A 60,675-nucleotide genomic window follows, 5' to 3' on the forward strand; every position below is an offset into this window, starting at 1 on the left:
CCTCTACACTACAATTTAATACATATTTCATTTAGTGGTGCAAAATGATTAATATTGTGAAGAAGTTGTGAACAAGTTCTGGGGCGGTATTCTGAGGTCATTTCATCTTTAAAATATCTTATCTCTTAAAATGAAAATGGTAAGCTGAGATAACATTTTATCTCAGATAAAATTTACAGTATTTTCTTGCGTATCTATAGATGATGCGCAACAGAACAGTGCCTGCGTAGACATTCACATCGCGGATCTTGCTATTGTAATGCTGATGATGTGCTTGCGCCCATGTTACTTTGAAGAAAAAAACAAACTTAGGAGGGTAGGGGCTATTTTACCTCCGCGATGTTGATTTCACCAATATTTTCTAGGTAAATTAACCCCAAATATTGACATGAAAATGAAGAAAAGATATATATTTATTGAGAATAACACCTTAACGTTGTTCCTGTACAATTAGGAAATATTTCATAAGACTTTTCTTGACTAATATTGTCTTTGAAATGATGCTTGAAAAGATGTGATATAGACTTTGAAAAAAGTAATGTCATTTTTAAAAAAAAAGAAATCTCTGTAAAGACGCGCAAGCGTATAGTGCAAGCGTATGTAGAGTCGATAAACTGACGCAATCTCACCCCTTTGCCACACCTGCCGGAATGGATTTGTATTGGTTGAGTGACATGAGAGAGCTAAAAAAGCATGTTTCTCATTGGATATTGTTTAAAAAGTAGGTGTGTCTTACAGAGATAAAATGAAGATAAAATTGTTCTCAGAATACCAATTCTGAGAGATTTTAAGGGTATTTTATCTCACTGATTTTAACGGAGATAAATCTGAGATAAAATGGATCTCAGAATACCACCCCTGAACATTAGTATTGGTTGTAAGTAACTGCTTCATCTCTCTTTTGAAAATTGAAGTTCTAGAAATATGGTGAAATTACCAGTTGGAAGATCACTTATTTTGAAGCATTGGTAATCAGCTTGTACCCAATAAATTTCTTGATTTAGAGTAACATTCTGATTTCATGCGTAAATTGTGCATACACTAACATAAAAAAAAATCACACAAGTCTATGAAAAACTGAAAATTTATAGATTACGCCATGGGGGACATATTGGAAATTCAGTTCCATTTTTGCTATGAAAATGTCAGAAATATTTTAATTATCCACATTGCCTTTCAAGCACAAGGAACGTAATGAAACAAGCCCTGATTTAATTTTAAAAAGACGTACTAATCACACCCAGTAGCACCAGCATACATAAATCTCAATATATAATAGTACTTTCAAATCTTTACTCCATAGTGAAAACAGAATAAAGCTTTAAAAAATGACTGATCATTCTACTTGCATTTTTTTCATTAGAACATAAAATTGTACAAACTTTAAAAAAAAAGAAAGATGTACAACACTACTTGGTAACTGATTATCATTATCAGTTAAGATTGCCCCTCTTCTGGAAAACACAGAATCTGACTTTTTTATTACCAACCTTTTTCATGTTACACATTCAGATTAAAAAAAAAAGCTTCAGAAAAGATTTTTTTTCTACTGTGTTTTTCATCGAGAAAAATATGTCCAGACTTAGGCTTTCACAAAGATTCTGCATTTTTACTTTAAACATATAAAAAACAAACAAACTTGTGGTGGAATATAGACCCATCAGATAGTCATCATTTCAGAATGGACTTAACTTTCATTTTTTTTTCGATATGCCTTCGCAACAGCACAAATCAGTACATACATCTCAGTTTATTTAATTTGCAGGTTTTTTTACTATATTTGTAAACATGCATTTCACCAGGAAAGGACCTTTATACAATATAGTGTTTCTATATATATATATATATATATATATATATATATAGAAACACTGTATAAATATTGTATAAAGGTCCTTTCCTGGTGAAATGCATGTTTACAAATTTAGTATCTTATTTCTTACATCCTACATTTACACCGTTTGCAGGTGTCTTTTGATGAACAACTCTCATCCCTCATTTACATTACAATGTGATTTCCCTACGATTGAAACTATAACCTCTTGAGTTTAAGGTGGAATATATTTTTGTTGAAGGTATTGTTTAACTTTGTGAGCAGCCGATTTAAATAATTCTCAAACCAAGATGAAACATGTGTACAAGTGCAGGTATTAGAACTAATAAACCCTGAAAACGACCATTATTGAGAATGAAAAGCTAAAACTACAAAGCAAACCCTGATTTTTGTAAATAGGCGTTTTTTAGACGCCTAAATACTACGCATTAGTGTATGAGATGAAATTAAGATGGTGTTTCTGGTCACTTTACATTTCAATTTTTGAAGCACTAAATAATCATTTTTGAATGCAATTTTTTCTGGGCTTCTTTTTTGTAACATATCACAGACACAGGTGACAATTGTGACCTTCTATATCAGTTTTTTTTAAAGTTAAACCAATGTTAACCAATCACTTTAAAATGTATATCTGAAGTTGTGCTCACTGAACCATAAAAGAGGTTTACACAGGTCAATGATAGATGAACAAAAACATCACACAGAATTTGTAAAAATCTAACCCAAATGCCCCCTATTCACCCAAATGACTTGAAAAGTGACTGAAATACATGCTCACTCATGCCTGGTTTGATGGGTCAATATTTTCAAATTGGGGTAGTCAACAAGTGTTTGATCTCTCCTGAAACAATTTGCTCAAACCCTCTTCATAAATATATGTTAAAAAAAGGATGAGTTACCTCTTTGTTTTATAATCAATGTTATCTACAAAAAGAAATACACACATATCTTACACTGGTTATTCAGATTCATAATCTTACAACTAATATTTTTTTCACTAATTCATTCTGATACATATCGCCTGATCGTTACAGATCCAGCTTACAATTTATCCTAAATTTCACAGATTTATGAAATGTCACTGAAAATAAAGGAAACATGATTGGGATATCAGTATTCATATCGATTACAAAAAAATAACATGGGATAGTACTTACAAGTTTAGTAGATTCATTTTCAACAAGAATTTTTCTTATATTTTTTTAAATTTTAACATCCCTGAGAAATTGTAATTCAATACTAAACTGAAACTCGAGTATTGTGTATTATATCCCTTACTTAAGATTGTTGTATTGAGAGTGTACACAAGGAGAAAAGAATAGTTTTACTACGAAGAACATTTGCCATGAAATAGTTCATTTTCCTTGCTGACGTCACGCATAGTCCATGTTTTTCCTAGGGAAAAGTGAACTATACGTTTTTGACCCCCCACCTCGATTTGCGAGCTGTGCGGCGCGATGCGAGCAGAGTGCTGCTCAGCCCAACGGTACTCTCCACTGCATGCCACCGGAAACTTTCGGCGAGCTGCACTAACCAGGTGCGCTAGCTTAACAGACAATCCATACAGCAAAGCTTATTAGTTTCTCAACTTCTCAACGATTGTTCTATATCAACTTATTAACAAGTGGAATGCCTCTGGCCGTCTCACCTGCATCACGCGGTTCAATATAGCAGCAGTGCTCACTTTGAATACTACTCTAACTCGCACAAGATGTTCAGTGATACATGGTTACTCTTATTTCCCTTTTTTATGAACTAGACCAATAAACTTACAGAGATATGATGGTTATTCAACAAAAAACCCCAACATGGCCAAAGTTCATTGACCTTACATGACCTTTGACCTTGATCATGTGACCTGAAACTCAAACAGGATGTTCAGTGATACTTGATTACTCTTATGTACAAGTTTCATGAATCAGATCCATAAACTTTCAAAGTTATGATGGTAATTCAACAGATTCGGCCAAAGTTCATTGACCTTTGACCTTGGTCATGTGACCTGAAACGCGCACAGGATGTTCAGTGATACTTGATTACTCTAATGTCCAAGTTTAATGAACTAGACCAATAAACTTTCAAAGTTATGATGGTAATTCAACAGATACCCCCGATTCGGCCAAAGTTCATTGACCCGAAATGACCTTTGACCTTAATCATGAGACCTGAAACTTGCACAAAATTTTCAGTGATGCTTGATTACTATTATGTCCAAGTTTCATGAATCAGATCCATAAACTTTCAAAGTTATGATGGGAATTCAACAGATATCCCCAATTCGGCCAAAGTTCATTGACCCTAAATGACCTTTGACCTTGGTCATGTGACGTGAAACTCAAGCAGGATGTTCAGTGATACTTGATCAACCTTATGTCCAAGTTTCATGAACTAGGTCCATATATTTTCTAAGTTATGATGACATTTCAAAAACTTAACCTCAGGTTAAGATTTCGATGATGATTCCTCCAACATGGTCTAAGTTCATTGACCCTAAATGACCTTTGACCTTGGTCATGTGACATGAAACTCTAATAGGATGTTCAGTAATACTTGATTAACCTTATGGCCAAGTTTTATTAACTAGGTCCATATACTTTCTAAGTTATGACATCATTTCAAAAACTTAACCTCAGGTTAAGATTTGATGTTGACGCCGCCGCCGCCGCCGTCGGAAAAGCGGCGCCTATAGTCTCACTTTGCTTCGCAGGTGAGACAAAAATTGTTTCGCTTTAAATGTCGGGTATCAACAAAGAATATCGTATGAAGAATACATATGAGTGGAAGGGATATAAAACATATACAGTGACCCATTCTCAGAACAGGCTAAAACTATTCGCACTCAGTAACATCACATACCATTCTCCATCGGGCAGATGGCCCTTGGGAGAATAGTACTATGTGATGTTCCTTCGATGCAAATAGTTTTAGCCTGACCCTCGAGTGTCATTGTATATTTGTATACCGGTGCTATTTTTCTCATAACTAGTCAAAATAATGCAGATCCTGTGATAAGTTGTGCGTTTTCCCCATAATTATACCTTATACCATGTACAAGACCTGCACATTCCTGAAAAAAGGTAAATACTGCCCCCCCCCCCGCCTAAACAAAAAATCTGCCTTACAAATACTTCAGTTTTTCTACATCACCATTGTCTATTTCAAATGGAATAGGAACATTACATCTACAGTAGAAAATGGATAATGAAAGAAACTACATAGCTCGAACCTACCTTTACAAAAATGGAACATTTTCTTGAACTCTGCAACTGAACGTAATTTCTGAGTAGTGTGAGGTAAGTAAACTTGACCCTGTACCACTACCAGTATGACATCACCTCGTGAAAACAGACAATAGAGAATATAACACATTGCTTATCCCAAATTTTGCACTGAGGAAAATGTTCAGTTTAAAAAAGATGTAATGTAAGTTGGGATACCAGTAGGGGTTATGAATTGGTGATAATTTCTCTACTGACTTGCACTGATCCATTATGATGCAAGGCTTCGTCATGTAAATTGCAGGTTGGACCCTTTTGGAATTTCTATGATGATTTATTTTTTCATTTAGCAAGGTGTTTCAAAGAAATTTTCTCTCTCATAATAAAGAAACCATATACAGAGATGCCTGTCAATTGTACTACAAACAGAACATGTTTAAGCCTCATTGGGGCTGTACAATATGAAGGCCTGAAAAGTGAAGTTGTCATTGCTTGAAATAAGGCAAAAAACTGAATAACTTCTCATATCTTTAGTCAGTTAAGACAAATAAGGTATCATTTTGATAGCAGGGTAATCCCACAGGGCCAATGACATTTTTTACCAAAACTTTCATAATGTACATGTAATTTTTTATTTCTTGCCTTCCCTTTCTTGATTACCTTAACTCTTTTATTGAACTTTTATTCATGATATGGTTTCTAAAATGGTAACAGCATTACCAGAAAATAGAGCCTTTCCTTCATTGGAAGAATTATGCCATAAAATGTCTTACCATGGTGCAATTCTTGTTTGTATAAGCTTTATTTAATCAAATTATGAGTTTCTTTTTCAACTTTGAATATGAAATGAGGTGACTGTTTTTCTCACGTTGACTTTCCAAGCATTTCCCATCATTATCGAGATATGAATGGGTATGACTTCCGATGATCAATGTCGGCATTTGTACCATTTACAGGTGAACTGCATTGTCAATTGTTACCTTTAGTGGATACAGTATTACCTACAATGGCAAAGTTACCATAATCGTTAAAGTTTATATAACACTGGCTTCTGAGGGTTTTTAAAATACTTGTATGAACAAAGTCTGTTGAGCAATGTGACCGTTGCTGACCTGGTACTGTCCAGCGTAAGGAACTAAACTCTCAAGACTATGAAGCTGCTCCGGGAATGTTGATGTAAGTATCTGTTTTCTCCTGATCAGCTGTGTCTTCTTGCTTGACCATCAGGATACCATCTAGGTTGTCCACCAGCAGGCAGAAGCTTGGACGGTCAATGGGACTAACTGACCAGCAACTCAACATCACCTCATACCTGTGAAGGAAAATCACATTCAAGAATAAGTAGATGATTCTACTTGATATCATCAATCAGTGACCACACCAAATGTAACTGGCCTGCTAAACAAAATACTATGTTGGCAAAATTCAGAGAGTAAATAGTTTGAAATTTTTTTTTTTGGCAAGAATATGTGGTCTGTCTGAATTTAACAACAAATAGGTCAAGTCAATCTTAATATTCATATGCTATATTAATCAATATAATTTATGTGTGCATTAACGAAAAGACAAGACAAGACAAATACTCATTTAACTACTTATTCAGTGATTATGAATATCACACAGTGATTAAAAGAATAGAAGAAACATGGTATGAGTTTTGAGGATCATCCAAGCAAGACAAGTATGCTTAATCATTAATGGACAAGATCTGCTGAAATGCGTAACAGACAGAAAATCTTAGCTGGTATTTTGAAAATGTTCTTATCTCTGTTATTACCTTTTCTTATCTCACCGAGTAAGGAAGACGCTAAAACATTCAGAATATGTATTAGTGTGCGTTGGTATTATATGTGAAAAGTTATACATTTATGCGCTCAGCATAGCTTGTAAAAAGACAAATGATAGGAGAAGGATAAGAATGTCTTTAAAATACCAGTTTGAGATCATGACATAGCTATGAACTGTTTTCAAAATACCACCCCTAGTCTTAAAGAAATTCTTTTATCTTCTTTTTCCCACAACTTTTGACTTTGAGGGTACTTATTCTTTTAATTGAATAATGATAATTACACTGGATTGTTCTTCTTCATGGGATACCAGAAATGTTCAACTTGTTAGGTCAAATATTGCAGTCATCTATGATTTATGCAACATTGTCTTTGGTATTCAGAATGGCACCCAATTATGAACTATTGAATATAAAATGATTGTTGCCATGATTTCTATATTTACAAATGAATGTGAAGACTTGTTGTTCTTGTACTCACACATGGTCCGGGCAATGCTCAGGTTGAGAGAGCCGTCGACCACCATGAAGGTATTTTAAGATGTCCACATTGTCAATGGCAGGGTATGGCACCACTCCTCGGGTGAGCAACTCCCACATTACAACACCAAAGGACCACTATAAAACAAAGGTTTGTAAGTATATATGACAATATGGTGATCAAACCAAGAAGACAAACCAAGAAATATGACAGTTTAAAATGCTAGCATACAAAATCAAGAAAAATTTCCATTAACCGGTGTGTTGGCTCAGTTGGTAGAGTGTCCGTCTCACAACCCCGGCCGTGTCAGACCAAAAGACGTTAAAAGATGGGAGTTGCTGCTACCCTGTTTGGCGTTCAACAATTAAAGGGATAGAGCCTCGTCTATCTGGCGCTGCACAGCGGCTGCCGGGCCCACGATCAATTGGCAAAGTAAATTTTCAGAGTATTTCATTTCATGTCTATTTCAAACAATAAAATATGGATTTTCATCATTAGCAAATCACAGAGTGAATAGTGAAATAACCTTATGCAGGGCAACTTGCCTTGCCTTGAATAAAATAAATATCATTAATATGATCTTATCCTGCAGGCTTCTACTTGTTCAAGAATATAACTAAAATCACAATGAAAATAATTATAAAAGTATTTGTTCTCTGTCTACTGTAACCTGAACATATGTTTATGAAGTATGAGGAAAATGTGTAATTCCTAAATCAACAGGCTCACTTACCACGTCTGTTCTGGTGTTATAGATGTTTCTCTCTAAACACTCCATAGCCATCCATCTAACAGGCAGTTTAGCTGTCCTGTCCTTAGCACTGTAGTAGTCCCTCTCATAGATATCCCTGGACAGTCCAAAGTCTGCTACCTTGACCACCATGTCTTCATCCAGCATACAATTACGTGCAGCCAGATCACGGTGGACGAACTTGAGACCAGACAGGTACATCATCCCTTCTGCGATCTGACGACAGAACTCAAGCAGCTGTCTAGCTGTCAACTCCTGTCAAGAGTAAACATATGTCCTTGTTAATTTCTTTCCTCTTTCGGTATCTGACATTTGCTCCTGCAACAGTTACACAAGTCTTAACCCCTCAGATACATAGGATTAGGGTTATGAAATAGTTTTGGTTCAGGAAAGTATGGTGATTGGGATCAAAGTAAAGGTGAAATTTGGGATTAGGTTTAGGTTTGACTTTGATGTACAGGTTTTCTATAGGAGCAACTGTTGATGAAGGAAGTATCATGGAATCTCGCCTTATTTTCCGTATACCCTCTGTCTATTCTACTTTATGTTTAGTTTTATTGTGCATCGCCCTGTCTGGTGATTTCTACCTATGTATATGTAGTTATGCTCTTGGGGGAAGAAATATCTACATTTCATTTTATTATGCAGCATTTTGTATCCCCTTATGGGAGAATCTAGGACAAAATTGCTGGAGCTGAATAGCGCTTGACCTGAAAAAAAAAAATCTTTGACGCAACAACCAAGACAAACTTATATGATAAATAAACATACACAAAAAAGTCCAATCACTATTGCGTACATGTATATAAGGCCTCATCAGGATTGGTGCGAAAAAGCTCAGCAATATTTGATGTACACAGTCAATAAGATATTAGGCAAAAAAAAAATCTGCCTGCACAACTCATGACATCATAAAATATGGCTCATCCCATCGTAATAAACTCAATAAGATGTAGTATAATATGGCTTATGAGGAAATGATGATGATGACTTACATTAGAGGGATCCCGGACAAACGTCAAGATGTCACCGTTCTTCATGAAAGGGAGGATGACATAAGGCATGTTGGTATCACTGATGATACAGACCCCTATAAGAGCCAACACATTGCGATGTTTGAAGTCCTTCATCATAATCCCTTCACGAAGGAAGTTACTGATCTCATTGAGAGTACCTTGATGAAGAGACTTAACAGCCACTTGCTGCTCTTCACCATCTTGGTGAAGCTTACCAGCAAACACACAACCAAAGTGACCTATGAGATAAACACATCAACAATGAGAACCTTGGATTGAAAGCCATTCATAAAGCAAGTTTCATTTAAAAAAATTAAGGACAGAAAAGCAAAATTTTTCAAAGTTAATGGAGCTATGGACTATGCTGACAATTCAAACATAAAATTCCAGTAGAATAGCAGATAACATACAAGTTGATACATAATTAAATACTTAAAAACACTCTTTAGTGAGCAAATAATGGGTCATAGCTGTGTATCCAAACATATCAAAATAATGAACGTAAAAGCTTTCTTCATTATTTATTGAAAATTGTAGGCACTGAAAAACAAAAACATTTTATCAAAGGCAAAATGTATAAGACCATCATGATGATGCAAAATTATCTGGTATTATCAGAAAGAGATATAATCAAATCACCATACCTTGGCCCAAAACCTTTCCCAAAGCAATCTTCTCTTCATGGATCAAGACTTGACTGATCTCTGCAGCTAACTCATTATTTATCTGCTCCAGTAGAGGGGCATGGGTGAGAGGCATTGCTCCATTAACTGGGCTACCAGGATTAGTCAAGTATGCTGCAAGGAAAATTGAGAAGATGATTAAATCTTTGACTGACATTGGTCGGAAACTGATCTAAAGGAGTTAGCCATGAATGACATGTCCGTGCGTGTGAGTGTGTGTGTGTGGGGGTGTGATGTGTGGGTGTGCGTGTATAGCTGAAGGGGGGGGTTGTTTGTAGTTAGTTATAAGTTATAACATTGTTCATCATTGTACGTTAGTTATACTTATTGTAGATATGTTATTCATCGCTACAGGGGCCCTGTTAACAAGCTGTGCTTCACTGGGGTCCCAAACCTAATCAAATATTTGATGTCTTGCTTTATACCATTACTATGAATGTGTTTGATTTTGGTTTGAATAAACTATACTATACTATACTAAAAGTCCCAAATCATCTGCCTTTAACATAAGGATATGAATACAGAATTATCTGATGATCAACTCGTGATTTACACACAATTTTCTGAAAAAGTGTTTTGACCAACAATATGCTAAGAAATTCACCAATTTTTTCCCCCAGATGCAATCCCATACTGATTTGTAGTTTGGAGGCAAGACAGCTTTATATTAAGCTACTTAAGCTACTTTATATTAAGCTACTCAAACTGATTTTTAAAAATACAAACAAAATATCTCATTGTACCTTTGATGTGAGAAGCAGGTATTCTTTATTAGATCGCATACGAGGTTCTTAAAGTGTTGTGATAGCATAACTTTTAACAGACAATATTATGCATTCCACACTAATCACGTTTATCAATCTGCAATAGAAATCTTTCCCCAAGCTAACACCATTGCCTATGAACATACAGCAATGTGGTATCAAACAGGCCTATACATGCATTCCATAAGGGCACTCATTTAAGCTGGCAATAAGAAATCCATGAATGCAAATTCATTCCTAAAAGCAATGCTACTGTATATGATTGTTGTTTTTAAAGGAAAAAACATTCTTACAATTGACACAGATTGACTAACAAACCAACACTAACACTTAAATGAGTGCCCTCATGAGATTTTCATGCACACATCTAAAATATGAAAACCATGAACAGAGATTGGAACGTCTCAATTAGTCCTACTTACTGTTATTCCTATGCAAACCCTGGACACCTTGCAAACGGACCTCCTCTGTCCCTGACATCTGATTGAAAGCCACATGTGCGTCATCGATGGGTAATCTCTCTCCTCTCTTGGATTTCTTGTACCTCCTGATGCCAATCACAATGATGAGAATAACAATAGCTAGCAGGATCAGGATGCTGATGATGATGATCGCTACTGGAGTCTTACCCATACCCTGTGGAGGGGGCACTTGAAGGAGGCCAACGCTGTATGCCTCTTTGTTTCCCACTGTAACCTTCAGGGTATTACACATCAAAGAACATGAGAAATGCTTGTAAATGCTATCACAAGTTACTCTTTGAAAACTTGAAGTTCATAACAATCGTGGATCCGGGATTCAATAAAAAGCAGCATAACTTAAATAACCATTGAACAAATTTATCTCTCAAATAATGATAGGATTTGCATAGGTCAGGATAAAAGCTACACAAGGAAATAAACTAAGATATTCATTTTTTATGCCACTGTAATTGAACCTACATATTCACAAATATGAATAAACAATTTAATATATTTTTTTAAATAATATATCACTCCTGATATCTGATTTGGGTGCTGTCTCATTAAAGTTACAATCGATGGAGAGTTTCTACCGCCCCCCCCCCAAAAAAAAAAAAAATGGGGAAGCTTTTGAAATTAAGTCATTTGACTGGTCTAGAGCAAATTTTCAAAAGGTTCATAGAATTTGTTATCAATTAAATACAATCATGAAACAGGGCCATATTATGATATCTGTGAATCTAAAGTTATCACAACATCGTCAACATACCTTGACTTCATATATACCAGATCCATTGCCTGATTTATGAAGAGAGGAAGGAATCTGGCATGCTATATAAGTGGATTCTAACTCTTCAATAGCACAAGGATAAGAGCCGATCATGACTGAAACATCTTCCTTCCTACTAACAAGGTCTAAATATTCACCCTTTAAAAAGATTGAAAAAAAAAATTAAGTACCAGTATAAAGTCATAAATGAATAGAACAATGATAATAATGAGTCTTTGAGTATAGCTATGATATTTCTCAATTCAAGATGGAGGAAGAGTATAACAAACATTAAATTCAATTAAAAATGGTCTTTATTGATGATCAAACATGTTTGTAACTGTCACACATGAAAAAACAGCAGGAACTGGAAAATTCATACAGGTTTGTATTAGCACAATAAATTACATATATGTAGTAACAGAATGCAGCAAAATGCATTACCCTATCTAGGCCCTGGGGGCCTCCGAGGCCCCCCTCAACGAGTCGCGTGATGTTTTCGCTGTGCAATTTTTTTTTACCGCGCGGCGCTGCTCGCTTTTTTTACTTTCAAGTCTTGCGCAACTTTTGAGAGCAATTTTGCGTCACCCGGGTACACGGTTCCGAAGTTACGCAATGTTATGTAAGTGCATGTCAGACCAAAAATTGCTCAAAAACGTGACTTCGTGTACAAAGTCAATGTAAATTGTGTTTTTAACCAAAAATCATAAATGTATGATTATTTTTAGTTTGCTGGCCTAAATGTATTTATTTTATGCTTTTTATGATCTCAGAAGAGTCCCCAACAAATTTCATTGAAAAAACAATGAAAAAAAAGGTAAAAAAACAGAGAAATACATAAGAAATTGCAAAAAACAATATAATACATAAGAAAATGATTTGATATTACAATATTTTTCATGTACACTTGCTACGAACACTTCAAAGAGTTTTTATACCAAATATTAGTATATTTGGAGCTTTATCTAGGGAGTGAGAGGAAAAAGTACGATTTTGCATAGTAATTATGCATAAATTAGCATAATCACTTAAAGGAGAATGAAACCATTGGAACAAGATAGCTTGTGTGAAAACAGAAAAATCAAAGTAACAGATCAACAAAACTTTGAGAAAAATTGAACAAATAATGAGAAAGTTATGGGCATTTGAATATTGCGATCACTAATGCTATGGCGATAGCAAATTGGCAATGCGACAAAGATGTGTGATGTCACTTGTGAACAACTCTCCCCATTACTTTAGTATATATTTCACTGGAATTGCCTCTTTATCACAAATATCCATAGATCATGTGTTCTTTCTCCATGAGGGCATGTAATACATACCTTTTTAAGAATACATCATGGATAAAGAGTTTGTATCATCATAAGAAAAAGCAAAAAGAGACATTTTGATGGTATTTTATAGTCCACCAAAGGGAAAGTTGTTCATCAGTGACATCACACATCCTTGTCGCATTGCCAATGGGAGGATCTCCATAGCATTAGTGATTGCAATATTCAAATGCTCATTACTTTCTCATTATTTGTCCGATTTTGCTCAAACTTTCTTTATTCTTATTTTTTTATTTTTCTGTTTCTACACAAGCCTATTTGTTCCAAAGGTTTCATTCCCCTTTAATAGCGATTCGCATGAAAAAAAATTACTATACAGTTTTGTAGATTATGTCCCAGGCAACACGCGAGCCAATTTTCGGCGCGATCGTGCAGTCAACGGCTGAGATCTTAGGGGGGGGGCCTCCCAGGCCCTCCCCCGCCAAATGAACTCCCAAAATACCCCGGCCTAGATAGGGTTTAAAATGCGATACATTCAAAAAGCTAATGCAATTTTAGGGTAAAGCATGAATGTAATATGACATAAACGATATATTTATCATTTAATAATAGCTGAGTTGAAGGAGAGGAGAAGCTGAATATCAATGGCATTGGGCCTAATTAAAAAAAAGTTAGTTAATGGATGAACTTCCAACCATGCCCAAATCTTTAAAAAGGTCTGCAAGCACCTCAAAAATGACGACTAAGAGCCTAGTTCGGCAAAATACTCACATGAATGATAACAGAATTGGAATCAGGTTCCAACTTGTACACATGCTCATCAAATCTATCAAGAATAGGATCAGGATAGTAGAGAATCTCCCACATTGGCAGTTCAATCTGACCATCTTGGGACATGGGCACCAAGCCAATCTTGTTGAACTTGATGGTGACATTGGCAATGAAAGGCTGACTTGGAGTAGGGTTTATCCCAGCATCACTCAAGTCTGGAGTGGTACAGGTTAGACTGTTCTCGGTCACACCACTTGGTATGGTATTGTCAAATGGGTGCCACGGCACAGTGCATCCCTAGAATGTAAAAAATTGAAGCACAATGATGGTCTAGGAATTTCTTTAGATTAATTCATTTTGAGGAGAAAGTATTCTGTTAGTTATTCAAATTGTGTTTTCTTAGTGCAATAGCAGCAGATGCTTCTCTGATACAATGGAAGTTCTGGTAATTAATATTATAGCTTAACAGAATTGTACAGTTATTCACTGATGTTGAAAGGACACTTCAGGAGTTATTAATAGACAATAAAGATTTGCTCAGACAAGAGGTCCGCATCATATTCTTTAGTATATCTTACAGGTGGGTGTTTCATAAAGCTGTTCTTAAGTTAAGAGCAACTTTAAGAACGACTGGTGAACCTTTCTTGTGGTAAATGGTATATTCATAGGCGATGGTTTAGCGCATAAGAAAGGATCACCAGTCATTCTTAAAGTCGCTCTTAACTTACGAACAGCTTTTTTAAACGGCTATGAAGATAAATTGTCCCATTTAGTTTTATTAATGCGCAAATAAAAGCCCCTCCCGAACAGCACTGTCCAAAGTTGTGAATACATACTCATAAAATCAGAATTACTTCATTACGAAAAAACATATCCCCTTGTTTTTTACATCATACAAGTATCCTATATCATCTTTGCAAAAAAAAATGTTACTCATAGAGCTTAGTATCTTTGTGGCATGTTGTTTGAAGAAGAATAATGAGGAGTTCCCATATTTGACCAACCTGTGATTTGACCACCCGATGGCCAGAGTCAGTTAGGGCAGAAACCTCTAACTGAACATGCTGACCAAGATGTAGATTAAAACCCCAGATCTGGAGATTGTTGCCTCCACTACTCATCAGAACATATACATATGACAGAGGTCAGGAGCGGAAGGCCAAAAGTCACACATTTGGTAGAAGGTGCAAGCAGGAAGCAAGGGTTAAACAATAAGTCCAAGTATATATCCACAAGCATACAGGAAAGGAAGGAAAGTATAAACACATGACATTAACAGATACAGGATGTATACAGAAACAATACCACTGCTGGACTTTAAACTAATCACTATTTCAAACATTATTAGCAAGTATAGACATATACACACATGCGATGTACAAAGTTCACAAGAGAAGCAGAGGAATACATGTACATTTATATATTAAAGGTTAAGTCCACCCCCGGAAGCTGTTGATTTGAATAAAAAAAAATATCCAACAAGATCACGCTGAAATTTCATTGAAATCGGATGTAAAATCAGACAGCTATGACATTTTGAAGTTTTGCTTATTTTTCACAAAACAGTTTAATGCACAACTCAGTGACAAGCAAATGAGAGAGTTGATGATGTCCATCACTATTTCTTTTGTTTTTATTGTTTGGATTATACAATATTTCAATTTTCACTGATTTGACATCAAGGGACAACTTTACCGTACCACAGTATGTTACAACAGTGGTAATACCACATGTTCAGGGAGGAATAAAACTTTGTTCCACATGACAATGAGGAGAAAATTTCAATGTATTATATTTTCTATAGTAAAATACATACAAAATAGTGAGTGATGTCATCAGTCCCCTCATTTGCATACCAACCTATATGTGCATATAACTGTTGTCAAATTAAACGAAACTTACACCCGATTTTGATGAAATTTTCAGTGGTTTGCTTGTTCCATTACGTCAAACCCCCGTTTGGAGAAAGACTACAGTTCAGATTGCAAACTGCGGTTCTATACCCCATTTTGCATTTGTAAATCCCAAATATCATTTCCAAGCCCAGGGGGCCATTTCATAAAGCTGTTCGTAAGTTAAGAGCGACTTTAAGAACGACTGGTGATCCTTTCTTGTGCGCTAAATCATCGTCAATGGTGTGTACCATTTACCGCAAGACAGGATCACCAGTCGCTCTTAACTTACGAACAGCTTTATGAAACACTGATCAACCCCGCTTGGCCAGGTAATCCTCGCTGTCTCAATTTCACCTTCACAGGCCAGATTATGAGCGTTGAGCCAAGGACGAAATGATAAAAAACAGCTGTGCTATTACATAAGACTTCTCTGCCTGTAGTAGGACCTTCGGAATGAATTTATTATAACCGACATTTAATCACGTTTTCCAAGGCATATTGTATTCAGAAATCCAATGTTAGTCCATTTTCAATTTTGAATGAAGAAAATCAACCTCGAAATAATGAAAGTAAGTGAATAAAAATGACAGCATACTTTGCAGGGACCGCGCTCAGGCTGTTGTGTTATCTTCAGACCGAGGTCAAGAAACAGGTGTTTTGATACTTAAATTGCTTGCTTGGGGCAGTTAGGGTTTGTCGTACTTGGAGAAGAGGGTTGATTGAGGGAAACTGGGGTATAGTGTTCTCAAATGGAGGTTAATTTCGTCATGCATTTTCTCTTTTTATTCAAATCAACTTTTTGTTGGGGTGGACTTGTCCTTTAAATAGTTCATGGTGAACACACCAATATTTGCAAATCTATGTTACACTTATGAACATATGGGATAAAGATACTCCTGAAAAAAGAGAAGTAATAAAAAAAACACCTTGCAAATCCATCAGTGTGCCATAGGTTTGAAATGTAATTGAAATTTAACTGAATATCCAACGTTAGATATTGTAATTCGACGGCAATTTACAAGATTTTTATAAAAAGCTGGATGGTTTAGATGAAGATTCATTCTGATAGATGGCCATATTAAGATACTGACTTGCACATTTTGTGTAATTACATATGGACATGGAGTAAATATTACAACAAAAACAATGTTAGAGAATGAAATCAGCTGAGGAAATTTAAAATATTTATCTTAATCTCTCAATCAATCTGCCTGACAATGACTTAATATTTGGTTATTGTTTCCTTGCCATGGACTTGCCATGGACAAAAATTCTTCTTCCTATATAACAGTCAACTACATGTAGTTTACATCCTGTCTAGTCCATTCATAACAAAAAGGATCAGTTTATTATTCATGGTTGACCAATAACCCTGTTATGACAATCAGGCGAAAAAAGTAGAAACCTGTTTCACAGAGTGCAAAATAACAAAAGGCGGTTTCAAACCGCCTCGATCACAAGAATCCCCGTTAAATTACGGGAACTGTTTTCGGCTAAAAAATACCCGTTAATTATTCCTGCATTCACACCGCCCCGAAACACATCCTTCGGGATAAGTTCCCGAAGTTACGAGCATGCGCATTATGGTCTGATAAGCAGGCAAGGCGCGAAATTCAAAATCACTAGCCCAGCAGCCACCCACGCCGCCGCGCCCAACGACACGCTGGGATAAAAGTTCCCGTAATTTGCTTTCACATCGCCAAAATACCTGCGACCTTGGAAAAATCCCCACGAAAGTTCTCGTAATTTCGCCAAGTACCTACTATTTAGCGGGTATTTTCTTTCGGGGAAATTACGCGTAGTTTGCTTTCACATTACCAAAATACCTGGTATTTTCTGATCGGGGTAAATTTCCCGATCAGAGAATACCTGGAACTGGCGAACTTCGAGGCGGTCTGAAACCACCTTATGTCAGGTTTATGAAAATGTTACAGACATAGTAAAAATTTGTTTCTTATCTGAAAATAGGAAAGTGAACAACTGCTTCAACACACACAGACCAGTTACCATACGGAGAAAGATATATTATTAAAGCAACCACAAAAATGCATCATAAAATCTATTCAGCAAAGCTTTGTCTTATCATGACAATTAACATTCTATTAACTCATTTCAAAGATGGAACAGTTTTAGCATCTTACCATGACTGCCACATCAAAGACACATGACAAAATGAAAAGGCGTTACATTGACTCTAACATGTACAGCATGATGCAACAGATTATATATTCAAAATCGTAAAATATGAATATCATCTTACCTTAGGTAGCTCTTTGAAGGAGAGAAATGTGTGATGTATGGGTTCTCTGTGTAAATAAAATCTAGTGTGCTGTTGAGTTGAAGTCTGTCTAGTTTGAGAACAACTGGACCAGATGTCAGCATACTGGAATTTCTTGTTATGCAATGAATCTTCGTTGATGTCACACTGAATTTGGCAAGAAAACACACCAAGACAAAATTTGATTTGACAGTAATCAAAATGCAAATTTGCTTTTGCAAAATGAATTATCAAACATTTTCTCTGTTTATTCACCATTTCAATATTAAAATTCATGGCTGAGATTAATATTTATGTACAAGCTTCATGGAGTTCAAAAAAATAAGATCAAAACATTTCAAAGTTAGAAAAATGATAGAAATCTTAGTTGATTGAACTCCAATGTTCTATGACACTGTCTTAGTAACATGTTATCATTTTCATGCGATATATGATATCTGATAACCATCTCATCATACTTCATCAAATATAATTTTGAATAATGAACAAATTACCAATTTTTATCAATATGACAAAGATTCATGGAATATTGATTAAAACATTAAAACTGAATCTTATTCAGTTTAAAATTTTGATGTCATCAATGGAAAAATTGTAATTATATCTTGCTATGTGGCAAGACAAAAATCTAACTCCCCCCCCCAAAAAAAAATTCTTGCAGGTCTGCACTTGTTTATTGTAGTAAACAAATCACATTCTATTTTTAAAAAATGTTCCAAAAGGGAATTCTACTACTATGTCAAAGGGTTGTGAAAAATCATCTTGGAAATTATAAAACCATAGTATACCTATATATATGACAAGGCACACCAGCAACGGTTACTTCAGGTTTGTTACCAGCATGAAGGCCCTGACCAAATAGAGTTATTGTAGTCTTTCCAAACATCGGTCCAATCAGAGGGCTGAAGTGGGTGAAAACTGGTTCCTGGAAAGATAATATCATTTCAAAAAGTGCACATACATATCCAAAATTATTTCCTCAATCTCTTATCTCCCATCATCATCCTCTTAATCTTTGTCATAACTGTTTTTTATAATCACCATTTGATCATCATAATTACTAATATACCTCCTGTCATGAAAGTCATAATTATCTTGATCATCACTGTCAAGCACCATAAAAAAATATCATGATCATAATCATCACTACCACAACTACTTCCAGCATACTTATCAAAATCAACTTATCTATTGCTTCATACTTCCAACTGAACAGAAATATTCATGATAGGCATTGCCACAATTTTCACTTTCCTTTAGCAAAAACTTCAACCTACCAAAATACATTTTTTTTTAATGAAGGTCTGTTAATTTGGAACCAATTACAATAAGACAGAGTTTTGAAAGAAAAATGAAATCTTATCTATTATAAAAGTACCTTTGAATGTAACAGTTTGAAATTTTAAATAAAATGTATGTGTGTGTATGATTTAAATGTACTATTTTTTATATTAATTTTACTTTGCTACTTTTAATCAACAATTAAAAAAATTAAATTTACTGAACTTTATGGAGATTGGCTTTTTATACAAGGCTCTGCCTTTCTGCCTCTCCCAATACTTTAACTTCTACATTTGTTTTTAGTTGTCTTATATTTTTTTTCTATATCCCTATGTTTAAACTCCTTTATATGGTGTAATATGTATGTTGTTATATGATTTTAATGACAGTACTGAATAAATGAATGAAAATGATGATGATCATCATCATCACCATCATCATCATCATCATCATAGCCAATCAGCACTATCATCACTAACTACAACCACTGATCATTACCACAACCATCACCCCCCACCCACCCAACTACCATCCTCGCTACCATCACTATTATCAACATTACCACCACAACACAATAACCACAACCATTGTCATACTCATGATCACAATCTCTATCACCTTTCAAAGTAAATAGTACCTACCACATATGAGAAGATGTATTGAGGTTCAGATGATACAAATCCTCCTATAGCAAATGTAAGGCTCGGATCATCAACTTCTACTTCAACAGTCACTGGGCCTGATACTGGCTCTTCAACAGAGGGAGTTACACAGATAATGCTATGAGAGAAAAATGACAATTCACAAACCATCCAATCATGCTCTCAATTACATCTGTCATATATTAGCATGAAATCAATCATCCAAAGGGGATTGTTTTTTTTCTTTGAAATAAAGTTACATGTACAGTTAAATTAAACAATATATCTTACAATTTGTTGTGAACTAGACTGAAGGGTAGAAAATTGTGCAACAACAGCTTGAACTGCATAAACTTCATTAAGATATGACTTTGAATCTCAATCACTATTCAAAATTTGAGAGATAACTCAGCAATTTAATATAGAAAATAAGGGCAATGTAGTTATCATTCTATTCAACCATTAAAACAATATTAAACAATATTCAGGAAGCACAGTATATACATATATATATATATATATATATATATATATACATATATATACACAATGCTCTTTGGGAAAATGATAACAAATTCAGAAGGCCCAAATAAGGGAAGGGAATAGGATGAAGAGGAAGATGTAGAAAAGGTAAACTGAAAAGAGGAAGAGAAGGGGGTGTGGAGATGAGGTGGGAAATGGGGTGGAGGAGGGGAAGGGGGTAGAATGGGGAGGGCCGGGGAAGGAGGAGGGGTAGAAGATTAGGGGAAAAGGAGCTAGAGGAGAAAGAGGAGAAGGAGGAGGGGAAGGGGGAGGAGAATGAGGAGGGGAAGGGGGAGGAGGAGGAGTAGGGGAAGGAGAGGTATAGCATTGGAAAATAGGTGTACAATTAAATGAGACCAGAAATTACCACAATCAAGTTCCTTGTAACACAAAACAAAGTCTGTTTCTTTTTTTGCTTGTTTAAAGAGAACCACAGTAAGTTTGTAATTTTTTATTTTTAAGGGTCAGGTGATCTGTCGTGAAGTCTATCTCCTCCATGAGTGATGTACTTCATGATAATTAATCTTCACAGGACAATTATTCTTAACCAAGGGAATTGTGCTGCAACTCATGACGAAAATCTCTGTTTGAGAACACTTATACCCCAGTTTTTCCATGGACCTACTCCATGGTTTTTCTCAATCAATTACTGCCCCAAATAAGTATCAGAACACCTGTTTCTTGACCTCGGTCCGAAGATAACATAATAGCCCGACCGCGGTCCCCCGCAAAGCATGCCGTCATTTTTTATTCACTTACTTTCCTTATTTCGAGGTCGATTTTCTTTGTTCGAAATTGAAAATGGACTAACATTGAATTTCTGAATACAATATGCCTTTGAAAAGGTGATTAAATATCGAATACAATAATTTCATTCCGAAGGTCCTACTACAGGCAGAGAAGTCTTAGGTAATAGCACAGCTGTTGTTTATCATTTCGTCCCTGGCCCAACGCTCATAATCTGGCTTGTGGAGACAGCGGGGATTACCTGGCCAAGCGGGGTTGATCAGGTGGGTGTTTCATAAAGCTGTTCGTAAGTTAAGAGCGACTGGTGATCCTGTCTTGCGGTAAATGGTACACACCATTGGCGATGATCACCAGTCGTTATTAAAGTCGCTCTTAACTTACGAACAGCTTTGTGAAACGGCCCCATGATCTCAAACACGATTTGGGGTCTAATACCGCAGTTTGCAGTCTGAACTGGGGTCTTTCTACAAACGGGGGTTTGACGTAATGTACTTTAGACAATGATCTTTACTGTCACAAAATATCAAGAACTCACTGTGAAATATTGCTTGAATTCATATCCACATGACATGGTTGTCCTGCTACAATCACTTCCAGGGTTGAGTTAGCACTCACTGCAGCATCAGCCACAAGACTATCACCAATGATATTTACAGCTGTGTTCCCTTGGAGAGGACCAAACACTGGAGAAATCTTTAAAGTAGGGAAAATAAATAGGCAAGCCATACTAACTGACCAATATGGAAAAGTCATTCATACCAAAGATACATAAAATACTGGTGATCTGTAAAGCACATCTAAAAACTTTTTTTTTAAATGGGATAATATCCCCCTTCATTGAAGCAGTACATTCTCCAGATCAGCTCAAGAAAATCCTTAAACAATAATTATTCTGTATATATTCCTTTATTTTCTTTATCGCATCTATACTGCTTGTTGAATTGTGTAATTTGATTTTTTTAACAATGTGATATAATTCATAAATGATAAAGGAGAAGATACTAAATGCTTGGTATGGTTATAGCAAAAACCACATCACAATCCTTTTGAAAATAGTAATTTAAATTAATTTACTCAATGAGTACTACAAATATTGGAATTATCATTCAATTCAAACTGTTTTACTGTGAATGCGCTTTATCCATTAATTAGCTCTTCTAAATTCATATTAAAATCATCAAGCAAAAACTAGCAAAAAAATTTCTTTCTTGTTCGGCATTATTGCCTACCTCAAAAATAGCCGGGGCACAAGCATCTGTCACCCAGTCAGGACCATCCTCCGAATCAACTTCAGTATCTGGTAATTCACCAGATGCACCATCAACACCATCGCATTCTTCCTCCGTGGTACACACTCCACCACACCATCCACATTGATTAGGGTCCCGAGAGGTCACGCAGGTTGAACAGTGGATGTAGTGCTCACATGTCTTCATAGCTATCTTGTAAACCTAATTAGGAATACAAAGATTTGTTTTTTTTAACATTAATTTTCTTTTCAATTGAGTGTTGACCTGTATACACGTTAACCAAGCAATCATGTAATTTAGGTTTCTCAAAGGCCTTAGTTATTCATGTTAACATTATATCAAATCTCCAAGTATGCAACAAACAAATTGATTGTACTGATAATAGATTATATAGAAAAATAAGCCCCCCCAAAAAAAATACAAAAACAGCACTCTATTTTTTTACAACTTCTATAGAAATCTTTTTGTTACAAAGAAAAACAATTGAGTGCTTTATCATTGTACATATATGAGATTTGAAGCATCTTCACTTACTTTGTATGGAGTCATAACAAAAATATGTTCCTGGTTTGAATCCAGAATCATATCGTGCAGAACAGGTCCTTCTGTATCCAGCTCAATATCCTTATAAGGTCTCAGAGGATAGTCTCTTCTCACATAGTCAATCGACAGAGGTTCCACGATAAACTACAAGCAAATTAAAATTCAATTTAAGATCATTTTGAGGGTAATACAAATTTCCAAAATTGAATACCCATTGAATATCCAAATTTAATACCAATTTAATTGGTCTCAATTTGGAATATATGTGAAAAAATGAATAAACATTGAAACCAATTGGTTCCCATTGAAATCAATTGCAGTCAATTAGTTTCAATTGGAAGTAAAGGGAACTTCTAATTCACATAAGTAAACTTAGTAGAACAATATTATCTAAGGAAATGAGGAAATTCCATCAATATCTGCTCATGCTACTGAAGAATCATACTGTCTGTCTGCATATCAGTGTAAAGGGCAGAAGTACTGTGCAAACTTTTATTCCATCTAGAGAAGAGCAGTTGCTCAAAGCATCTATATGTATCTTATTTGGTGTGGTGTGGTTATGGTTGGTGTTCTACTAGTAAACTTAATCTATGGCAATTGAGCCATTTATCATTTACAGATATTTCTTCGTTTGTGACTCATTCTTTACTTATTTCTTAAACTAATGCATCACTGGAAAATGGTAAATGATTAAAAAAGTACATTGTAAAAACAATAAATTGTTTTTATGCATATATTATACAAATAAGCTAATCACATGATCTCAATCAAAACCAATAGGTTAGTTGTCCCAATTGAAACCTATTGGCTACTTGTCCCAGTTAAACCAAATTGGCTATTGGTCCCAACCAAAACCAATTCGGGAACCAAGTGACCCAGTGGGTCCAATTAAAATGAGTCAGTAAAAAATGGGCATTTGCAGGGTCCAATTATAATTCCATTGGGTAATGATTGAAGACACATTGAAGACACACTAGGTGGTTTCAGACCGCCTCGAAGTTCACCAGTTCCAGGTATTCTCTGATCGGGAAATTTACCCCGATCAGAAAATACCAGGTATTTGGTAATGTGAAAGCAAACTACGCGTAATCTCCCCGAAAGAAAATACCCGCTAAATAGTAGGTACTTGGCAAAATTACGAGAACTTTCGTGGGGATTTTTCCAAGGTCGCAGGTATTTTGGCGATGTGAAAGCAAATTACGGGAACTTTTATCCGGGCGTGTCGTTGGGCGCGGCGGCGTGGGTGGCTGCTGGGCTAGTGATTTTGAATCTCCCGCCTTGCCTGCTTATCAGACCACACTGCGCATGCTCGTAACTTCGGGAACTTATCCCGAAGGATGTGTTTCGGGGCGGTGTGAATGCAGGAATAATTAACGGGTATTTTTTAGCCTTAAAAAGTTCTCGTAATTTAACGGGGATTCTTGTGATCGAGGCGGCGGTTTGAAACCGCCTATTGGGACCAATTGGCCTCATTAGACTTCAATTGGTCCCCATTGTATTCTAATACCCCTTTCACGCTGCCCTCTTCATTCTTCACCGGTGAACTTCTACGCCTCGCATTCCTCACTTCACCGGCGAAGAAATAATGTACCCATTCGCACTGACATTTTTACCCAGCGAAAGTCAACAGGCGATTGCAGAACAAACGAAAGAAAATTGTAAACATTACTTCTTACCCATTACAAAAGGTATAAAAAAAATAATTACAACATGTTTTGGAAGTATTACGAGAAAAACAAACAATATCACCTTGTTTTTATATTTTAGCGCATTTTTTTTACACTTGTATAGCTTTTTAATAAATATTGTTAGTAAAAAAAAAATTATGTTCGAGGGTATTAACTTGGCCAAAGCATTCAGCTGAGCTTGCAACTATCGCACGCGAAATCTCGGTACAGGGGAATTCGGGATAGAAAAAATTGACCTCTGACGTCATTAAAGAGGAAAAGTTCTCCGCTTTGCTTTCATACTGGCCTTTTCACCGGCGAACTTCACCGGTGAAAGTTTCACCGGCGAATTCTCCACCTCTAGAGGTGGAGAAGTTTGCCAGCGAACTTCACCGGTGAAGTTCTCCTGTGTTCCTTTCATACTGGACAATTTCCCCTTTGCTGGCAAACTTCACCGGTGAAGTTTGCCAGTGAAAAGCGCAATATGAAAGGGGTATAATGGGGACAGTTTGTTTAAAGGTCAAGTCCACCTCAGAAAAATGTTGAGTTGAATCAATAGAGAAAAATTAGACAAGCACAATGCTGAAAATTTCATCAAAATCGGATGTAATATAAGAAAGTTATGACAATTTAAAGTTTCGCTTATTTTTAACAAAATAGTTATATGAACGAGCCTGTTACATCCAAATGAGAGAGTTGATGACGTCACTCACTCACTATTTCTGTTGTTTTTTGTTTGAATTATACAATATTTAAATTTTTACGAATTTGATAAGGACCTCCTTGCCTGAAGTACAAAATGTTAAAATGATGGAATTCCATGTGTTCAGGGAGGAATGAAACTTCATTTCACATGACAATGACGAGAAAATCCAAATATTTCGTATTTCATATAATAAAATACAAGTGAGTGATATCATAGTTCCCTCATTTGCATACCGACCGAGATGTGCATATCACTGTTTTGTGAAATGAAGCGAAACTATAAAATGTCATAACTTTCTTATTTTACATCCAATTTTGATGAAATTTTAAGTGTTATGCTTGTTGAATTTTTCTCTTTTTATTCAAATCAAATTTTTGTTGGGGTGGACTTGTCCTTTAACTGAGATCAATTGACCCTACAATAGGAACTCGACTTGTATCTAATTTGGACCCATTGGACTTACTGAAACCCATTTATACCAATTGAATCCAAATTCAAACCAATTGAAACCAATTAAAAAATCAATGTGTACTGGTCTTGAATTGGTCCCCACATTGAATTCTAATTGGCCCAACTGAGACCAATTGACACTACAGAGGACCTCAACTGGTATCTAATTTGGACCCATTAATTAGACCTACTGAAACCCACTGATACCAATTAAATCCAAATTGAAACCAATTGAAAATTTATGGTATTCAATGGTTTTCGATTTGGTTTTCAATTGGAAATTTGTCCTGGGTGTGATGTTCTATTCAAAATCATACATATTACGAGAAGTAAAACATTACTCTGACCCCTTTGCATCATGTTCATATGAAATTACCCCCCCCCCCCATCTCCATACTATACAGTGCGTATTAAAAAAAGTTTACACTTTGAAAAAATCCTGTAAAATTATTCATTTGTAATATCCTGAAGATTGTTCCACATTTTAACATTGGTACAGATCCATTAAAGCAAATGACGATATAACTATCGAAAAATATTTCCGCTTGAGTGAGCACCACTTACTTTTGAAAAGTTAGTGAAAAATGATTTGCGCAGAAATTTGAAATAGTTATGCGAATAAAAGTACACCTTAATCATGAAGAACACATGGAATTTAGCTAGTAAAATTGATTTGTAGATATCTTCTTCTACATTGTTTGACTTGTTTCCTTGCCCAAAACACTTCGAAGAGTGCATTTTGCCCCACCCCACACACCGAGGCCTTAGTGACGATATTTGCTTTACACTGAGCTGTGATGTACATGGAATGGCTTAAGCTTGATTTTCATTTTGTTAATCATTGCTAAACTTGGGAAAAGTGTGGAGAAACAAGTATTAAATGAAAAATGAAATGTAAACCAACTTTCAATGATATAAACTTAGTGAAAATATGCTGGAGATGTCTGATATAAACTTTTGTTCAGATTCAGTTATGTCCTCAGATCCAGCTGGCACAAATAGGGTAAAGGTTGTGCTTATTGAGTGTTGAAATTTCAATTTGGGTGGCAAAATTGTCACAAAATGCTTGAATGTATCCGTTTTATTCCAATTGACTAAAAGTGCAAGGGAAATGTATGATAAATCTTTCGTAGTGTCAGTTTGATTTCGTCCTTTCGACTTGACACAGCATGAAAACGAATATTTCTGCACAAAGAGATTTCTGCGAGCTTTACAGAAATGGACAGTGCTCACTTAAGTGTAACATTCTGACAAAACTTTTACTTTCATTGGATAGATGAGACGCAAACCCAAGATTATATGTGAAAAAATTACCCACGTGTTGTGTATTTTTTAATTCCCAGGACTTTTTCAAAGTGTAAACTTTTTTTTGATAGGCACTGTAGAGTGGTCAGGCACCTCAAAGCACTTAATACAAATCTGTAATAAAGAACCTAAGTGATAATTTCCATAGTCAGCGTATCATATATAGGTAGCGCATGGAAAAAAACAAGTGGAATGCCTCTGGCTGTCTCACCTACATCACGCGGTTCAATATAGCAGCAGTGCTGACTTTCAAAACTACTCTAACTCGCACAAGATGTTCAGTGATACATGGTTACTCTTTATGTCCACTTTTTATGAACTAGACCAATAAACTTTCAAAGTTATGATGGTAATTCAACAGATTCACCCAATTCGGCCAAAGTTCATTGACCCTAAATGACCTTTGACCTTAATCCTGAGACCAGAAACTTGCACAAAATGTTCATTGATGCTTGATTACTCTTATGTCCAAGATTCATGAATCAGATCCATAAACTTTCAAAGTTATGATGGTAATTCAACAGATACACCCAATTCGGCCAAAGTTCATTGACCCTAAATGACCTTTGACCTTAATCCTGAGACCTGAAACTTGCACAAAATGTTCAGTGATGCTTGATTACTATAATGTCCATGTTTCATGAATCAGATCCATAAACTTTCAAAGTTATAATGAGAATTCAACAGATACCCTCAATTCGGCCAAAGTTCATTGACCCTAAATGACCTTTGACCTTAATCCTGAGACCTGAAACTTGCACAAAATGTTCAGTGATGCTTGATTACTATAATGTCCATGTTTCATGAATCAGATCCATAAACTTTCAAAGTTATGAGAATTCAACAGATACCCTCAATTCGGCCAAAGTTCATTGACCCTAAATGACCTTTGACCTTGGTCATGTGACATAAAACTCATGCAAGATGTTCAGTGATAATTGATTAACCTTATGTCCAAGTTTCATGAACTAGATCCATATATTTTCTAAGTTATGATGACATTTCAAAAACTTAACCTCAGGTTAAGATTTCGATGTTGATTCCTCCAACATAGTCTAAGTTCATTGACCCTAAATGACCTTTGACCTTGGTCATGTGACATGAAACTCTAATAGGATGTTCAGTAATACTTGATTAACCTTATGGCCAAGTTTCATGAACTAGGTCCATATACTTTATGATGTTATTTCAAAAACTTAACCTCAGGTTAAGATTTGATGTTGATGTCGCCGCCACCGTCGGAAAAGCGGCGCCTATAGTCTCACTCTGCTATGCAGGTGAGACAAAAACCACTACCAAAATTTGGTGACGATCAATCTATGAGGGCCTGAGATATGACATCATGAATACATAATTAGCCCCATTGAAGTCAATATGTTATTGGCCTGGTTCCTAACGTTTAGATGATGAAAATGGACTAATTTCCATTATGGTACAGAAAGTGCATGACTACCCCTTCCTTCACTAAACCTTTATAGTCCAGGATAGGCCTCATAGAAAATTGACCAAACCTTGTTTTTTTATATATACAATATTTTTTTATGGTTTCTTGTCAATTCGAGGGTGCTGATTACGAATCTGAATGATGCCACTCGTGTAACCTTGAGCATTTTCCGCAAATTGGCAAAATCCAATATGGCCGCCAAAACATGCAAATTACCCATGAAAATCATAAAATTGTCCTCACATTGGCTGTGAAATGCATGAAATTGTGTGGTAGGAGTGAAATACAATCTTAAAAATAAATTTTGACAAAATATTTATTTTCCTGATATTCAAAATGGCCGCCATAGGCCATTGTATACACTATCATGTACAATATGAATAGGGAAAACTAGTTTTCACAAAAATGAGCACTAAACTGCAAAAATCGCGATGTATGAACGAAGTAATATATGCAAATCATCATTACTAATGAGATATAATATTTATTATGTCAAATATTTGAACATTGCTGTATTTTGATATCTTAACTAGCCGCCACTGGTCCAAAGAGTATTGATGATGTACAATGGCAATGGCCGGGGCCAAAAAATGACATGATTGAGCATTAAAATGCAGATTATTAAGATAAACGAGTGGAATACTGACTAAAAACATAATTGTAAATATGCCATTTATGTGGTAAATGCTGTATTTTGAAATTCAAAATGGCCGCCATAGCCCCCATATTAATCATGTACAATGGGAATAGAGAAACTAATTTTCACACGAGTAAGAAACATAAAATGCATGTAATTGTGATCTATGAATAAAATATTGTCTGACAACATGTTTTATAGCAAGACATATCATTTCTTTTGTCATGCATGAGATAAATACTGTATTATGAAATTCAAAATGGCCCCTATAGGCCCTAACAGTATTATCTACAATGTGAATTGGGACATATAGTTTTGTAAGAATTTGGATTTGCTTGACTATGACATCCATATAATCCTGTTGTACGAGTAAAACGTTATTTGGAAACATTGTTTTTTAATTATCGCATTTCTTCTTCCATATAGGTGATAAATACTATATTTTGACATTCAAAATAACCTCTACAAGCCCTAAATAAATTATGTAACATGCAAACAGGGAAACTAATTTTCACAAGAGTGAGAATCATAAAATGCATATAACTGTGATGTACGGGTAAAGACATTGTCTTAAACATTATTTCTAACTGAATACATCACATATTGGTCGTGGACATGGTGGAGGTAATAAATGCTGTACTTTGAAATCCAAAATGGCCGCCATAGGTCCTAAAAGTGTTGTATACATTGTAACATGGGACATATACTTTTGACAGAATTTGGCTTTGCTTGACTCTGAATATTGCATATAATTGTGAATTGTGATGTAAAGGTGAATTATTGTCTAAAACAATGGTTTCTAACTAGATATATCATAATGTTGTGTAATTAGGGTGATAAATGCTGCATTTTAAAATTGAAAATGGCCACCATAAGCACTTATCGTATATATACAATTTGGGTGGAGACAAATGATGTTCACAAAAAGGGCATATGACAGCCATTTTGAATGTTGAAATACAGTATTTATCACCTAAATTACATAAGATATTATATATTTTGTTATAAATCATGTTTTCAGACAATATTCCACTCATACATCACCATTTGACCAAGCAAAAAAAGCCAAATTCTGTTTCAAATGATTTGTTCCCATATTGTGTATAATACCGTAAGGGACTGTAGCGGCCATTTTGACTTTAAAATAACCGTAATTATCACTTAACTGGCAGAATAAATTATATATCTTAATAGAAATTATGCTTTCAGACAATATTTTACTCATAGATCAATATTACGTGCCTTTATGGTGCTCACTGAATATTGGTTTCCCACTTTGCATTGTACATAATACGGTTAATGTCGATGGCGGCCATTTTGAAAGTCGAAATACAGTATTTAACACAAACTTGAAACCTGAATGATATATTTTGTTATAAAATACGTTTTTAGACAGTATCCAATTAATTTATCACATATATATGCATTTTATCGCTCAATCTTGTGATTTCTTTTCTCCCATTTCTCATTGTGTATAATACTTTTAGGGCATTTGGCAGCCATTTTGAATATCAGAATACAACATTTACCACATACATAGCATATTAATAATATATTTCGTTAATAATTATGTTTATAGACAGTATTCCAATTGTTTAATCTTCATAATAAGCATTTTAGTGATCACTCTTGAGAATTTTTTGGCCCCCATTGCAATTGTATGCAATACTGTTTGGGCCAGTGGCGGCTATTTTAGATATCAAAATACTGCAATTCTCCCATATATGACATCAAAATTATATATCTCGTTAGTAATGGTGATTTGCATATATTACTTCGTTCATACATCACGATTTTTTGTAGTTTAGTTTCCCTATTCATATTGTACATGATAGTGTATACAATGGCCTATGGCGGCCATTTTGAATATCAGGAAAATAAATATTTTATTAAAAATTATTTTTTAAGATTGTATTTCACTCCTGTCATACAATTCCATGCCTTTCACAGCCAATGTGAGGACAATTTTATGTTTTTCATGGGTAATTTGCATATTTTGGCGGCTATATTGGATTTTGCCAATTTGCGGAAAATGCTCAAGGTTACACGAGTGGCATCATTCAGATTCGTAATCAGCACCCTCGAATTGACAAGAAACCATCAAAAAATATTGTATATATAAAAAACAAGGTTATGCCTCTTCTATCCTGGACTATTATAAATGTAGGCTAAACCCTCATGTACCAAATACATTGCTACAATATTTCAACAGACTTCAGACTTTGTTCTAGTCCAATAAAAAAAATTGTGCTGGTTGCTCTTTGCAAATTTAAAGATGGAATAAAAATGAGTTCTTGATGGGCACACATTCCTTTCTCTAGCATTTTCTTTGTAGGATCAAAGCTCCACTGTTCCAAATCAGATTCTGCACAGTTATTTGATATGCTTAGATAAAATTCATTGAACAGTATATATCTCAGACTGAGAGCAAGAAATAAATAATCTTCATGATCAAACTCCATGATTTTCTTTTCATATCACTATCTGCTATTTCATGAGTAAATAATACCACCCCAAACTGCCCTTCTAAAAAATATTTTGGTATCAACTTGAAATTGATAGCTTTGATTAACAATACAGAAAAAAATCCTGTTAACAAACTGAAAACAATACCTCAATGACTCACTGTGGAGGATAAGTATCTTTTTGAGGCCTAATCTTTTTATACTGGTATAATGCAGAGCGGCCAACTTGAACAAGAGCATAATTTGAGTATTTTAAAAGTAGAAATCAATATTTTGGTGAGGGAATCAGTATTTCAGAAGAAATACCATAGTTTAACACATAAAACTGAAACTTAGAAATCAGTATTTTGCTTGAAACCATCATTATTCTTCTCATTTTCAGTACTAAATACTGAAATTCAGTACTATAGTTGGCACCTCTGATAATGTAATTAATGTGTCATGATACAGTTTTCGACCATTTCATGATTTTCTTTTCATATCACCAAGCTGTTATTTCATGAGAAACATCATTTTAAAAATCTCATTTGGTATCAATTTGAAGTTCATATTTTTGCTTGACAAGACAATCAACTTAATCCTAGCTCTCAACATGCATGCAATCCGAAATCAATACCTCATGACCCACTATGGGTGCGTTTATTTGACACTTTTTTACCCTAGAATCATGATTCAAATCACGATTCTGCAGAATCACGATTGCGTTTAGTCGAAATTGAATATAATCATGAGTAGAATCACAAACATGAAACACGAAAAAAGGGGCGTTTGGAAAGACGTTTCTGTAGAATCACGAACGAAAAAGGTCGTATGAACGATATCGTGATTTGAATCATGATTCTATGACGTCATTGTGTCATGCTTCTTCCGGGTTCGACTCAAAGGCGCGCGCTGTGTTTCGTGCAGGTTAATTTTCGTGTAGCATACTAGCAGTATTGCCAGCATTTACGAATTATCATTCTGTGTACTGTACCCCCGGGGTTGTACTGTAGCGTCATTTGTATATTTCATTGTTTTCATCCATCATTTCTTCAAGTTCCAAAGGCACAAATTGGACTGACGATGAACTCAGGGCTCTGCTTGTGCTTTGGGCTCAGCCTGAAGCACAAGCATCCCTTACAACCGCGTAGCCAGGATTTCATTTTGGAGGGGGCGGTAAATGTACGCAAAGCGTGCCAACACTTACAGAGCGCGCAAAGCGCTCTCCCTACCACATCACAGGGGGTGGGTGCAGGGAGGGGAGTTTCCCCCTCCCGCGCGAAGCTTTTAGTGTTTCATAAATTAACATGAAAAGGAGTCGTTCCTCTTGTTTCTAGTACCTCCAATTCGGTTGACTATATTGTGATTTTGAATCTTGTTTCCAAATAGTGATTGTGAACGCACAAAAGAGGTATGCAATAGAGGAAATTATAATGATAATAACTCCGCGCGAAGCGCGGAAGCTAAAGCGTTTTATCAATTTTTCTTGCCATAAAAAGGGTCCCGAGAAAAGGGTATTCTCAAAGATATATTGAATACTTTCTTTGGACAGATCAGATTTGATTACAAACAATTTAGCAACAGTGCATATTTTTAACTCGCAAAACAAAGGAGAAGATGGGAAGAGGAAGACATTCCTCCCCGCGCAGAGCAATGAAACTCTGAAATTTCAAGGGGCGGACGTTTCATCAAATGTAGATATCTCTAATACCCAATCGGCTCTAATTCAATTGATTTTCTAAGATTATTGAACTTCATTACAAGGAAAATAGTGCGCAAAAAGTTGAAACTTCTGTGATTTATTGAAATTATCTATCTATATAAAAAAGGATGCCTAATTTTTTTTACTTATCCTGAAGCGCTTCATTTTGAATATAAAGAAACTTAAGTGTCATTCAAAATTTCAAACTGAGGGCGCAAAACAGGACAGGAGATGAATGTATACAGGGAAATGATGAAGTTTAATACAATTTGATAAAAAAATATTGTACTCTTTTATTTAATACCACACGAATTTCATACCTTCCTCTTTTAAAATTAGGAACCAGTTTGCCCCAAAATTATGGTTGTTTAGTAATGAGCTGAAAAGCGGGAGAAGTTGACTTTATGGAGGTGACGGCAGAAACTGATATAAAGATTTTACCCGCTCGGAGCCGACCAGACCAGAAGTTGCGCAATCAACATTGAAAAAAAAAGATAACTTCATACATGTATATTTACTTCGGCCTAACCTTACTCAAATTAATGCCCTAATGTATACAATTTTAACTTTAGCCGGCAAGAAGCATATAGCTGAGGTGGAAAAACAACTAGGGTTAGAGAAAAGGTGAGGGAAACAATGGAGAACTTAAATATTGTCATTTAACCGCGCACAGCGCGGAAGCAAAATTCATATATAAATTTAGAGCAAGAAGAGTGAAGGAGTTTCTCTTTTGAGAAAAAAATAAAGAATAAAAAAAAAAGAAAAAAAAACACAAAGCTACCTTTCTTCCCTTTCCTCCCTTCCTTTTTCCTTTTCTCCTCTCTTTTTTCCCTTCTTTTTTTTTCTTTTTGGGGACGTTTTGGGGGGGGCGACCGCCCCCACCGCCCCCCCTGGCTACGCGCCTGATCCCTTACCAGGATTCACAGAAATAAGACGATCCCTTTCAGCGGCGCTTGCGAGGGAGGGATTTCAACGGAGATGTGGCAACGCCTGTCGAGACAAAATTAACAGAATTCGTGCCCAGTACAGGACCATCATAGACAAGAAAAATCGATCGGGAGGTGGGAGGATGATGACCCCTTCTGGTTCCCGATCAAAAACAATACGAGGTACAATACACGGAATTCTGGAAGTAAAAGATTTATTTTTCGGAAGCCGAGTAAGCGTTGCACTTGCACAAACGATCGCGCGTTAGCTCCGGCGGCAGCAAAAATCTAGCAGCCGACGTGAAGTTAGAAACACGTGCGAAAATGTTGACCTATACTTCCTGGGTCAAACTGCGCACTGTGATGCGCACTGGATCGGCCCGAATTCAGGGAGAAATAGCATTAGAAAGATGGTCGCTGATTCTGTCGGATCGTGATTCATGCTGCTGTTTTGAATCATGATTCAAATGGTGATTCAAATCATGATTCTGGGTCGAGGTCGCATAAACGCAGCCTATGGTGGATACAGCATCTTTTCATACTGGTATAATGTCATAAATGTGTCATGATAATTCTACCTCTTCTAATATAACAACAACCAATAGAAGGGCAAACAAGTAATAGGTACATGTATTTCACTTGAAATATCCTTTATCAAAGGGGATGCATCTTTCTCTTATCTGCCCATTTGTTGGTTAATTATTCTTATCAAGCTGACCTACACATAAACCACTTTGAGTCACTTCCTTGTAAAAGTGTACATATGTTTCCTTGAAACAAGAGTGGAAATCACTCCTCCCACATTCAGAATCATGTAACATTTAAACTCTTGACATTTTAACACCAAAGCTTTCAAAGAAAAACAGAAGGGCTCAAATCAATTTTTGGTAAATTCAAAATTTTGGTATCCAAAATCATATGATTATGGATTAAAAAAATGAGACCCTATCTTTATTTATTTTCCTATATTACAGTATCTATATGCCTAAAAAAGCAGAACAAGACTTTGACAATGCACATCTCAATAGATTAGCTTGATGATAACAAATTTTAAAATATCCTTCTCTCTCAAAACCACTATTTAAAGGACTTTTAACAAGTCTGAAAGCCTACCCTCGAAATGTAATGTAAGCCATGAAGAAGCCTTTTATGGGCGAGTATGACAATCACCCAAATTTGTTCAAAGCAGGAAATATCCCACCTTGATATCACAATAACACACTTCCTTGCAATACAGGGGATAGCATATCAAAAGTGTTCCATCTTTCTAAATAACCAATAATCACCACATATGGCAAAACCAGACTGCAAATATTTACTGTAGACTAAAACATCCAAAATGAGATTGTTAGGATCGAGGGGGAAGACAGGAAAGTGGTAGGACAGAAGCGGAAACTGAAGCTTGGTCTAACAACCTGTCAATTTGCAAGTCAGGAAATTTTTGTATACAAGCATTCCATTTAATACCCCAAACAATCAGAGCAAGTTATTCATTGTTTTCAAATCAATAATTTATTTTTCAGATGCAACTTACACTTTCATAATGTGGTTTCGAAAATAGATTATGTGATTGCACTTTACAAAAATACATGTAAATTATTATTAAAGCTCAACAGAAATGGAAGTTTTGTTTATAAAATCTGTCTTATGACTGGGGTGAGGTGGGGGGGGGGGGGCACCGTTATAATATAGACACCATGCTTGTACATAAACAAGTACTGATCCTTTGATCTTTAATGGAATACCCTCAACAGAACAGAAAATGGCAAGTCCAATGTTTAATGTATTGTGATTTTGTGTCCTTTCCTTAAGAGTGTCGCTAAGGTGAGCCCATAATACGCCCGTCTGAAACACAGAAAATGGAGTTACTGGTCAAGCAAGAAAAGTAGAAGGTGGCGACTTCACCTTCTGGCCTCAAAATCAATAGAATGGCTAAGATCTATGCTATTATCATACACACCAAATCATACGAGCCTAGGTTAAGTTAAAGAGAAATTCCAGTAGTTGCAATAAACACCGATTTCATGAGAAAGTCTGTAAAAGAAGGCTTAATTGTCAGTATATCATCGAGGATCTAGATCTGGTACAGTTACATTAACTGAACTTTGTGAAATCTTGAAATCTACGCTGAAAAATGTTCACACCGAAGATCCCCAACACAGATAAGCGCACGTTGGACAATGTATAATTATTGCTTATATAGAGCGTCGGGCCCGACGCTCTACCCGAATCCTGTGCTTATTTGCAGATTTCTCAGCAATTACACAATTTCTTCCAGAATCCTTTGGCACATGCGTTTTATTTATACAAACAGACACTTCGGTGGTCATTTCATTGGATTCTGTATGAACTCATTTTGATATCGTTACCAAAACTAGCATTTACCTTTAAACTGAAGTTATTGCGTTTACAAAGACTGCAGAGTGGTAAGATGAAAATATGTCACTGTGGCCTTGACCTTTGACCTCAAAATCAATAGGCTTCCTGAGATCCATGCTAGTATCATACACATAAAATTATATGAGCCTAGATTAAGTTAAACTAAAGTTATCATGATTAAAAAAACTGCAGAGTGGTAAGATGAAAATATGTCACTGTGGCCTTGACCTTTGACCTCAAAATCAATAGGCTCCCTGGGATCCTTGCTAGTAATCATACACACCAAATTATATGAGCCTAAGGGTGTTTTCACAAACCTATCCTCCAATTAGCCGCCTAAGAGTAATGCGGATAATTCAATAAAAATTGCGTTCATAAACTCCGAAAATAAGCCGCATTATTTTTACGAGCGCCCGTCCTGAAAAAGGCGGATAATCGTCATGACAACTGGACACGCCCCCTCCGATGCGGTTGTGTTGGAAAAGGGTGACCTTGTGACCGCACCATGGCAATTATCCGCATTATTTGGAAAGGCGTTCATAAACTCAAAATCTTGTCCTGATGCTGCTATTATTTCTTTTCATTTCATTCGTTTATTTCCATTTTCAACAATTACAGTTTCTTCTGTACATGTTGACATATATAAATAACAAAACATATTTCAATTATTCCTGTACAGAAAATTATATTCAAGATTATTACAAATCAGGTTGAAAATGGAGGAGGCTGCTAAAAAGCGGAGCTTGTAGAGTGCAGCCTCCTAATAAATATTCTTGCAGTTGTTTAGCATATAAAAAAAATAAGGTACCAACTTGAGCATGACCAGTTGAATTAAAAAGAAAAATTGGAAATAAAAATAGAAAAAGAAATAAGAAAAAGAGAGATTAAAGGTCTCCAGAATCCAGCCCCAGCACTCACAGACGGACCTCGCCGATCAACAGGAAAACGAAAGAGATGTATAAGTGTACGTGACATGATAAACATGTTTGATAAAAAAATACAAGAGCTTGAGTGATGAAGAGTTAAATTCAATGGTTATCTTGAAGAATTTTTTTGAACTTATATTTGAAAGAATTATGCGGATAATAGCAGCATCAAAATAATGCGGATAACTCTGGTCCTCCTCCAATTTTACGACCATATTATGCTGCTATTAGCCGCATAATTGGGTTTATGAAAGGGGTATAAGTTAAGTTGAACTGTAGTTATCACTCTTACAAGGACTGCGTAAGGGTACGATGAAAGTATGTCACTGTGACTTTGACCGTTTGACCTCAAAATCAATAGGCTTCCTGGGATCCATGCTAGTATCATACACACCAAATTATATGAGCATACTTTTTAGGTTAAGTTAAACTGAAGTCATAGCGTTTACAAGGAGAAATTAATGGACGGACGGACACCAAGCGTGATACTATGATACATCCCGTCGAGACGGGTGTATAAAAACAGGCAAATAGTCTTTGACTGATATTGACCATGATCATCTAATAGAATGTTCTGTGAAAACTGTGAAACAGATAACATTGAGAAGTATTTTTGTGATGAAAGGTGTAGCTAGTCCTTTAAAAGAAGAATATCTAAAACCAGATTGATCATTTGGATGAGAGAAATTCTGGTTACTCTGTGAGTGGAAGAAGAGTAGTCATATAAGTTGAGACACAGCATGACGAAACACTTCCATTTGAGAACACTATACCCCAGTTCCCCTTCTCATCAATTCTCTTCTCCAAGTACGACAAACCGTAACTGCCTCAAGGAAGCAATTTAAGTATCAAAACACTTGTTTCTTGACGTTGGTCCGAAGATAACACAACAGCCCGGCATATACAGTCACAGCAGGGGGCCACACACGATGGAATGCATGCGCAGCGCTGAGTGCGGTCCCTGTAAGCATGCCGTCATTTTTATTCGCTTACTTTCCTTATTTCGAGGTCGATTTTCTTCGTTCAAAATTGAAAATGGACTAACATTGGATTACTGCATACAACATGCCTTTGAAAACGTGATTAAATATGGAAAACAATAATTTCATTCCGAAGGTCCTACTACAGGCAGAAAAGTCTTACGTAATAGCACAGCTGTTGTTTATCTTTTCGTCCTTTGCTCAACGCTCATATACTGGCCTGTGGAGGTGAAATCGAGACAGCGGGGATTACCCCTGGATTACTTGGCCAAGCGCGGTTGATAAGGGCTTGGAATGATTTTTAAGAGATCCAAATGGAAAATGGGGTATAACACCGCAGTTTGCAATCTGAACTGCGGTCTTTGTCCAAAGGGGGGTTTGACGTAATGGGGACTTACTTTACACACAACCCCCCCCCCCCACCCAAACACATTAATAGGAAAAATTTTTTGCTGATCATGGCATGCCACAAGTGTAGCACATTTAAGGCATCAAATTCAAAGGACAAAATCAGGTATAAATATGTTTGTGAGTAAAACAAATATGTTTTAGGGGTTATATAGATGTTTAGGAGATAAAATTGTTGAAAACGATTCGAAAGTGAAAGTGCTTTGTTGAATTTGACCATTGGATATAACTTTTTAGGGTGCATGGGTCACTTGTGAGTACAGTAATATCAGTGCCCCCCCCCTTGAGATGAAAAGGCCTAATATGTCCATCATTAGCAGTGACATACAGTCAAATTGCCCAGAATATTAAGACAACTCATCATTTTTCTCTTCACTGCTCATTTACTCATCACTGCCAGGACTTATCATCTCATCCAAATTATCATTCTCATCTTGTTTTTAGTCCTTTCATATGACTACACCTTACAACATTGCCATTTATTTTCATCTCTATCACTCCACCACCTTTCAGGACTAACTACATGGTGAACCGTAAACTGCTTGCATTTTATCTATAGATACATGTACCACCATGCAAACCTTCAATGATTAACTGAAAACCCTTTTCAGTATTAGTTTCTTATTCACATTCACTGGTAGTTTACTTGACTAATAAAATAAAATTAGAACTTCTCAGAGTAGCATTGCATTAAATTTTTCACAAAAAAAAACATTAATACAAATGCCCTCAATTTCTGGACAAAATCTGCTGTTACACCATAATTAACATACTATCAGTTGCATTTTGTCTAGATTTTCATACAAAGTCAACCTGAACATTATATTGTTTGAATTGTAATTCAATTGATTGTAGTAATGAGGTCCTTGATTTTACCTAAATGTGCATGATATCATTTGTTTTCCTTCATGACATTGCAAACCTCAACTATCAAGCTTTAAAATGGCACTAAACATGGTAATTTTAAACAAAAGGTTTAATTTTATTTCTTTGACAGACATTTACCTTGCAATTGTCAAATATTGAACAGATACCAGCAAGTACAGTTTATATAGTACATGCAATTAAGATTCTAGGCCTGTGAAAGATCATGCTTCTTTTAGAGTGCTGACACCTCATTATCATTATAATATCATCATCATCATCATTATCATCACCATCACCACCATCACCACCACAACCCACAACCACCGCCACCATCATCATCATCATCATCACCATCATCATCACCAACATCATCATCATCATCATCACCACCACCACCATCATCATCATCACCACTGCCATTATCATCATCATCATCACCAACATCACCACCACCACCATCATCACCACCACCACCATCATCATCATCATCATCATCATCATCATCATCACCATCACCACCATCACCACCACCACCATGATCTGTAAGGTGTCTAGGCATGGCAAAAGCCCACAACAAGTCGCACTGTGATATTATCAGTAGGACATGAATAGTGGTTTTGGTCATAATAGTCAAATCTCAGTTTTTAGTATTGCTTTCAAAAAAAGACAATTTTTTTTCTATAATTTAACTGTAACAAATGGATGTATAAACACAAAGCTATACAGCTGTTTTGACTGCTTTATTTAGACCCATCATTTGTAATTTTTGGATTATGTTGCAATCTGTTAATCTTCTTGTTGAAAACCAATGTATTTCCCTTTAACTAATAATTAATTTCTTGGTGACTTTTCATAGGTTTGCCATGCCTGGTTGCCTATAATCATTGTTACTATTTATATGATCAACATTATTACACATTTTTAATTGGTATTACCTTATGAATGCGGCCAGACCTGGTGCCCATGACAGCTACTGTATCTCTGCCCATGGTAAGAGTTGATATTGAGGTATAGTGACGGCCATGACCACCTCCATTAAGATAATCATACGCATTCAGTGTGTTCTGCGCTTGGATGGGATGCAGATCACCAGTCCCACAAAAAGAATTATCAACAGAACGAAACTGGGATAAAATTGAAAAGAGATCATGAAAGTAGGATCTATAGCATTAGCCATTCATATGTATTGTAATGCATTATAAGACTCATCACAATAAATTTCTAGACAATATCTCAATCCATCCCTTCATCTTTATTCATTTAATAATTAACTAGAAGTTTGCTTTTCTTTCTCTACCAAGATCATCCACAAGATTACAAGCATGAGTGTGCCTTTGTACAAAACATAAACTTACTGTTGCAAAACTGCACATAAGATTGTCTGAGAAGTGCCTCAAACCTTGGGAGCCAAACCCATAGAAACAGTCCTGTACACCTCGAGTGACTTTTCTTATGATCTTTTTCAAAGTGAAGATACACAAGGCCATATTGCCAGTCGGTTGATCGGGTGCATCTGGGGAGCTTTCTGCAAATAGGCCAAACAAAGCCTTTTTCCCAGTCTTAAAGTTGAGTTCTCTGGCCAGATCTGAACCTACGGTTCCAACATGAGCCGCCTGAAGCAGGTTGTAGGTACGGCCACTAGCATAGCTGTTGCACTCCAGTGGTATCTCAGTGTAAGAATAGTAAGCTGGAATATAGAAAACATTCAGTGGGTAATTTCTACAAACTATGCTATATAGGTGATGTAGGGTCCAAGATGAGAATATTTTTGCCCCTACAAAAACAATAGTGTCGCTAGGGCTAGCACATAATACGCCCACCTGTAATGCGGGAAATGGAGTTATTGGTCAAGCAAGAAAAGTAAAAGGTGGCAACTTAACCTTTGACATCAAAATCAAAAAGGCTCCTGGGATCCATTCTAGTATCATACAAACCAAATTATAGGAGCCTAGGTTAAAGGTCAAGTCCACCGCAGAAAAATGTTGATTTTAATCAATAGAGAAAAATCAGACAAGCACAATGCTGAAGATTTCACCAAAATCGGAGGTAAAATAAGAAAGTTATGACATTTCAAAGTTTCGCTTATTTTTAACAAAATAGTTACATGAACGAGCCAGATACATCCAAATGAGAGAGTTGATGATGTCACTCACTCACAATTTCTTTTGTTTTTTATTATTTGAATTATAAAATATTTCAATTTCTACAAATTTGACAATTGGGACCTCCTTGCCTGAAGCACAAAATGTTAAAATAATGGAATTCCACATGTTCAGGGAGGAATGAAACTTTATTTCACATGACAATGACGAGAAAATCAAAATATTTTATATTTCAAACAATAAAAAACAAAAGAAATAGTGAGTGAATGACATCATCGACTCTCTCATTTGGATGTAGCTGGCTCGTTCATATAACTGTTTTTGTGAAATGAAACGAAACTTTGAAATGTCATAACTTTCTTATTTTACATCCGATTTTGATGAAATTTTCAGTGTTATGCTTGCTGAATTTTTCTCTTTTAATTCAAATCAAGCTTTTGTTGAGGTGGACTTGTCCTTTAAGTTAAACTGAAGTTATTGCGTTTACAAGGACTGCAGAGGGGTAAGATGAAAAAAATGTCACTGTGACCTTTGACCCTTTGACCTGAAAATCAGTATGCTTCCTGGGATCTATGCTAGTATCATACACACCACATTATATAAGCCTAGATTAAGTCAAACTGAAGTTATCGCGTTTACAAGGAAAAATTAATGGACAGACGGACGGACGAGCGTACGTAATGTGCTTCCAATGGGACATTGGATATTATGACCCTGATTTTAGCACACAAGCATTTCAAGGCTGATAAAAAATGCTAATGGAAAAATATAATACAGTGAGCATGATGAGAACAATTTTCCGATGTGAGATTTGCATTAAATCCCTTTGATTCATGAATAAGCTATACAGCTTGCACTAAAAAGTTGAGGGTATATTAAACTAGGCTTTTGGACATTTATGAGGGAGATAAAATTAGAAATTATTTTGTCAACTACTCAACTACAGACTAAAACAAGAGTGTCGCTAAGGTGAGCACATACTAAGCCCGCCTGAAACATGGAAAATGGAGTTTAAGGTCAAGCGAGAAAAGTTGAAGGTGGCAACTTCACCTTTGACTGTCTGACCTCAAAAGCAATAGAATTCCTGGGATCTATACTAGTATCATACGCTTACAATTCCAAAGATTCCTTATTCCAAAGGTTCCTAATTCCAGAGCACATATATTGCCTATACCTCGATGTTTGTTAATCCAAAAACGAAAAAGGGTCCATTAATCCGAACACGACTCCCCCGGGATAAATTGTAACATGCACCTGTAATCCAAGCTATACAAGGGAAGTTAAACAAAGTAATGCAAATGATCAGATCTAAGCCCTGATCAAGTCTTTTGGGTGGTGACATGATCAGGGCTTTAATATAAAACAAGTCACGCACCTCCGGCAGTCTCGCCTGTATTATGCGATTCGATATAATGAATGTGAGAGCAATGGATAGAATTCTTAATGAGGTAAAAGATGAAATGATCCATTCAACAAGGCATAGCCAAGTTTTATGGATCATTATTTCATCTATCACCGAATTAAGTATTCTGTCCATCGCACGAATGAAAAAAAAATCATTATTTGGTTTACATGACATCTTAAAAATGATTTTTTTTCATATGAAATTCATGAATTTTGAGTTTGGTCTGTTGATTGTTACATCATTACAACATGCGCACTGCTGGCTGGTGCATGAGCTGGAGTCTCGGTGCGTGAGTGCAATGGACAAAATCGTATGGATCCAAAATTGCACAGTTGATAACGTCATTGTAAAAAGGGCTGAATGAACAATATCAAACAACCAATCAAATCACAAGGATCTATCTAGGTGTCATACAAAGCAGCAGTGCTGACTTTGAAAATGACTATAATCATTCACAAAAAACACCATTCATATGATGATGAAATACTGCAAAATGTTCAATGATCCTAAATGACATTTGACCTTGATCGTGTGACCGAAGACTTGTTCAAGATGATCAGTGATACTTGATTACCCTTATGTCCACATTTCATGAACTAGATCCTTAAACTTTGAAGGTAATTCAACAAATATCCCCAACAGGCCAACACAGCTAAAGATCATTAACCTTGGCCATGTGACCTGAAATTTGTGCAGGATGTTGACTGATGCTTGATTACTCATATGTCCAAGTTTCATTAACTAGATCCATATACTTTCAGAGTTATGACATTTACAAAATTTAACCTTGGTTGAGATTTTGTTTTGATTCCCCAATATAATCTAAGTTCATTGACCTAAATGACCTTTGATCTTGGTCATGTGACCTGAGACTCATTAAGGATGTTCAGTGATACTTTACTACTCTTGTGTCCAAGTTTCATGAACCAGATCCAATTAACTATCAAATTTATGATGGAAATCAACAAATACCCCCAACATGGCCAAAGTTCATTGACCCTAAATGACGTTTGACTTGGTCATGTGACCTGAAACTCAGGCAGAATGTTCACTAATACTTGATGACCCTTATGTACTAGTTTAATGAACTAGGTCCATACACTTTCTAAGCTTTGATGACATTTCAAAAACCTAACCTTCAGTTAAGATTTTGATGTTGATTCCCCCACATGGTCGAAGTTCATTGACCCTAATTGACATTTGACCTTGGTCATGTGACCTGAAATGCCAGCAGGATGTTTAGTAATACCAATACTTGGTAACCCTTCTGTCCAACTTTCATAAACTAGGCCCCTTCTGTCCAAGTTTCACGAACTAGGCCCATATACTATTTGAGTTATGATGATATTTCAAAAAAACTTAACCTTTGTTTAAGATGTGATGTTGACGACACGCCATCGCAAAAGCGGCACTTGCATGTATAGTCTCGCTCTGCTATGCAGGCGAGACAAAATTATAAAATACTGGCTTTTGCAATTTTCCCACTTCATTTTTAATCTTTTTACCTTTTATCCTGTCTGCATATGATGTCAGAATAACTGTCTTGGTGAATGAAAAGCAAAAACTATGAGAAATGGAATTTACATCATGGGCTTATTAGAGAAAGTAGATTTAGGGCTTTAGATGGTGACTTGATATTTGTCCTTTTCAAAGATTTCTCTTCATTAATTTATGTCAACTTTTTTTCAGACGAATAAGTAAATCAATGATTATTGAGTTGAAACAAAGTACACAACTTGTATGCATTATTTGTTATGTCAAGTCAAACAAACATGTCAATGTATTAATTGTCTATCTTCATTAGATGTGAAATTCTCCAGTCTGGCAGTCTCAGTTCTACCCATTAATTGATAGTCATTGAGTTGTAATACAATAAATCAATACATCGCATAAAAAATTGCAAGCGCCCTCTTGAGAACCAATATTTTTTAAGGCAAGCATGAATGTTTGCAACAGCTTGAAATAAAAAATAAGTTCAGCAAATAGGCAAAATAGAACTGTATTGAAAAGTGCAAATTGAATCTCAGTTTACAAGGGAAAATTTTATTGTTCTTTCATACTTTGTTCTTGGCTGTTCTCTTGCTTTTTCATGCCTTTTTTCCTGTGTTTGTTATTTTTTCACCTAAAAGTTCTCTTTTTCCCACCCAACTGAAAGTGGTTCCCAGGGTACATGCCTCCAGAAGCCATCATTATGCTACTGCAGAGCAACTTAGCCATATTTCAGGTCCCAATAAACATATTGGCGTACATTTTCATCATGGTATGGTACTCTTTAAATGCCAATGCCAGTTGAGTTCCTTCAAACAAATCATGATTCATAAAATCATTGTGCCAAAACTGACCAACCACTCACACTTTCAGTTTCAATGAAATATTTGATATAGAGTCTACTGTATACCTACCATCATCATGGTTGCAAATTCGAACAACCCGAGAATGATAGTATTCAGAATCAACATCTTCTTTCTGAACAGTGGTAAAGTAGCTGAATCCATCATGCTCAAATCCATTGATATACTTTATTGGATAGTTATGAGTATATGTGTCCTTTACGTCTATGTAAGTGAAACGCCCAAATGACAAATCTTGATAGGCCAAGTCAAAAGTCCAGCGACTGTTCCTTTGCAGTAAAGACTTAGTAGAAATGGCATGTTGGCGGATAAGTGTGTTGTTGAATAGAGGATTAAAGCTTGCCCCAACAAACAGAGCAGTACTCATGGATTCTTCTCCATTTGTGTTGACAACAGATGGTCCATAAAACGCAACTACAGAGTCACCAATCCCCAGTGAGGATTCCTCATGGTGAACCGGATCATGTACACGAGATTGGACAGTCGTGATGGAGTTGAGATGATGAAGCACACAAGTTCCATTGAAAGCGCTTCCACATGCAATTAAGAAATCATTTTCCTCATCGATCAACAGCACTTTATTTTCATTTTCCTCCCAATCTGGAGGAAGGATACATCCAGAGCCTCCAGCAGGACAGAAGTTAGTGATGTCTGCTGTGAGAGAGCTCTGCTCTGCCTTTAAAGAAAGGTTAGAGGTCAGGTGGTAAATGTAATTGATCCCTCCTAAATAAACATCTCCGGTTTCTTTGTTCAAAATCATATGCTGAAGCGGTAGATTAGGTTCAAATGTTGTAACATTGTTGAGGCTGACATGACAAGTTGTCAAACTGAGTACAGAGAAGAGGGTGATATAAAGGAAGTAGAACACTTGCAAGTGAGATCTAAGAAGGGCTGCCATTGCTATCAGGATCGAACATTTGGAGCCAGATGATCCTCACGAATTATGGGTGATCTGTAGAGCAATGCTGTCAAAAAAGTGGGAAAGTAATAAATAGGAAGTATTAAATAAAATCAGCAACTTTTCAGCATGGTGATCATCCAGCATTTTGATTTGTCTCAATAGACTGAAAGGGCATCAATTTGCAAAAATATAGATCACTGACATAAGTCTTGAAGAAACATACATGTAGCCTACATGACAGTAAAATAAATGAAAGAAAACTGGAAAAAGAACCTCCATATATGTCTTTCGCATAAATAGCTGAAAATCTAAAAAATATGAGCAAGATTAAATCCACATTAAAACACCTCTTTCACAGTGAAAGATCTTCCTTACACAACTTTCATAATGATCCACCCACTTGATTTCACTTACGACACCAGTCATCAGCTCCCTGAGACGTACATGTATATTGCCAAAGTGATCACTTCAGGATGTAGCTTATGTGACACCCCAATACAAGGTTGAACTTATGTATAAATCTCTGTCTCTTTCTTTTTCAGTCTTGCTGCATGCTCTGACTTTCAAATTGTTGAACCAATTTAAATACACATACACACAAATATCCACACAATCTTTCATTCAGTACTTCTGCATTTCTCTAGCGATGGTTCTTCCTCAATAAAAAAAGTCAGGAAGGATTTGAGCAGCACAGTTTCCTGCTAGCTACCAGCTTCCTACTTCAGAAAAAAAAACCTGAATACTTGTATACCCCAATTTTACTCTATCTGCATTGAAGTTTTGAAAGTTCATACTGTCAACTTTCTGCTGATCCATTTAACTTTCACTATTATTTTGGGTCTTTCCCACTTTTCTTTTTGTATTCAATAGTTTGTTTAATCCTATTTCTCTTCCGCTGAATTTGCTCAGACTAGCATGCCTTTATCTTTGGCCACTGAACTTTTTGTTATGTATCTCTATCTACCCTGTTATTTCCCAGAGTTTGTAATTCCAAACTCTTATTTTCTACAGTTTCTTCACTCCTCTAGAGAAACTGCATGGGGGGTGAGATTAGGGGGTAGAAAACTAGAATGCATTACGTCACAGCTCATCATAATTGTCAAACCCCCCTCTTAGCAAAAAGCTATATCCAACCCTGCTAATAAGACCGATATCAAAATTTGGCCATTCTGTGCTCAATGGTCAATCGCAGGGTCAAACGTATTTGGGGTATGTTTTTTTTCCAAAGCTTTTTTTATGAGTAGCCAAATGTGTTTAAGGGTTTTTTTCCCCCAAGCTCTTTTCCCGGGGTCATATTCTGGCGATAACTACCGGTATTTAAATAGGGGCCAAAATGTGTAAATAAAGCAAGCAAAAAACTTGTTTAGGGGGTGTTTGGAAATAATTTGGCTAGCGTGTGTACAGCAATACATAGACTGTCCCTCCTGGAAGAGAGTGTGTAACAGAGAGCAATGAAGCTAATCTCATAATTGAGAAACTTATCTAGAGCAACTGCAACATTTGAAACTACCATCTCTTCTTCACAGATGTAAGAGGAGATATGATTGATGTTTACATGTTTATTCTTGGTAATGTATGACTCTAGAATTCATCTGCTTGTATGCAGTAAGGAAGGGACGATAAGAGGCCATTCATAGATACTTCAGAAGCAGTATGCAATGCTTGATCTAAGGAAATTCTCCTTTTCAATTTGAGCAACTGGTAACAAGTTCTTGAAACTGTGTCTAACGGGTACCAGAAAATATGGCATCACCACCTTCTGTAAATTCTTTTAATCAGCAAGTATGATAATAACAGGAAGAATATTGCTTTTGTGTACATGTACATGTATTTGAATACTGTATTTTCTTTTGCCACTATGCAACTACTTGCCACAAGCAACTTCTTGAAATGAAACTGATAGTGTAATATGGAGCATACAGTATATTTCTATTGATCAATCAACAGGCATGCTCCTACAGTGTAAGCACCGTTGTATTAAAGTAAAGTTAAATATATAATGACATCAGCATTTTCTTTCTTTACATGATAAAAAAAATGATATTAATAGTGAAATTAAGCACAGTTTTCGACCATAAAACAAAATCAGGAAACTGTGAATTGTAAAATTGAACATGTATTAAAAGAAAAAAAAAGGAGACACATTCACCCCACACCCATCCTGTCTGGTACATGTTATATAGATTTCCTATTTCATTTTCAAAGTGCTCTTGATGTATTGAGGAAAAACAAAACATGCAAACAGTGGGTGTGGTAGGATATTAGCTTAAAGAAAGCATTTATATTGTAATTGTAAAGGGAAAAACTTACAAAATTTACAATTAGCCTATATTTTCATGAACCATAATAACTTTTATGTAACATGTCACCAAGAGGTGGTTCCATAAAACACTTTGTTTTGAAATACATTTCAAAAGGATTAAAAAATAATCACAACCCTGCAAGATAAGTTCAAATAATATGATGAAACAAAAACAAAACAACAGAAACACCTACATGTATATCAAGTCAAATGCTGAGGTGTTATGAAACCACAGTAACCATACATGCAATCACCCAAAGCACTCTTAACCTTTATAAAGCCAATAAGATAAACTCAAACTTATTGACAAATTGTTTTCAGTGCTCACTTCTACATAAGTGCAGTTTTTTCTACTGTTTTTAATTGTACAAACCTTTAATAGCTAATCTGTACAAACCTTTAATAGCTAAAGTTTCTGCTTATTTTATAAACCGGTTTTTATACCCTATTTCACTTTTCAATTTCAGATTTATAAAAGCTTAAAGGTCAAGTCCACCTCAGAAAAATGTTGATTTAAATCAATAGAGAAAAATCAGACAAGCACAATGCTGAAAATTTCATCAAAATCGGATGTAAAATAAGAAAGTTATGACATTTCAAAGTTTCGCTTATTTTCAACAAAATAGTTATATGAACGAGCCAGTCACATCCAAATGAGAGAGTTGATGACGTCACTCACTCACTATTTCTTTTGTTTTTTATTGTTTGAATTATACAATATTTCAATTTTTACGAATTTGATGATTAGGACCTCAATGCCTGAAGCACAAAATGTTAAAATAATGGAATTCCACGTGTTCAGGGAGGAATGAAACTTCATTTCACATGACAATGATGAGAAAATGAAAATATTTCATATTTCATATAATAAAATACAAAAGAAATAGTGAGTGATGTCATCAACTCTCTCATTTGGATGTAACTGGCTCGTTCATATAACTATTTTGTTGAAAATAAGCGAAACTTTAAAATGCCATAACTTTCTTATTTTATATCCGATTTTGATGAAATTTTCAGTGTTATGCTTGTTGAATTTTTCTCTTTTTATTCAAATAAATTTTTTATTGGGGTGGACTTGTCCTTTAATAAAGTTTTCACTTAAAAAAAATATTCATTTAGTTTTGGTTTATAAATTACTAAATATCTACAGGCTTGGTGTTTTTATTTAAGTATTTTGATCATTTTTTTCTCATTTTCCATATATATTTACAGAGAATTGTCTCATGATAATACTAATAGTACTAAGTTAGTAGGTCCTACAATTTTCTCATAGGGCCTACCCCAATTTGTTTTGACAGACCAAGGAGCTCCTTGAACTTGAAGTCCTTGACTGTTTTCTTAGCATACTGGTATATCATTTCTCAGGCCTATCAGGATGTCTACTCAGAATTTGTGGTCAATTGTGAACACCGAGGCCGATGATTTGAAATTATCTTCGTATGAAATTATATGCACCCCATTCTCTCATTTTCAGTCCAACTTACGATTTTGCGACACGCCCACGATATGGAGAGATCAGCGGCCTAGGATAACCGCTCTTGAAGCCAGGCTCTTGTCTCTCCCCGCGATCGATCCATCCCAATTATCGCCGGCCCGTTTGACTTTCACTCGCGGCTCCTATATCACAACGTGTTACAAGGTAGTCATCAATTCTGTTCTCTCAGCATTTCGGTTTCTTCCAAAGACTTGATGATTAATCATTTAATAAAGCGGTACTCTGCATTGGCATTTAATAAAAACAAACGTGACCTTGCTTACTCTTCGTCCATCTCAATTTAAGTTGAGATCACATACCGGTACGGTCCCGCATTTGAGAATTTTCCGGAAATCCCATTCCCATTATTATCTTGTTAAATCGTACCCCGCGCGCGCGCCGCGTATGATCGAAACTATTTTTTAAAAAATATAAAAAAAAATAGGCCTATTGTATTACGAAGAAGATCAATTGATAGAATTATATATTTTCCGCTTATTGAAATGGAAGGATGGGGGGGCGGGGGGGGGGGGTAGCTGCTTTATTTCTATCTGGGATTTTTCTCGACATCATATATATAATAAGAGCTTAACTTTTTAATTGCGAAAGGATTATAGGTCCACTTTGGAATCCGAGAAAAACCATGTTTTTTTATTCTTACTTATTGCAATATTCTTATGAGAAACTAAATTGTCATGATGTACTACCCTGTGATCATGTGAACATAAAATTGGGTATAAAAGAAATCTACCTGTCTTCAATTTTTTTGTCTATATATATTTTTTTAATTATCAATGGACCTAACCCCTCTTGACAAATGAGTTTTTCAGAAGATCGAGTTTGGTTGCAAAAGCCACTAAAGGGGTTATATAGGTCCACTCCAAGAAAATCATCTTTTTTAATTCTCCCATAGTGCAATATTCTCATGCAAAACTGAATTTTCATGTACCATGAGAACATAATTGGGTATAAAAAAAATCTACCTGTCCAAGTTCTTAAAGATATTCCCAAAAACCCTTTTGCAACTAAACTGAAATGGACATAACCCTTTTTTTTAAAGGATTTTTCTTTGTCATTTTAGTTCACTTTTTAATGGGAATTTCAACTTTTATTTGGTATCATATCTTATAAAGCTAAAAATCTATAATTGAGACATACTAAATCAAATTTGATGAAAAATGGACCGAACTCCCTTTGCAATTAAGTGAGCTTTTGGAATAAGGGGGAACCTATTTGGCTAAATTGTCACCGACTTGGCTTCTCTCTTTCATCCTCCCCTAATTATCTCACTTTTTTATTTAGGCTCTAGCTCTCACCCTCTCTGTTACTTTCTTACTCTTCGGATCCTTACCCTTTCCCCACCCCCATCAGGGCGGATCCATGCATCCGCCAATAGGAGGGGGGGATTTTTCACTGCCACATTTTCCCCGATCGGCATCTCGAAGTGATTTTTGTTTGTTTCTTTGAAGGGGTAGTCTTTATTTTTTAGTAGAAAATGACTTTTCATTGACATTTTTTATTACACCAAATATGAGGAAAACTGCTCGCAAATGACCTCTCCATTTACGTAAAATTTTTGGTAACTTTTCAAATCTTTGATGGATTTCCTAAAACCCTCACCAATATTAATTTGATAAGTCTAATGTCAGCGCGTGAATTTCCCCTTTAATGAATTAAGTACGATATTTGGGATCCAAAGTGTTCTCCAAATGTGAATATTAGAAGATCGATTTGACATGAGAAGGTCGTGCATGTAAGTTCAGGAAAAAAAAAGAAATACCAACTCAAGTACCTTTGGCATTTTTACCTCTGCCAGTATTACCGCTGCTATTTATTCCTCTGTCATTTTTCCTTTGCCATTCTACCTTTGCCATTTTTACCTTTGCCATTTTTACCTCTGCCATTTTAACACCGAGCCATTGTAAGAGCGCTATATAGATGAACATGTTATTTATTATTATTATTATCAGGCCTACATTAAATAAACATAACACAATCTCATAAGCCCTGTTTTGATAGTGCAAGCACGAAGCGCGAGCTTTTTTTTATTATAATTTTTTTCCTAAAATCTAAAAATTCTGGGCAATGTTTGTGATCCTAAACGAGATGTGTATCCAACTAAATAATTACTATGAGCGCGAAGCGCGAGCAGAAATTTTTGATATTCGTTTTGATCTGATCAAAAAAGCGATCTGTTAATGGCTGCTTGCAGTTATTATCCATGAAGACTGTACATATTTCGACAATCAAATAATGCGAGCGCGAAGCCGGCGCGAGCTAAATATATTGATATTTCTACCTTAAAAATGGAGATTGTAATCGAGAAAAGGAAAAAGTAGACTTACATAACTAATTAATATTATACCACAGGGCGAAGCGTGAGCGGAAAAATTCAAGAAAAATGACATCCAAAAATGGGACACTCTATTCATGTTTTGTTAAACACGAAAAGGATGGGTAATTGGAAATCTTCCTACATTAATAATGCGAGCAGATTTTTTTTTTTCATATCGGGATCTGAAACTGGATAATGATTTAAAAAGAAAACAAGTGCGTTTTTCAGATTTCGACCTAAAATCTGGACATTCTATATAGTCTTTTTTTAAGCAAGCGCGAGCTTAAAATATTTAATAGAAACATGTCGATCATTTCCATTCTGAAAAAGGGGAAAATTTGATTATTTATCAATAGGGCCTATCTTACTCATTAATCTAATAAGCCTAATGACAGCGCGAAATCTGTTACAGGCGCTGCGGAAGGGGGAGGGGGCTTCAGCCCCTACCTTTTTTCAAATTTGAAAAACCGTGTACAAAAACGTTACAAAGACCATAGATTTTTTTGGCATTGTCAGCCCCCCTTTTTGAAAACCGTTCCGCGGCCCCTAGCTGTGTTAATATGATAGCCTGAAAACTAGACAATTAAAGCACTTTTAAAATTAGGAAAAGGATGTATGAGTTAATGCATTTTTGACAATTCAATGCGAGCCGAAATTTTTGATAAACTGTCATGAAATGGGGGGTTTTAAGTATTTTTTTTAAATAGAATTATATTGAGATACACATAACGCACCAATCAAGAGTATAGAGCTATCTGATACGTTTTGACAAGATATTTTGAGAAATTTATGGAACAGGAAAATAAGCTGATCGCAAATCAAAATTTGCAAGCGCGCAGCGCGAGCAAAAAAATGTTTAAACACAAATTTTACAGACCTCTTTTTGAAAATAAATTTTGAAATTAAACAAAACAATAAAAGTTCGATTTCCGAGCTGAAGTGTGTTTTGCATATTGACTTCAAAATTTGATAGCAATTATGCAAATCCCCTATTAGATAAATGCGAGCGACAAGCGAGGGCCAGGGGCGGATCCAGCTTTCGCCAATAGGGGGGGGGCCGAAAAATATTTTGATCAACATTTTTCTCGATTGGCCGCTACAATCTGGCTTTTTTTTTGGTTTTTCACGGGGTAGTCCTAACTAAAGACTGAAGTTTTAAGTATATGTTAGTTTTTATTGCTATAAACAATATTAGGTATCTCATGTGGTCTTAATATATAATGCGAGCGTGAAGCGCGAGCTTAAAATCTTTTGATATTTTATGTCCTTAGAACTGAAGATTCAGAGCAGTCTTTATAATCATGAACAAAGATAAGTATCCAACTAAACAATGCGAGCGCGAAGCGCGAGCCGAAATTTTATCATATAGTAACGTGAAAAGTGACTCAATTAGGACTGTTTTTAGTGATTATTGAAGAGGATACAAGTATCACCAAATAAATAATGAGAGTGCGAAGCGCGAGCTCAAAATTTCTGATATTCCGACCTGAAAAAAATGAACAGTCTAAGCGCGTTTTTATTTAAATAAACAAGCTGTGCGTCTCAAACAATTAAATGCGAGCGCGAAGCACGAGCTTAATTTTTTTTAGATACTGACATGATAAAGGAGCATTTTGACAAATTTTGGTAAGAATTTCCAAAGAGCATAGGTATCTCACAAATTAAACAATGCGAGCGCGCAGCGCGAGCCGAACATTTTGATACACATTAACAATTTGTGTAAATCAAACAAAATAATAAATGCTTGATGTGCTAGAGAATTGTGTGCAAATTGATATCAGAACTGGATATATTGTATATATACTGGTTATATATTAGTGTCATTTAAGCCTCTTGAATGGGATTCATTACACAGGCAATGCGAGCGCGAAGCGCGATCGAAAAATTTTATATAAAGTCTATTTTTTTAATTCTTCCCCTCACCTTTTTTTTTTCCTTTCGGTGTCGGGCCGGTCGTTACGAGGCTGTAAATTACACATCATGGGTAAAATACCTCTTTCTTACTTTTCTTCCTGTTTTTCGTAGTTTCTATCAAGGTAAAGAGTAAATCTTTTTCTGCAGGTTGTAAAAAAATAGGGGGGGGGGCGGGGCCGGCTCGGCCCCCTCCTGGATCCGCACCTGAGGGCGAAAGTTTTATGAAGTGAAAGATTTTTTTTTTATTTTATTTCTTTCCCTCATCTTATTTCATTCACTCGTCTTCTTCCTCTTGTGCTTCCCCTTCTTTTTCCTTCTCTCTTTTCCCTTTTTTCTTTCCCCTTTTTTCTTTTCTTTTCTCCGCCAATATGGGGGGGGGGGGAGTCTTGATCCACCTATGATGATGACTATCTTCCTTTTATTCCTAACGCGAGATTAAGTTAGTTATAAGGAATTCATGAAAATGTTATCTACAAGGGCCGCGGAAGCGGGAGGGCTGGGGCTTCAGCCACCACCTTTTTTTCAAAAACCGTGTACAAAAACGTAAAAATGACCATAATTTTATGATTGTGATTTTTTGCATGGTCAGCCCCCTCCACTTTGAAAACCGTTCCGCGGCCCCGATCTAATATGCTAAATGAGAGCGTGGTATTTGTTGATACAAAAAGGCTTGAAAATTTGACATTTTAAGCAAAAAAATTGTGATTCTGAACTCTTAATTAATTCGAGTGCAAAGCGGAAGCCAAATTTTGTAATAACCTGTGATGAATCGGGGATTTTAATTAGCTGGTTATATAATTCATATACATAACTCACCAATTAATTAACTTTGTGGAATACACGAATACAATAGAAACTTGGCAAATCAAATAATGCGAACCCGCAGCGTGAACTGAAATGTTGATATTTAGACCATAATTCGGACATTACGGAGCACTTAAAAAAAAAATCAGTTTGTAATTAAAAATAATGATAAAAGCTCGATATCCGATATCTGAAATATGTTTTGTATATTAACTTTAAAACTTGATATTTTAAACTCCATATCAGCCTATGTAAGGGTCAACTGGTCTCAATCAGCCAAACTGGTCCCGTTAGAATTCAATGGGGGACCAATTTATTGAAGACCATACAATAATTGCAATTGATGTCTAGTGGGGGCCAGTTTGTCTTCAATGGATCTTAAATTGGTCCCCAATGGAATTATGATGGGACCCTGCAACTGCCAAATTGGTTTCTGACTCATCTTAATTGGACCCAATGGGCCACTTGGTGCCCAATTGGTTTTAGTTGGAACGAATAGCCAATTGTGTTCAATTAGGACAAATGGTCAATTTGTTTCAATTGGGACAATGTACTCCTTAAACATTTACCATTATCCAGTGATACATTAGTTTGAGAAACAAACAGTGAAATACCCATAAAATGATAAATGGCTCAAATGCAATAGATTAAAAGATGGAATAAAAGTTTGCTCACTATCTCTGCTTTTATATTGATATAAATGCAGACAGAGAGTATAATTCTGCAGTAGTATGAGCAGATATTGGTGGAATTTCCTCATTTCATACTAAGATAATATTGTTCCACTAATTTTATTTGTGCCAATAAGAAGTTCCCATTGCTTCCAATAATTGAAACCAATTAACTGCAATTGGTTTCAATTGGTGTCCAACCAATCGGTGACCAATTGGCTTTATTTCCAGTTAAAACCAATTGATTCCAATTTGGATCCCTAGTCAATTGGTTTCAATGGGTACCCATTGTTTCACTTTCCATGTACTCTAATTTGAAACCGATTGCCAATTGGTATTCAATTGGATATTCAATGGGTATTCAATAGGAAATTTGTCTTGGGATATTGAGCAAGATACAAGACTATGAATCTCATAGAACATGGCAGGCAATGCAAGCACGAGCGATAATTTTATATTGTGACATGAACATTTTTTTGCAAGTCTTCCCCTCATAAGATCACCATATTTCACTCACTCTTCTTCCCCCTCTTATTTTCCTCTGTTTTCTCTTCTATCTTTCCCTTTTTAAAAATTTCTTTCTTTCTCCACCTTTTTTTTCTATGCCATTTTTTTTTCAGGGGGAGGCACACCATATCTCGGGGGGGGGGGGGGGGGCTCCCCCAAGATCAAACATAACAATGAAAATGAAAAATCAAAGAAGCATAATGCTGAAAATTTCCTCAGATGTAAAACAATGGCGTTTTAAACTTTTGCTTACTTTTCACCAAAAAAATCATAATATAATAATTTGCATGTCACTGAGATGTGCATATTATGCACATCTCAGTGACATGCAAATGAGAGAGTTAATGATGTCCCACACTCACTATTTCTTTTTGTTCTTTTGTTTGAATTATACAACATTTCAAGTTTTACTGATTTGACAATAGGGACCAACATGACTGAACAATAAAATGACGTAAAAATGGTAATTTCATATGTTCAGGGAGGATAAAACTTGGTTTCACATGGCAATGGATAGAAAATTAGAATATTTCATATAATAAAATGCGAAAGAAATAGTGAGTGGGTGACGTCATCGGTCCCCTCATTTGCACACCGGCACGGATGTGCATTTTAACTGTATTAAGCGAAAAGTTCAAAATGTCATAACTTTCTTATTTTACATCAATTTTGATAAAATTGTCAGTGATATGCATATTGGATTTTTCTCTTTTTATTCAAATCAATCTTTTTGTTGGGGTGGATTTTAACATAAATGCAGCTTCTTCCTGTAAATCTGTCGTCGATCTTGTTATAGCTCTGTTTTCCAATACAGATAACAAAAAAGTTCATAAATGCTACACCTTTTTACAATGTGTAATTTCTAATAAACTTGTATTTAATATTTATATGTTTCAACAGCATATGTTCTAATAAAAGTGCCTTCATAGAATTTCATCAATAATTATTATTAAAAGGAATTATGACTTCCTGGTACATAATTTGTTACATGTATTCAACCTGCAGGCACCTTCTCTTTTATACATGTATTCACAAGAAAATTACATGATATAATCCACATTATCACTTAAACAACACAACAATGTTCTGCACATTCCATAACAATGGGTACTGCTCATAAAATAAAATGAAGGCTTCCATGATTGACTATGGAATGGTTGATAAATGAAAAAAAAAATGCAGATATTTATTTCCGGAAGGACAGGAAGAATTAAAGTCTATCTAGAATCAAGCATGTTAAATTTCACATATATTTCCTTATAGCCCAATAAATGTTTACCCTCTCCAGGCTCAAAAGCAAGCTAGGAGGGGGGGGGGGGGCAGGGGTATTAATCTACATACTTTGTTTTCTATTTCCTATCATTCATATTACTGAATGTGGATATCAACTTCACCATTCATGATTTTTTTCTTCCACTGACTGTGCTGTATAACAAAAATATAAATACAAACATTTTAGAGTTAAGGACTCCAATTTGTAACATTTGACTACTGGTATCCATAGTTACAATAAAGAGTTTGAATATGGAGTTCAAGTTAAAACAGACTTGAAATAGACAGGATGTAAACCTACTCTTTGCTCTTATTTAGTATTTGTGTGCAATATTGCAAACATACAAACTAAATAAGAATTTCAACCATTGATACATAAGAACTATCATGAAAACTTTATAAAATCCCCAAACTAATACATCAAAGGCATATATTTTATTTTTACCATTACAAAGTAACTCCCTTTTCGTACAATGTTTTTGAAACCCTTTTCTAGAATAAAGAATTTTACTGATTCATGAAGTCATGAGTGAGCAAATAGTGCAAAAATATAAGGGTAATTTTAGGGATTTGTGATGGATGATAATGATAAATTGTGTTTATGTGTATTTTGAGGGGTTATATAATATTGATCCTCTATTATTTAACCCATTTACATTTCTCTGGACACTAGCTGTAATATTTTAATGGTTCAGTGAGCAGTTAACATATGCTTGTCCTTCACATAATTTGGAAATATTAAGATCTGTCAAAATTACAGAAAATTTTATCAAAATCATGAAACTGCTACTGTCATAAGCAAGCCTGATAAACAAGGTTTATTTATTTTTATTTTTTTTTTATTTATTCATTTTCCAACACATGGGCTGGATAGCCCTCTTCAGCCTAACGGCTGTTCTTCTGAGGGGTCCAGAATATGCTAATAGTTATATTGCCTGGGGGGGGGGCACTTCCATTCACGAGTGGATACCATGCGCGACCATGGGGTCTTGAAAAGCACCCTAAACACGTAATTTCCATATTCTGAAAATGTACCCCTTAACAAGTATTGGCATGTGAAACCCTACCCTTAATAAGTATTGGAAACAAAACGATACTCTTGGCAAATATTCCCTGAAATGAACCCCTAAATAAGTATAGGAATGTTTTATTGTTAGGGGTCCTTCGGTCGTCAGCTTTACCTTATTAGGTTTGGTACGACCCCACCTTCTACACCTCGCACAAATCGGACTCTAAACACGAAGTGTTAGGGCAAAAAGGACATCCATTATATGACATTTTAATTTTGTTTTATCATCCACGAAAATTCGACCCTAAATACGTAATTCTCCTAGCGAAATAGATACCCTTTTTTCATTATTTTTGCGTTTTTGACACCCTTATCACGTTACGTACGTAACGTGCCCTATCGTGAAAAAGACATCCTTTTTACGTGTTTTTTTGGTCGCGCATGGTATCCACTCGTCAATGTAAGTGGCCCCCCGGGTTATATTGTCATATTTGCTTAAAGGTAAATGCCAGTTGTGGTAACGATCTCAAAATGACTTTTTACAGAATCCAATACAATGACCACCCAAGTGTCTGTTTATATGAATAAAAAATATGTGCCGAAGGATTCTGGAAGAAATTGTGTAATTGCTGACAAATAAGCAAAATAAGCGCGGATTCGGGCACTTCCGTCAGATCTTTATTCCAGCAATATAATATACACTGTCCCACGTGTGCCTATCCGTGTTGGCGATCTTCAGTGTGATTTTTTTCAGCCTAGATTTTATGATTTCACAAAGTTCAGTTTATGTAACTGTACCAGATCTAGATCGATGATGATATAGTAATACTTAACCTTGGTTTTACCAACTTTCTCAAGAAATCAGTGTTTTACTGCAACTACTGTCATTTAGCTTTAAGAATTAGATCCTGAACTTGGGAAAAGTTATTATTTTGCTATAAATGCAAGTTTGCACAATGTTGTGCAGAATGAGTGAAGGAACAATGTGTACATGTAGACCAAATTTTTGCAGGTCTGATGAGGACAAGTGTTCATTTATGCACAACATGTGTGAAACGTCAAAGATGCAAGAAAATCAGTGAATTAAAGGACGGGATATAGGATAAAGCAAAGGATATGTTCCCGCATTAGGTATCTTACCATGTTTATACCACATAATTCATTAGGATCCCATTATGAGGGCACTAGTGTTTTTCCCACATTTCCCTTTTTCGAGTCTGACAAAATGTGAGGGACTTAAAGAGATGGTCCGGCTGAAAATATTTATATCTAATACATAAAATAGAATTCACTGAGCAAAATGCCAAAAATTTCATCAAGATTGGATAACAAATGATAAAGTTATTGAAGTGTAAAGTTCAGCAATATTTTGTGAAAATAGTTGTCATGAATATTCATTAGGTGGGCTGATGTCACATCCCCACTTTCCATTTTCTTGTGTTAAATACATAAAATCATTATTTCATACTTGTGTGAATAATATGTCTCCCTTATAATGAAATAAGTAGCAGCAATAGATCTAATGCACTAAATCGGTTGTCAATCCAATTTTTCTAGTTCTTGGAGGAAAAAATTGAATAGACCTAATATCATATAATAAAATACAAAAGAACAAGTGGGGATGTGACAACATCAGCTCACCTAATGAATATTCATGACGACTGGTTTCACAAAATATTGCTTAACTTTAAAATTCAATAATTTTGTTATTTGTTATCTGATTTTTACGAAATTTTCGGCATTTTGCTCAGTGAATTCTACTCTATTTATTAAGCTATAAATACTTTTAGCCCGGACCATCCCTTTAAATATTAATGATAAC

General features: G+C 35.7%; 1 protein-coding gene across 6 annotated transcripts; it reads right to left on the bottom strand.

The window, feature by feature from the left end:
• Positions 1 to 5,595: 5,595 nt before the first annotated feature.
• On the bottom strand, positions 5,596 to 50,683 carry LOC121410774 (hepatocyte growth factor receptor-like). 6 transcript variants are annotated; one of them, XM_041603073.1, is made up of 19 exons: positions 50,352 to 50,683; positions 45,716 to 46,629; positions 41,162 to 41,493; positions 40,742 to 40,930; positions 22,957 to 23,109; positions 22,402 to 22,623; positions 21,708 to 21,865; positions 19,904 to 20,042; positions 18,770 to 18,906; positions 17,964 to 18,128; positions 14,813 to 14,921; positions 13,809 to 14,105; positions 11,764 to 11,922; positions 10,956 to 11,229; positions 9,731 to 9,883; positions 9,066 to 9,325; positions 8,053 to 8,325; positions 7,320 to 7,456; positions 5,596 to 6,364 (listed from the first exon to the last, which is right to left on the bottom strand). In XM_041603073.1, exons 2-19 carry the CDS (start codon positions 46,560 to 46,562, stop codon positions 6,202 to 6,204), a joined length of 4,167 nt encoding a protein of 1,388 aa, XP_041459007.1. In that variant the 5' UTR covers positions 46,563 to 46,629; positions 50,352 to 50,683; the 3' UTR covers positions 5,596 to 6,201. The 6 variants fall into 6 exon arrangements, with proteins under 6 accessions (XP_041459007.1, XP_041459010.1, XP_041459009.1 ...); XM_041603076.1 differs by having other exon boundaries at positions 50,626 to 50,672; XM_041603075.1 differs by lacking the exon at positions 50,352 to 50,683 and adding an exon at positions 47,010 to 47,303.
• Between the last annotated feature and the right edge of the window lie 9,992 nt (positions 50,684 to 60,675).

This window comes from Lytechinus variegatus, chromosome 3 (genome assembly GCF_018143015.1).
Source record: "Lytechinus variegatus isolate NC3 chromosome 3, Lvar_3.0, whole genome shotgun sequence".
Classification (NCBI taxonomy): Eukaryota; Metazoa; Echinodermata; class Echinoidea; order Temnopleuroida; family Toxopneustidae; genus Lytechinus; species Lytechinus variegatus.

Bases quoted from the DNA above. Each gene is read 5' to 3' on its own strand.
- LOC121410774 (XM_041603073.1), bottom strand. From the start codon at position 46,562: ATGGCAGCCCTTCTTAGATCTCACTTGCAAGTGTTCTACTTCCTTTAT. The intron at 18,907-19,903 runs GTAGGTACTATT...TTATCTTTCCAG, and splicing joins AATACATCTTCTCATATGTG to GAACCAGTTTTCACCCACTT. The intron at 18,129-18,769 runs GTATACTATGGT...TGCCAAATTCAG, and splicing joins GTGCCTTGTCATATATATAG to TGTGACATCAACGAAGATTC.